A 72,089-nucleotide genomic window follows, 5' to 3' on the forward strand; every position below is an offset into this window, starting at 1 on the left:
TATTAATGTAAAAAAAAACTAGCTGATATGAATCCAGAATAAAGGATGTTGCAAATAAAAATTGGTTTACAGAATAGTTTGAATATAAAAGAAAGTATTTGTAAGAGAAAACTAAATAAGTGAGATTCAAACTGCTTTTCTTATTGATCCTGTTCATCAGATTTCATTGTTTAAACCATCATAATGATGAATATGCTCTTCTAGCAGTTTTTTTTTTTCAAATGTACAGTGAAAACTGTCTAATCCGACACCTGCACAACCCGTTTCACTGTGGATTCCGACTTTTATTTTCATTCCCATTTTATATTTTTTCCATGTTCCTTCATTCCATCAGAAGTTTCTGGTACATTGTACACACATCTTACCTGGTCATGCATGATCTCCTGTCTCTAGATCTCCTTCTCCAAAATTCCCAGTCTCATCCTAAGTTTCTGCTTCATTGTACACACATCTTACCTGGTCATGCATGATCTCCTCTCTCTCTTCTTCCATGATTCCCAGTCTCATCAGAAGTTTCTGGTACATTGTACACACATCTTTTCCATCCTCCTTTATCAGAGACCAGAAAAAGGCCAGGTCCAGTTTGTTTGAGGGGTTCTGTCTCCTCTCATCCAGAAAACCTTCTATCATCCTGTAAATTTAAAAATTGAAATATAAAACAACAACTGAAAGTACCGTTTATGCAGAAACTTTAGAGCGGATTAAATTTGGAATTTTTAGCAAGGACGGTAAGATTGCTAAAATTAAATATTGCTAATAATTCATTCAGTATTAGAGGCTACCGTTATTTTTCTATGCACCATAAAATCACTAAATATACTTCTCGCTAAAATTAAATATTGATTTTTAAGGACAAATCGCTAAAATTGTATTTCAATAAAATTTCCACTGATATGGTATCAACATGTACCAGAAGAGTTCATTTGTTTTATGTTAAGCAAATAAAAAGTCAATGGACTCATGAATTTAAAAAAAACGTACATGTGTAACGTAAACGATGTTCAGGGACAATTAATCATATCTAAAAGACCTTACATTACAAGAGCATAACAGTTAAATACATGTACATGCTGCAAGGTATTGAGCATTCCAATTTCTATGCTTAATCAAATTTCAACACAGAAAACACTATTGGTAAGACTTAATGCTTCATATTTTCTTCGTCATATTCAAATGGGATCATTAGGATTTAATTTCTCTTATTCATATTTTCACTCACAGTGGATCATTTAAAACTTGAAGCAGAGTATCCATGTCTCCAGACATCAATAGTTGCCAAGGTAACTCTTCCAAGACCCTTTGGTTGAATGGCTGTTTGAGGAAGTACTTTGCAAGCTGATTGTGGAACCTGTTCTTTTGACCTTTCCACTCTTTTTCACATTCACCAGTGGATGCAACTTCTACCCCACCACTGCCTGCTTTTAGGGAATCTTTAAGGTATGGAACAGTAAAATATATATTTCTCATGCTTTGCATAAAAAACCTTGCTAAAATATATGTGACTTAACATTGTTGGCTACAAGTATAAATTTTGAGAATGAAATATACCACATTCATTTAAGATCTGTTTCTTAGATTTTACTTGAAACCATCAAAATTTTTATAGTATCAATTGCAAATTCATTTTTTCTTTCAAGAATCACATTTTTTCTGAAATACACAGATAATCTTACCATATTAGACCATCTTAGATCTAAATAAACTGTGATCATTTGTTGAATTGCTTCATGTACAAATTAAGTAAAGCTGTAAAATTCATGTGTGATAAGAATAAAGAGAGCTTTTCAGTGTGACAAGTAGTGTCTAAACTTGTCCTGTGAAATAAGAGTCAGTGGATATTGTTTGTGAGTGGATATTGCTTGTGAGCCATAAAAAAAAGTTTGCAAATCAAATTTTACTTTTTGTAACAGCGTAAAAACTAAATACTCATTAAACATATTAAAAGCATCAACATATAAAACTCACAAATGTTAACTTAAATGAAGCGAAATTTAAAAAAAAAATGTACAGCCAATTCTATATCTAATTTGGTGAAAATCAAAGTAATTAAAAATTTTTCAAGCATTAAAAAACTGAAATTTTAATTTTTGTTATATGCAAACATCAATCATAATTTAGATAAATGAAATCTAAAAGCATGTAATAAATTATTGTGAATTGCATATTTTTTATTCCATACATCATGACGTAAGTAAACATCCATTAAGACAGCTTCGAGGCAAAAGGTTGATCAACAATAATTAACGTTTTTTTCTGTTTTTCTTTTTTTAAATGGAAATATTAGTTCAATTTTGATGGTCCATCAAATATAATCTATCTAATATTTCATATGCAAGTATACAAATGCACCAATGGGTAACCACAAAAGAAACCCTGGGAATATACAAAGTGCAGACCATATTGATTTTATTTGCTTTTTTCAAGAGGGAAAAACGTGTGATAGGTAATTTCAGGAATGCAGGGGTGGATCAAGGATTTTTAAATTTCTGCAAAATGAACAGTTAATAATTAGCCTTGCATTAGAAAGGTATTAATCAAAACACACAATAATAAGGTAAGTTCAAAAGGTCAAACCTACTTATATTGGCCGTTTTACGGCGCGGACTAACATCCTTTTTTGTTGCACCTCCTAAAATAATATTTCATTGTCAAAAAATAAGAAATATGTGTTACTGCTTATTTAAAATTAAGGGCACAGGTACATTATATGTAACTTTTATAAATTCAGAAATAGATAAATGATATGCCAAACAATTTGAACATGCAAAAGCAAATGTATATTAAGCTACATAACAATTATTATTACTTTTTTCATTAAAAATAAAACTAACGTATATATTAGCATTATAAACTGTAACGATTTCATTTGATCTGAAGTTCTTTTATTCTAGAACATGTATTACTATTACAAACACAGTTAAACATTTTTCAACATTTTACCTTGTAATTTTAAATGTTGTTAATTAAAATTAGAATTCAAGTTTAATTTTAAGTATAAAACCATTGAGAGTTTGCAGGGGTTCCTTTTTAGCTAGAATACATTTAAGACAAGATTAATTTGACTAATATTAAACAGTCATGCATGCACTTATTATGTACAGGATATATAATACATCATTCATGCAATTAGTATGCAGGTAATATTTTCCACTTAGTATATATTTTTAATCATTATCATTAAATTGACAACAGTGACATCCCATAATTTCAGTTTAACAAAAATATCCCATGCAATAAGAAATCTCTGCCATTTCAAGGAGGGTGTTGCTCCATGCAAATAAGCATGGTCATGAATACAACGCAGGAATTAGGGTAAAAATGTCATTGAACAAGACCTACCAATCTCTTTACACTATGATCAAAATCATTCAATATTAATACTGGAACAAAATCTAAAATGAAATATAAAACTAAACTAGTCATGTTTTTCTTTTCAGGAACCTAACTCTTCTAGCAATTAAATTCTTCAGACAAGAACTAAATGGGTATGTTAAAACATTGATACTTACGAAGCAAAACATACTCCACAATTTCTTTCAAATGTTGGTGAGCAAATTGTATTTGTCCATTTGGGAGCTCATACACCCATTCTCTGAAGCATGTACAGAACTGAAGCCATTGGAAGTTCCTGACTTCTTTGGAATTTCTGTAGCCTAGTCCCCTCAATAATGTAAAAATGTCAACCTGAGAAAGACCCGTCCTGGACACAGCTAGCAAACGCAAGGTGTCTGGAATCCACCCCTCAAGTTCTGCAAGCACATTTAAGGAAATTAAAAGAAGTTTATGTTTATATCTAAAGGCCAGTTACTGCACTTAATGCTAGATAATGAACATAGCATGCCTTTAGGCAGGAGAGTCATTGAATTTTTTTTTTTATTACAAAAGTGGTAAATGTAGACATTGTTAACTCATGCACAATTTTAGAAAATAATGTCAGTTTTTCCCTATATTTTATTATATAAAATGCCATCATTTTAAAGAATTTATATGAAGTGCCACTTCCAGCTTCTCTACTTTTTTCATTCAATCATCTCTCTTACCTAGAAGATCTTCATCATCCAGTTCTCCATAGAGATTCTCTTTCGTCCAACTCATCTCACGTGACCACCTCTGGAAGCAGCGAAGACAGTAGTCTCTCAGGGAGGATATCTTCTCCCCTATTTCTTCCAGGTATTCAAAAAGTCCAGTGTACACACTGAAACAGCACATCTCCCCAGCCAAGAGAGAGAGAAAGAGGGGCTTGTTAGAGAGCTTCATGTCATGAACTTGGAGGAGGTTCTCCTCATTCAAGTGGTCAAAATGTTGCAGCATAGCTTCTTCCAAAAATGCTGTCTGGATTTTGGAAGAATGAAATGATGGAACAGTGTGTAGGATTGTGTCTTTCCTTGATGACAAGGAATGGTAAGTCAGATCTGAGCGACAAGTTGTGAAGATAATTCTGCATTGTGTAGGTAAAGGAAAAGGCAGCCACTTCAATTCTTTGACCTAAGAAACACAATTGTTTTATAAATATTGAATGGAATTTCAATTGTTAAGTATAAGCACCGATAAATAATGTAGTAATTTTTCAACAACAAAAAAAAAAAAAATGAAAAATGAATTCTTTAAAAGCTTTCCAGTTTTTTTTAATGAATAGAAAAGAATCAAAGTACCAGAAGTACTCATGGTCCTTATTCACCATAAGTCATTTTTAGATTTAAATTTTACTTGCTACTACAATGTAGTGTTACAAACTAACCTGTCTAATAGTGAGTCCCAGTGTGTTGCCAATCTCATCCAAACCATCAATGATAATGACAGCAGGACCCAATGAGAGAGCAGCCACAAATGCCTGACACACTTCCTGGAATGTCCATGGCTGGTCCTCCTCAGTTAATCCACTCTCTGAGGAACACTCCACTGAAATGAGATACCACCAAATATTACTTTCTTTGAATTTTATTCAATCAATTGTACCAAGTAGTTGTAATGGAAAATATATTCTGAAAATATATACATTGTAAGGTTTTTCATATTAAAAGCTACAGATGGTATTACCGTATATATGTATATAAAGGAGTTTCAAAATACCAAGTATTATGAAATACATGTATATGGGAGACTGTAATTACTGTAGTACTGTACTGTAGAACTTTAAGTGGAATATATATTTTACACTTTGCACTCCGTATATGCTGTGCTTTTTCATGCATTTGCCAAAAAAATGAATTCACATATGATAATAAATTACATGCTCTAGATTAATGTCAATTTTTCTTTTAAATTACGACTTTTAAAGAATTTATCCAATATACAAGAACAAAGCTGATTTAAACAAACATCAGATCTGCCAAAAGCAGATACCTGGCCTGAGGTATTCTTCTCTGAGTTCCTTTATACAGTGTCTGAGAAAGACTGAAATGTCTGCTGACCTTCCACTGCAGCCCACATACTGACAAATGACCTTGACATCATTGTGTTCAGCCTTGAATTTTTGGATCCAGTTACCAATCAGGGTGCTCTTTCCACTTCCTCTGTCACCATGGACAACCATGATTGATTTATAACGTGCTACAACTGCCTCCCTGAAATACATAAAATACAGTGAAACCTTGCTATCTCAAATACACGCATGTATCAATACCTCAAAGATAAATGATATTTCAGTGAGTTTGAAGTCCCAACCCATTTTTCTCTATATATTTTTCACCTCAATATCTCAAATACTCAGAGTTCTGCAACACTGACTTTAAAAAAAACCAAACACCTGAAGTCTAACTGTATCAAATAATATAGGAATTACAAGCATATTATACATAAAGTATATTATTTATATATACGTAGATTTAATATGAGAGGTGTGCGATACTTACTTCTTTTTCAACAAATTTAGAATTGAATATGGTCTCTCTATCATTTTTTCTTCTATTTCATAAACATTCTCATCTAGAACCTCGAGTGCAAATGATGTCATCTTCTCCTTCAGTCCATTGAGCTCAACAGATGTCACAAAAACCTGTCGTCTGCTCTCAGCAAACACTTCATTGGCTACCCACTCAGTGTATTCCTCTGATTCTGGAAGATTCATTGCAGTAAAAATTCAGAGGCATTATTTTCGCTCAAGTAACATATTGCACATACAAACAATTTTTCCTCATTTCAAATTTATCCAGACAGAGTTGTGTTAGAAGGGAGATAATGCTGTGTCTGTGAAATTCAACCCCTTTTGGATTTTCCCACTGACAATTTGGGTGAAAGTTGCAAAAATAAACCTATGGCAAATTTCCTTGCATACATTTGTTGTTTGTTGACATGAGGGAATACTAAAAAAAAAAAGAATGCACTGAAAATATTATTCTGGTCATCCATTTTAATACATATGTATTACATGTATATAAACATACATACAGTATTAAACACACTTATCAAAAACCCATTTAAAATATAATGAATTGATGCTTACAGCAAAGTGATTTTCATTCCCAAAGGCTTTAAAATATATATATATTGTAAACTACATGTGTAAATGGATATAGCAAATTATGTTTATAATGAAGCAAAATCATCTGTCTCTGGAACTTCAGTTATAAGCATGCTTTACTGTATTTCGTTCAATTTGTGAAGTCGGGGGACTGGATTATTTTGCTAAAAATTTTCAGTTCTATATAAAATGTTAAAATGTTTTATTGTATATCAATGTAAAATTCAGATATGAGAACTTATTTGTAATATTCCAGCAGTTTCAAGAGACAGTCCTTAACATAAGGCTTTAAATTACTGAAAACGTTTCAATTGTTTTGACATGCAAACCTTTCGTTACAAAATCAGCCCCCAGGAGCTTTCAAAAGGCAATCACTTTTCTCTTGTGTCAAATCTCAACATAAAATATCTTCAAAGAAACCAATTTCCTAAGATTTTTCTTTTAATTCTCAAAGGATTTCATAATGCTTCAGCAACCCTACAATGGCTTATATAAATCATTGTACTTTAAAGTTATATTAGGTTACATGGCCAGTAGACATATATTGCAAAACTGCTTTGATATTAACGGGATCAGGAAAATCATTTAAAAACAGTAAAGTACAGAGATCAGACCGATTTTCTTCAATATACTGTAATCCCTTAAAGCCATTATCAAAGCACTCGAGTTGTTATATACATAACAGATCCATAAAATACTTGCATTGAATGATATAGGCCTGAGAGGGCCCGTAAATCATATAACGCTAAGTAGGTAGTTTATCTCGAATCATAAATGGTATCTGGGGGTGCGAACATGTTGACAGATATCTCTGATATAGGCAATATAAAACTTCAAAAATTTACATGGTTTATCTCATGGATTATTATGGTCCTGAAATATTTGACACATTGAAGTACTCTTGAGTTTGAAATATCATATTTATGCATGCATAAAAGGTTTAAAGATGATGAACTTGAAGTTCAACATTTTTCAGTTTTGCTTCTACAGATATTTTTTTTTCAGTCAAAATTTCAAAATTTACAAAACTTAGGAAATATCATTATTCAAATAAGAATTTATCAAATCCTTAAAAATTATATTGCAATTGATAGTAATGAAATGGTTTTCATTTTCTTTGTCTTAATTTAACCATTCAAAATGTCATTTGTTGCAATGCTTTCTGACTTTGACTCAATTTTTATTGATATATATCATTTAAGCATTATTTATGCTTATAAGTTTAACTTTATTTAAGCCTTGATTAATTATCAATTAATTTTTTTCTGGGGGGGGGGGGGGGGAGGGAGGTGGGTGTTGCTCAATTACTATACATAATACATATATATAATTAATAAATTTCTCAGAAAATATGAAAGCCTTACTTACCAAAGGAGGAGAGTGGGTGCTCTAGGGCAGGATACACCCCATCTATAACAGCTGTCCAATCCTTTATCACATGTCTACCAAGTTCTTCATTAGTCCTAAAATATTTCACAGGCAGAGCCTTCTTCACTATTCTCTGCTTCAAATCCCTTATATTGAGATCAGCATATTCATTTTCAGGTAAATGTATCTTGCTGAGTTTAGTTCTCTTTTCCTCTGACAAATGTCCGAATTTAACATCTAAATGTTCAGGTTGTCTGTAGTAGAAATGGCAGTATCTGTTGTCGCAGAGAAATGCAGCCTGAATTATCTCTAACTCTGTAAAACTAGTGTTCTGATGGCTTTCTTGTAGCACCCATGTGTATCCGGCTGAGGCGGCCATTAGATAGTTTTTATCCATCCAATCCATTTCATCAAGGTCTTCGACATTTATGATTTTTTTAGGAAGGGGTGGTCTCTCCACTTGCCTGTAGGGCCCATAACTCTCTCCAAGCAGGCAGATAAAGAAAGGAGAACTCTTACTTATATAATCTAAATTTAACTTCAACAAATTCCCGGATGCTGCTTCTTCGCCATTGGGATTCCATCGTACATCATATGGCAAGAAGTTACCCCCTCGTAACTTGCACAGTTCATGAATTTTGGGAAACACCTCCCTGAAGAGGAAATCTTTCTCTTCATTAAAGTCCTCTGGAGTAGAGCATATATAAGGTCTGATTGGTTTACGTAAAATATATTTCTGTTCAACTTGTGACACCTGTGCTTCTTCATCGTCATCATCAAGAAAATTCTCCAACTTCATCTTGATCTGAATCTGAGTCCCTTGGGTCACAGTAAAGGGTCTTAATACCAGAACTTCAGTGATTAAAAATGTTCCTTTGTCTGCTCATCTGAAATAAAACAAAAACATTGAGATAATATACTGACAGTTACTTGATAGCTATTCCGATTTAGACAAAAATTTATATTCAAAGGAACTCATACTGTGATCCAAACATCATTATAGAAATAGACGTAATTTTGTTAAACACTGTTGCTGATCAACTTTGGAACTCAATAGTAAAAACCATAAGCTAATCCTTGACCTTGCACGGTGCATCAAAAGACACCTAACAGAAAGAAAAACCTTTCCTTTGCTCAGAGTTTTCTAATAAGAAAAAACCCATAAATTACAAAGGTATTCTGTTCACTATTTGGTTTCTCAGTAAATTCTCATAAATAATGCACTTAAAAGCAAACAAAGACTGGGATCATAGCAAGGCAGGAAAAGGGACTTAGTTCTGTTGCTCAGGTTTCTATTGAAAATTTCTTTACCTTTTCATTGTTGCTGTCTTCAAACTAAATTGCTGCAGTTTTTTATGTCTATATACATGCCTGCTTTGCATGTTTAATGTGGGTCAACATTCTTTCCATAATTTGTCTTAAAAAAAAATTCACAGCAAAGTCTTGTGGAATTATTACATATCATTTTTGGAATATTCATTTTTTTTTTATTTATTACTTTGATAACCAAACATCAGGCCTCTAAATATGTAACATTTCAGTTAAATTTAAATATACTGAGATTTGATAATTTTACCTAGTATATAATATGATTACTTAGTCTATTAATTAATGACGAACTCTGAAGAATGGGTATAAACACTCTACTTTGTGAATTCATGGACATTTTTGCGAGCATTTTCAATTACTCAACTCCTTTAAAACCTGACAATCTGAGTACGTTAATGTTCATACTTCAATCAATGGATGGTTTTATGGTAAAAAAAAATACGTAATAAATACTACTGTAAAATGACTTATTTTTGTGGGGCCAAATTTTCATGGTTTGAGGACAAAAAATATTGTTTCTTGGGGATTTTATTTCATGATTGAAGATTAGTTGTTTATTTATTATATATTGTGATGTTAACACTTCATGGAGGATATGAAATTAAACCCCCATGAAAATCAGTGATTTCACAATTTAAAATTAATGTATTTTACTGAAATGCCTGTCATTGTGCTGTACTCTCTAATATGAACCTCTCACTATCCTATTTATTTTTCAATTACTTGCGCTCTTATTGACATTATCAACAAAATTAATTATTTTTTAAATTTACATGCACATACATGAAAAAAAAAAGATATGAAAGTAATTTGTTAGTAACTTAAATTTTGTTGAAGTAGCACTTGAAGCTTAGCAGCTATAGTCAATATTTTTTCAGAAAGAAAGGCTTCAGAACCTACATCATCTAAATACATTTTTTAAAGACGTACCTGCATTTAATTGTCAAATGATGCATCTTTTTCCTACCTTTAAACACTGTTAAAGTTCATGATATTTAATATCCACTTCACAGGTGAGGTCAATAAGAATTTTTTTTTATAGTCCAGATCAAATCATAAGTACAAACAAAAAAATTTAGATCTGCGTGCACTGTCTAAGACAATCTATCCATGAATGCTGAGCTTCAATATATATTAAAGCGATTTTAATGGTACTATGTCCAGCCTAAAATCAAGTTGAGTGGCGTTTTAAAATGTCAATACACATGTACTATAAGCACATGCAGATATATGTGTATACTCATTATTTTTAAAAATAACTCTTTTTCATGTTTAAGGCTAAAATTATGCTAGTAAGAATAATTTGACCATGTCTTAGGACATGTTCTAGCCCCAAAATTACTCCTATTCACTCCACATGACAGATGTACTGTTGAACTTTGGTATCTCAAACACTGATATCTCAAATACCATGGATATGTCAAAGTGATTGGGAATTCCCAACCCCTTATTCTTTAAGTATTTTACCCCAAATATTTCGAATCCTTGGATATCTTGAAGTTTTTTCTCAGTCCCATTGAGTTCGAGATAACGAGGTTTGACTGAAATATATGGAAATTGTATATAAAATAAAAGAGGAAGCACAATATGATCAATTAAAAATTCAGTTGAGACAAATTACAGTGTTAAACATTCAGCATTGACTTACTAGGGTGCCTTAGAACCTTCACAATCCAACAATATCAAAAGTACTTTGTTTGTGATTCTTAGCTGCGTCCTTCATAAAATCCCTATTTCTAAAATCTATTTACTTCCTTTACAATAACTGTCAAAATATAAAAATGGGAGTGCTTTCTTAATTCAAGAGAGACATGAAATAAATGAGAAAATTAAAAATACTCTTAATGGATTTTCAATTCAGAGTCATTAAATAGAGGTTTATAAAATTATGCCTAAGATGAAAGATCTATGTTTAATGCACTTAAATTATACAGGCTAGACAAGCGCTCTTACTCGATGTGTTAAAAATCTTTAGGGTAAATTAATATACATGTATATATATTACACATAAAGACATCGAATAGCACTTAAACATTATTAGTGTCCTTTAAAATCATTACAAAAAGTTTAATTTATAAAAGGAATTTTATATGAAATTGAATGAATGTATTCCTTATTTGTTTCTTACTCTTATCTGTATATCATGAAGATATATTAAAAGAAATTTTTTTTTTATTGGAACAGGATTTTTAATAATAATTTTAAAATAATCTTGATGATATTGTTTTCATGATGTATTCTTGTAAAATACAAATCTTTAAACTAGTTAAAAGTATACATGCCAAATGGAATAAGTTAAATTCTAAAAATCAGAAATATTTAATTTAGTCCATTTTTAACTTTTTAAGACCTATATTGACTGTGCCCTACCTAATCCAGCAGCATGTTCATATAGCCATGCAAAGCTACTCGATTTGAAATATCATGATTGTTGATTAAAACATAGGAACTTAGATATTTAAAATAAACTGATAACTTAATGGCCTGCAAAAAATCAATAGAGCTAACTAAATAATACTCAATGTTATCTCCTGAAAGTTAACACAAATTAAGGACCCACATCAAGTGCTTGACACATTGGTTGCCAGAAATTTTCGTGACCCCTGGTAAATTCTGCCATTTAATTCAATGTCAACAACTTCGATAGAACTCCATGCCTTTGCAATCATCTGATAAGCCGTATATAGATCCTAAATTAAACATGTTAAACAGACTGGTATGGATATATGTTGAACTTGATATAAATAAAATATTGTGTATTTTGAAATCTTCATAACCGAATTACCTGTTTCTTTTTGAGGTAGAGGGGTCTATTGAACCAATTCTTTAAAAATTAATTTAAATAAATTATCTTAAGTGTTAATTACAATGTAAAATAGAGTATATGTATTTACTTGTATAAGACAGTAAAGTTCCTACAGTTTGGCTTAATAATTATTCATGTACATGTATAATAACTTGAATTTATGTCAATTATGCTTATAAGAAAATAGCATAGATGCTTGCATGATAATTAATTATCTTATTATTTTTTTTTATATAACTAATACATCTTCTTTTGAAGAATTATGAATGTGCTATAATCAAGCAGTTAGGGAGGAAGGTTACCCTAAATTATGAGTTCTATAAATCATATACATTTAAAGTATATGTTTTACATAATGCATCTGTCAAAAGTTAGTGTAACAGAGACAGGTTTATGCCTCCAAATGGATTTGAACCCAGGACCCCTGGCATGTCAGTCCAGTGCTTTACTTATCAAGCTATAAGGTTGGGTTAAACTGCTAATCCAAACTATTAGGATGCCATGTTTCTTATGCTACCATATTATCCCCCTCCAGAGAATGAGATGTCCTCATCTCTTTTGGAGTGCCAGCACCTGTAGGGTGAAGTTCTGAGGGCAATCACTTTCACATGCCAGAGAATACCCGGGTCCCAACATGGGCGCCAAATGTAAGAGAGAAAGAGAGAGGTTTGTGCCTTCCATTGGGATTGAACCCGGGACCTCTGGCATGCCAAGCCAGTGCCCTTACAATTGAGCTAAAGGGTAAACCCGCTAGCCCAAACTAATAGGATGCCATGCATCTCACATTAGTAATTACACTCAGTCTTTATAAGAATGCAGAGATAAAGAGAAGGAGTGAATAATGTACAGAGCCGTTTTTAATACAATCAATATATTACATCAATGATCATTCACATTTATTCACAATTAAATTGTTCAATTTTAAATGGGATAAAAAAATCCAAGGAAAATATATTCAAGCTTTTCAAAAATATCTATTCAAAAGTAAACTGGTTTGATTTAATAATAATTAATTAAATTTCATTAATCAATATTGAAAAAAAAACTTTGTATATAGAGGTTTTAATGTCAGATTATTTTTTTTGTTTTTAAAAAACAAGAAAAATTTCAATATATTTTAAATTCCAATGCATTTATTGATCTTACATAATGTGTGTAATGAGAGAATCTTTATAATAGGTCAATAAATATGAAAATGAATGTTGCATACATATGCTCTATATATTTTTGCCAAAGGACATATTTTTTCTGTTATGTTTTCCAATTATTGATAAAAAGAGAGAAATATCAGTATATCATTACCTCCGTCTTCTTCTTTTACAAACATTTTCACGAATTTCTTCATCGTTCATAATTTTAAAATTCATTTTCTATGTACATTAAAAGTCAGAAGAGTATGCTCCCTTTAAAGAGCATTTCTTCAGAGAAATAACAAATTTTAACTCAAAGTGTGAATTTTGACATGTAAAAATTCCTCTGTTAAACGTTCAACCTACCTTCATGACGAGAATTAAATGCTTTATCCTAGGATTTTTTTCCTTTCAGGAAACTGTCTATTGACAAGTGAAAACATCGCTTTCTTTCGCACCATCTCCATGTAAACTAAAAATTTCCGGAAGGAAGTGCGAGAAATCTTGATTTCTATTTTTACAAAGCGGAAATAGAGTAGGCCCCGATCATGCAAAAAAATCTGACCAATCATACAAAGCCAAGTTGGATGAACTCGGCTTTAACTTGTGAATATTTGATTGGTCAATGAATGGATCGTGTTGAACTTTCATTGGTGTATTTCGATATAAGGGAATTCCCTCACAGCAAGGCAGTGCGCCGTGCAGACAGCCATTTTCTCGTGTTTTGACGTTTTGACAGGACTTCAGCCAACATCATAAACAAATTATCAAGTGTCCAGAAGAATGAGGTGGAAAACCTTCTATCTGGGACTGCTTTGTGTGTTTGTTCTGTCTGGTAAGTGAGAATACAGTCGATCTTGTAGGTCATTCTTGCAGGACGCATGGCGTTCCTCGCCAACGTGCCGGTGTGCCAAGAATCTGATCCGTGTTATTGTCAAATGAGCATGATTTGTGATCATACAAACATGATATCCTTAACTACATGCATTGAACCGGCTTCAAAACTAATGTCATTAAAGATTTAGCAAATAAAGTTTTCTGCAGTCGGGGAGGGCGGGGGTAGGGGTGTTACAAGTTGACTTAGGTAAGCTATTTGCCACCTACATCTGAGTAGATGAGTTCATTTTATAATCTTTCTGTTACGTCATGAAAGCTGTAGATGTGTTACCTTGCAAACAGTTTCTATAGTTCATTAGTTGGTAACTTTAAAGGCTGAGTAAAACCATTAAACCTACGTTTGTATCTGCATCAGTAGCTCTTGTTTACATTTATCTTTTCAATGTCATTTGCCTTTTAGGTCTGTGCTATGCAGCTGATGAAGAAGGTGACGTGAAAGTGGAGGATGACATTGGCAAGAGTCGAGATGCTTCCAGAACTGATGATGAAACCGTCCAGAGGTAAATAGAATTAATGCAATGATATCACACAAACTGGAGGATTTTTTAGCTCACCTGAGCCAAAGGCTCAAGTGAGCTTTTCTGATCAAAATTTGTCCGTTGTCTGTCGGCGTCGGCGTCGTTGTTGTCGTAAACTTTTCACATTTTCATCTTCTTCTCAAGAACCACTGAGCCGATTTCAACCAAACTTGCCACAAAGTATCCTTGGGTGAAGGGGATTCAGGTTTGTTCAAATGAAGGGCCATGCCCTCTTTCAAGGGGAGATAATAAAGAATTAGTGAAAAATTAATAGCATCTTTTAAAAATCTTCTTGTCAAGAACAACAGAGCCAGGGAAGATGAAACTCATGTGGAAGCATTCTCAGGTAGTGTAGATTCAAGTTTGTTCAAATCATGACCCCCGGGGGTAGGGTGGGGCCACAATGGAGGATCAAAGTTTTACATAGAAATATATAGGAAAAACCTTTAAAAATCTTCTTCTCAAGAACAGCAAAGCCATGATGAGTCATATTTATATAGAAGCATGCTCAGGTAGTAAAAATTCAAATTTGTTCAAATCATGACCCCCGGGGGTAGGGCGGGGCCACAATGGAGGATCAAAGTTTTACATAGAAATATATAGGAAAAATCTTTAAAAATCTTCTTCTCAAGAACAGCAAAGCCCTAATTGGTCATATTTATATGAAAGCATCCTCAGGTAGTGTAGATTCAAGTTTGTTCAAATCATGACACCCGGGGGTAGGGCGGGGCCACAATTGAGGATCAAAGTTTTACATAGAAATAAATAGGAAAAACCTTTAAAAATCTTCTTCTCAAGAACAGCAAAGCCATGATGAGTCATATTTATATGGAAGCATCCTCAAGTAGTGAAGATTCAAGTTTGTTCAAATCATGACCCCCGAGGGTAGGGCAGGGCCACAATGGAGGATCAAAGTTTTACATAGAAATGTATAGGAAAAATCTTTAAAAAATCTTCTTCTCAAGAACAGCAAAGCCCTGATTAGTCATATTTATATGGAAGCATCCTCAGGTAGTAAAAATTCAAATTTGTTCAAATCATGACCCCCGAGGGTAGGGCGGGGCCACAATGGAGGATCAAAGTTTTACATAGAAATATATAGGAAAAATCTTTAAAAAATCTTCTTCTCAGGAACAGCAAAGCCTTGATTGGTCATATTTATGTGGAAGCATCCTCAGGTTGTAAAAATTCAAATTTGTTCAAATCATGACCCCTTGGTGTAGGGCGGGGCCACAATGGAGGATCAAAGTTTTACATAGAAATATATAGGAAAAATTTTAAAAATCTTCTTCTCAGGAACAGCAAAGCCCTGATTGATCATATTTATTTGGAAGTATCCTCAGGTTGTGTAAATTCAAGATTGTTCAAATCATGACCCCCTGGGGTAGGGCGGGGCCACAATGGAGGATCAAAGTCTTAAATAGAAATATATAGGTAAATATCTTCTGATGAAGAACTGTAAAGCCATGATTAGTCATTTTGATATGGAAGCATCCTCAGGTAGTGTAAATTCAAGTTTGTTAAAATGATGACCCCCCGGGGATAGGGATGGGCCACAATGGGGGGTCGAAAATTTTACATAGGAACATATAGGAAAATATCCTCTTCTCAAGAACTGAAAATCATGTTTAGTCATTTTGATATGGAAGCATCCTCAGATAGTGTAAATTCAAATTCGTTCAAATGATGACCCCTGGGGTAGGGTGGGGCCCAATGGGGGATTGAAAGTTTTACATAAGAACATGCAGAAAAAATATTTCTTCTCAAGAACAGAAAAGCTATGTTTAGTCATATTGAAATGGAAGCATCCTCAGGTAGTGTAGATTCAAATTTTCAAATATTGACCTCTGGGATAGGGAGGAGCCACTATGGGGGATCAAATTTTTACAAAGGATTATATGGGAAAAATTTTTCAAAATTTACTCAAGTACAACAAAGCCATTTGTTATATTGACATGGAAGCATCATCAGGTATCCCCCCCCCTCCCCCCCCCCCCCCCCCCCCCCCCGGTAACCCTTTCAATACTGAACTGATTTGTGCTTTTGTGCTTTTGCCTAGCCAATGTGCTCAGGTGAGCGATGTGGCCCATGGGCCTCTTGTTTTACTTCTTGGCACAATGACAAGCATTTGCAAATCTAAGTAGATGCACACCTGTCTGCAGACTCTTGTTTTCATAGATTGAAGACAGAAGTGGCAATCTGCTTTTATTAAAACATTGGGTTTGCAAGAGCTTAACATCAATGGTTTATTATTAATAAATTAAAATTATATAGGTATATACACGTCCAGAAAAAGTGTAAACTAGCATAAATGTGAGAAGAAGAGAAGGCTTGCAGTAACCAGTAATATTCAAAGCACAAATATCTAAATTGTCACAAGATTGGAAGGTTTCCATAAAGACTGTACTCGTATACATGTGTGAAATCTGTGTTTAATTATATATGACATGGCTTTCTCCCATGTGTCTTTCTAAACCCTAAAGAGGCATGGATGGTGGGTTAGCTATACCCTTCAGTCATCAATTTTTGTTGTCAAAATAAGGCAATGATAGCACCTAGATCTTTTAACAAGATTTGACCTAATGTCTAATCATCTTTTAAATGAATAGTAGCAATAGCATGAAATCTATATAGGAGGACAAAAGCTACCTTATACATAGAATAATATGTGTATCATTATTCTTTGCTTTGAATATAACTCTTATTTTTTTTCTATTTTATTGAAATTGATTCCATTTGGAAATTATCTCTTGAAAGAAAAAGCACAGTATATACAAAAAAACATTAAAAATCTTGACAAATCAGGATTATGTTTATTGTGTAAGTGCTATTTTTCAAGTGTATGACCCTTAAACCACTTATGGGTGAAAAGTGTGACCTTCTGCGACCTTTCATGGCTGATTTATTTTGTGCCAATAGCTATAAGGAAAACAATAATTACCTGCATTAGATTATGAATAGCTGTGATAATGAAGAGATCGAGGACCATCTTAGAAGAGCAGAGTTTGATGGCTTGCTGCTGATGCAGAAAGTGCTTCCTATGTGTGATTTCTGTCTGGAAAAAAATACATGAAGGGGAGAATGGCAATATTTGCTTACATCTGCGAATTGTCAGCTCTGATATTCTCTACCTTTAACCTCATAAAACTAATGAAGAACAGGTTGCCATTGTCTGTCAACTGGAAGAGGTGTTATCCTTGGCCATTGATTATATATGTTGAGTATGCAAGTTTAAGTGCAATGCTAATGTGCACATCCTCAAATTCCAAATTGGATTGAGTTTTACCATTATTAGCTAAAACATGCTCGAAGGCATTAGGTTGATTTAAGGATTCCATGCAGTGAAATTTACAAATAAATTGCATTTACCAAATTATAAGCATGATTAGACAAAAAATTGAATAAATTTTGTAAAAAAACTTTATTATTTAGCTTTCATTTATCAGAAATGGTTGTTTCAGAGTGAATCTATAAGAATGGATTCAGTTTTGGACAAAACATCAGTTTATCAACTTGATCAATATGAAGAATTATTAGAGGCCCCAGTTCTGGTTTGATAGATACAGTGCCTGTTTCTCTACTGTTGTTTCATTACAGAGAGTTTTTATTGTGTATGATAAGGCCCTTATATGAAGACAGATATTGATGAGGGTATAGGTAGGGAGATCATGGAGATTAGAACTTTATTAACATACATAAACCAGTGATTCCAGGATATCCATGAGGTTATGAAACATCATGTGAAGTCAGATTTGATTGTTCATACATTGTGTATATGATGTTTACTAGCTGTGGGAGAAGGAATACCACCTGCATCTTATATTGATGTAACACGCATCAGGCTAACTAGTGTTACACACATAAGATATATAGGTTTATTTATTGGTGTAGTTTAGTTGGTATGTTATTATATTATTATAAATTTATATTACTGTTCACACTAAAACTACACTGCCTCCTATAGCGCCCCTTATTAGCAATTGTGTAAGAATATTAAGCATATTTTAAAATGGAAAATGTGTAAAATATCCATTTCCCAAAATCCCTTAATGATAAGAAGAGTCAGTGAAATGGAATTTCCTTACTGTTATTTATCAGCTAACATGTTGGCTAAGGGATAAGAGTGTTTACGGTATATGTTACAATACACACTTTAAAAATATATATATTCCAGTATTCCTTGATCAGGAAATATGCTGGTCAATAAAATGCTTTCATGTGATGCCAGGGTTCATAACGGACTGTGCTCAAAATTACAGAAGCATACAAACACACAATTTACATACATCATGCTGACTCCAACAAGTACACTTGCATATATGTAAAGATTAAGAGAGATGCCAGACTTTATCAAGATTATACCACTGTTCGACTCCCACCTGGTTATTAAGATGTGATGAGTTTTTTCTTGCTTGTGTATGTGGGGGGAAAATGCAGGTGCCATAAGCCTGATTGATGGGCAGAAATTATGTTTAAAAAAAAAAAATATTGGTAAATGCAGCAGCACATGCTTAAATTGATGGAATTTGATGTATGCAATTGTAATTATGATAATTGCTGACACTGAAACAGGAATATCTAAAAGTTAGCATCAGAATATATTTTTTCTCACATTTTTTGTTCCAATGTGAGTTGTATAGACCCCTCTTAAATATTTTCCAGTTTTTAAAAAGAGGTATTGCTCAAGATTCTTGTCATCTGAATATTCAAAGTTATGCATTGTAACAGCAAACTGATTGCTTTATGAATTAAAAAGAATTGTTAAGGAAGAAAAAATTGCTGGAAATCTTGCTAAAATATGGATGTTTTTATTTCAGAGAGGAGGAAGCCATCAAGTTAGATGGACTGAATGTTGCTCAGATGAAGGAACTCCGCGACAAAGCGGAGAAACATGCATTCCAAGCGGAGGTCAACCGCATGATGAAGCTCATCATCAACTCCCTATACAAGAACAAAGAGGTACCATTTACTTATACAAAAACAAAGAGTACCCTTAAACAAAAACATAGAGGTACCATTAATTTATGAATATGAAAACAAAGAGGTTCTACTATCAAAGAACACAGAGGTTCCATGAATTTAAACAAAGAAAAACATTAAATTAATACACAAAACCAAAGAGGTACCATTGACTTGAGGTCCATAAACAAAGAGGAACAATTAGCACCTGAAAATTCTTTAAAAGTTCTCTCAAAAACAACCATAAGTTTTCCATAGTAATTCTACTTTCTTTTAAAGTTACGGGTCAACTAATTCTATGAGTGTGCTCTCATATTAACATTATGTTAAACGCTCTTGTTTCATCAATCCAGCAAATATATTTGACTGAGAGGTAAATTAGAAAATATTCATAATAGTTATTACATTATTTTTTTTCATAGATTTTCCTGAGAGAGTTGATCTCCAATGCCTCTGATGCTTTGGATAAGATTCGCTTCTTGTCTCTGACGGACAAATCTGCACTAGCTGCAACAGAAGAACTGAGTATCAAAATCAAGGTACATTTTGAATAACTTTGCTTATAATATACCCAACCATCTCTTTCATAAGTCATATGTTATTAGGGTACAATTTATAAACAAAATGTAGCTTAATAAGGTGGAGTTAAAGCTGCTTAAGGTGGAGTGACCTTCTCCTTAAGGAGGAATGGCTCTGTGAAAATAGGGAAAATTCTTATATCCATTCCTTTATAAGAAATTTATCTCAAGTAAAAAAAAAATGTCCCATATGCTATACTGAATTTCTACAACTTTAAATTTTAAGCTTTATTCTCTGGAAGAGTTTAAGCTATTATAATTACAGAAAATTAAAGGGTTGTTCCCCCTTGTTTTCAAGTAGAGTAGAAGAAAAAAATGGTTTAAAAACGAGCATTTCACTTGAAGCTGATATTTTTGACAGGGATGCATCACAAACTGTTACAAGTACACTTGAACCGTGTTCTTTTATGCAGGTTTGCTTGAGCGTGTTATTTGTTTATTAAATAGAAGAACTTCCAATGTAGATGTTTGGCACAGTGATAAAGCAAAACACAACTCATTAACTTGATTACACAGTATGATACACTGTGTTTTGAAGGAGGGCTTGGGGGTGTTTAGATTCACTTTATATGTAAACAAACTTACTGTTCATCAATTACAATAGACTTTTGTTGTGGGTCTGAAATATTTACACATAACAGCTCTCACACTGTGTATTTGCTCAAACGTCATTTATTGTTTACAACATGAGAACAACTTATCCATGATACAGGAAAACAGCTTGAAAAATTATGATGAAGATCTGAAGATTCTGAAAGCAGCTTGTGTTTTAATTGTTACAGTGAAGTGCAAGTCTCGTTTTCATTCAAACATAAACGTACACATGCAAGGTCACTAGCAATGTTACAGTCAGGGGTGAGACTGAAATCCGTCATTTCTGAAAAATGATGGATAATCGTCATATTTACCAACTACGCATTTTCGTCATTTTTGTCAATATGACTTACTATCGTCATATTTTCTTTTTCAACTTAATTCTTCTATCCTGGTTACATAAAAGCAAAATTTGAATTCACCGCTGAAAGAAGAGTGTTTACGCAAGTTTCATTTCATCCGGGTCACTAATTACTGCCGACCACGTGCGTTAGAACATCAACATGGAAGGTGAAAGTTATTATTTAGTGGTAAAATGTCGAATTTTGGTAGAACTAATTCACCATTTTTACATGGCTTTTAGTCCTATAAAAACATATAGTACACCGTCTGGAAGAATACGTACTTGTAGAGAGAAGTCTCCACAAAAAGCTAAAGCCACTAAAAAGTAGTGCGCCCCGTAAAACAAGCGAGATATTTCAGTGCGCCCAGACCCTCCATTTTGAAAAAAGACGGAATGTCGTCATTTTCGTCTTCTTTCCTATTTAATGCAAATAAATTGACAAATAACTCTTCCACTCTTATTTTTGCTTGGGAAATTTGTACTGTCAACATAACCAGTATTGTAGTCAACTGTACTAGAGAAATGAAGTTTGTTTACGATGTTTTTTGTCCTTTTTTCGGTTGGTGGATCTAACATTTTTCAAAGAGACGTAACTCGGTATTCTAGAAACACTCTAAATTTTTATGACTGTTTTTCGTCATTTTCTTAAAAATGACGAGTTTAAGTCATTATAAAAATTTTATTTTATGACTGAAAATCGTCATTTTAAAAATGACGGATTTCAGTCTCACCCCTGACTGTGTTATGTAGAATTCTGTGCAGAGGCTGCAAATGTTGAAAGTATAAATGAAGATGTAAATGTTGTTTATGATTATAGTTGATAAACAACACTCCCTTCATTGCATTAATGTCAAGATTCATATGGTATTATGTAAGAGAACAAATTCACATGTTTCAGGTATAGAAACCAAAGGGCATACATTATCTATACTCTATTGGCACAGCACTGAGCAGAAAAATTAATAGATTATTGTTAATATAGAATTTTTTTTCACAGGTATGTTTGATTAAAAAAAAATGCAAAATGATATTCACCATAATTAGTGCAGGCCTGCTCTATCAGAACTTATTACAATTATTTGTTTTGAGATGGTCCCCTATTGTAATGTCTGAGGAGAATCTTCTCTGTTTAGGCAGGTTGCATGCCAGAGACTTTATTAATAGAGCAATTATAAGTAGATGAGATAATTTATTGTGACAGTATCAGAATAGGATAATTTCTTTCTACGCAATTGATGTAGTCAGATACCACATTGCTCTATTGGTTATCATCAGAGTAAACAATATTGATGAGATAAAATTCATTTTTAAGTAAGATTCAAGAGGAATTAAAAGAAAAAATTGCAGATGGCAAGATTTGTTGATCTGTGAAATATTTCAGAGTATTTATAATAAGGTAGCATATTTATGAGTCCTTGAACAGAGGGGAATTGATTATGGTTTTGGAATACTTAGGCATAGATTCTAATTAAATTGAGCTGTTTACGATGCAAATGTTCTTGCTGCAATGGGGATTCAAAGCATTTCCACATCTGTAGGCAATCGAGGGGAACAAAAAAATAGAAATAATTGTGGATACAGAGAGGAGGAAAAGAGCATTTTACCTGCAGCACACTGCACACTAATAATTACTGTGTAAATAAAGTCACCTCTTTGATACTGGAGTGGTTAAAAATGAAACTAGGTTGTAGATGCTTGCATGAATCTAGCACAAAAAGTTCATTGGAATGAGATGAACTTTGATGGTGTCCAAATAAATTACCATTGATCTTGTAAACTAGATATTGGTAGTACTAATATATGTAAATAAATGTGTATTGTTATATATGATATACATAAATACCACAAGCTAGGACAGATATATTGTCGGACATGACAAATTACATTGGAAGATCAAGGATTCTAGAAAGGGGAGGCCCAAAGGGTTAATAGGGTGTGAGCAGAAGATTTGATGGTGGCCCAGGGGCAAAGCCCATGGAAGATCCCACGTTTTAACTTTTAAACAATTTTATGAGTTATTTAAGCTATCTTTTTATATACATAAAAACAATGTCTAACCAAAAAAAATAAAAATAAAAGGATTTTATTTCTTTAGTAAATTTTGGGTCACAAAAGAGGGAGGATGCAGGCCCCTGGTTCCCCCTTTTATATCCTCTGGTGCATTATAATTCTGCATTAAATTGAAATCATCTGCAATTACTGGTAAATGATAGTATTTAGAATAATTAAAAAATCATAAAAGATGAGAATATGCAACTCTTTTACAATTTTTCTCAAAACTTTTTCCTTTACATTTCAGGCTGATAAAGAAAATCACGTCCTACACGTCACAGATACAGGAATTGGTATGACACACAACGATCTCGTCAATAATCTCGGTACCATTGCCAGATCTGGTACCAGCGAGTTCCTGACCAAACTCGGAGAAGCTGAGTCACAGACAGAGATGTCTGATCTCATTGGACAATTTGGAGTCGGTTTTTACTCATCTTTCCTTGGTAAGATATTGTGTTCTTGCTCATTTTTATAAACATGTTGGTCTATGTTAGTAATAGTTGATAGAAGTTTGATGTTGGTTTACAAGAATTCATTTAACTTGCCACATTTAACTGTACTACATTTGTTATTTGGTTAAAAAAAACAAATGTATATGATTTTGATGATGATAAGTGGATTATGCTAAGAAAGTTAATACAAATTCAAGATCTAAATGCCTTCTGGTACATTCATTTGATCACTGTGAATAATTACTATTTTTGCTGATGGTAAACAAAATTAATGATAATGAGATATGATTGAAGAAAATGATAAAGTGAGTTATTAATATATAAACTAGGTAAAATATTCAATATGCACCTGTGTTGTTAATGTTAGCCATCCAATTCTGAAAAGTAATCAGAATTTTCTGTTACTATTGTTGGTCTGGATAAAATATTCAATACGCACCTGTGAATTTTCTGTTACTATTGCTGATTTGGATAAAATATTCAATATGCATTTGTGCGTAAATGGTTGCCATCCAATTTTGAAAATAATGAGAGTTTTCTGCATTACAGTTGCTGATCGTGTCATCGTAACATCTAAAAACAATGACGATGAGCAACATGTCTGGGAGTCTGACTCTGAAAGCTTCGCTGTTGCCAAGGATCCCCGAGGCAACACTTTGGGCAGAGGAACTACAATCAGGTATGGATGTCAAAGAGCATCTAGCTGACATTTCTTTTTCTTGAAAAGGATTCATTCTGAAGTAGAACAAAATTAATAAGCATAGTATTGCTGCGTTTTCTCCAAAGTTTCGCTGGAAAACTGTATTATCAGAGTATTAAAGAAAGACAACTATCCTCAGTATAAATGTATCTCACTGTTGTGTTGTTATCTTTCTGCAGTCTTCATCTGAAGGAAGAGGCACACGACTTCTTGGAGGAAAATACACTGAAGGAACTGGTCAAGAAATACTCCCAGTTCATTAACTTCCCCATCTACATCTGGGCCAGCAAGGTATATATATATAGAGCAGTTGGCTCTTACAATCTTATGATTGATATTAATCAAAACTAAAACACACATGGCAATCCAGATTTTAATGTCTTCATTTGTTTCAATAAATAGGGATAAATTGATTCCTTTTTACAGTTTGCAAGCTAAAAATCCGGATTTTTTCTTAGAAAGATTAAGTTTGCTCCATATATTTTCAAATACCAGCAGTTAAATTAATCATCTATATTGTGTGTGTGCTTACTTCAGTTAACCTGGCCAATACTTTTGATTTAATCCTTAGACTGAGGAAGTTGAGGAGCCCATTGAGGAAGAGGAGGAAACAAAAGAGGAGGCAGCTAAGGATGAGGAGAAAGAAGAAGATGAGGAGGGAAAGGTTGAGGAGGAGAAGGATGAGGACAAACCCAAGACCAAGAAAGTGACCAAGACTGTGTGGGACTGGGAACTGATGAACAGTGTCAAACCCATCTGGACCAGAAAGTGAGAGTTTGTTTCAGCCTTTTGGTATTATTATACACTTTAAACTGTGTATTATTATATGGGGTAGCTTTTATTTGCATTTCATTGCTCTAATTTGCAATTCTTTAGTTCTAAATTCTTCTTTGATCCTTAATTTCGCAACCAAGTAAAGATTCTTCACAAATATATATTAACTAAATAGTTGTCATGGCCAGAAATATTTGCACTTTAAACGACGCCACCGTGAATATTATGATTATTGCATGAAAATAAAATTTGGTCTACATAACATTTATGTGGCCTTTTTGCAGTTCTGAAAAATTAAACTTCTGACATTCCAATTTTCAAAGTTAACATGATATATAAATAAAATAATAAATCCTTTGTCATCTCACTAATTTGTTCCTTATCTCAGGATTGTGGCTGAAAATTTGTCTCCACATTTTTAGCCATATTCTATGAGATTTATCAGTATTCACTGAAAATGCGTACACAGATTGGTAGCCTTTTCAAAACGTGTTAAATGATGTAATGAATAATTTAGAGAATTTGATTTAAATTAATTATAACAACTTTTTAGATCCGATGATGTGACTGATGAAGAGTACAATGAGTTCTACAAATCCATCAGTAAGGACAGTGACACTCCTCTGGCCAGGACCCACTTCACCGCTGAGGGAGAAGTCACCTTCAAATCTATCCTCTATGTCCCCAAATCATCCCCTCATGACATGTTCTCCAACTACGGAAAGAAAATGGAATCCATTAAGGTATGTTACACATGACTTTCTACATGATAACACTGAAATATTATTAAAAGTGATCATTTGTTATGAGAGAATGTTTGGAGACTTTCTCATCAATTTCCTTTATTCGTAATACCCGTAATGAGTGTTATTTCTCATTGTAGATGTATGTCAGAAGAGTTTTCATCACTGACGACTTTGAGGACATGATGCCTAAATACCTCAGTTTCGTCAGGGGAGTTGTAAGTAGAATTCTATTTGTATATTTGCCTTTAAGGCCACCTTAGGCAGGGCTTGAAATAATTGATGGCCCACTGGTCTGGGGCCAGTGAATTTTCAATCTGGGCTAGTACATTGCAGAGGGCATGTGCCCTTTGAATCAGCATTTTTTTATGCATAATAAAATTCAATCATTGTCGGCCTAGTTATCTTGACAGGGTTGTGTGTCCCAACTTCTGCTGTTTCTTGTTTTGTTAAGTTGTACTAAGTATCACAATATAAAATATATTACTATTATTATTATGGCTTTGGGCCAGTCTTTTTAAAATCTACTGGCCCAGTGGGACAGAGAAAGTACTAAGCTGACCAGTAAAAATTTAAGCCGATGGCCTGAGTGACCAGGAAACAAAAATAATTATTTCTAGTCCTGCCTTAGGTAGTTATTTGTATGCAATTTTATAATCTTTTCAGTAAAAGTAACTGCTCAACATGATGCGTTTAATTTATCGTTAGGCAATCTTTGTCGCTCACCCTTGCCAAGTTGCCTTTCTCAGGAATTGTTTGGTTTGATTATATTCTAGGTGGACTCTGATGATCTTCCATTGAACGTCTCCCGTGAGACCCTCCAGCAGCACAAACTTCTCAAGGTAATCAAGAAGAAATTGGTCAGAAAAACACTGGATATGATTAAAAAGATCAGCAAGGACGACTATGAGAAATTCTGGAAGGAATACAGCACAAAGTAAGTATTAAAGTCACAGATCTTGTAGAAGACCTGATAAACTACTGTGAATGTGAATTTTTACTTCAGTTACAAAAAAAATGAAAAGGGGGGAGGGTTGCTTGTTGCAAAATATGTGTATTCTTGTTCATTTGTTTTGCCAAAGTTTCTTGAGAATCGGAGAGTTACTGCCCTTTAATCACATTTGTTATGGCCACATACCTTGGCAATAATCTACGAAGGAGATAAATTTTTAAATACCTAGATCTAGCTTATAACTCCAGACTTTGAGTTCGATGGTGAAATACAAATGTTCTCATTGAAATTATGTTCTGGAAGATAAAACAATGACAGCAGTCTACCATTGTCAAGATTTATTTCTGTCAATGATGTATAGTTGTCTCACAATATTGACAAATAAATATTCAATGTTGTAAGTTTGTTAACTTTCATTATTTAAGTCATAAATCAATATTGGTTTGTTTTTATTTCAGCATTAAGTTGGGTGTGATTGAGGATCAGTCCAACAGAACTCGGCTGGCCAAGTTGCTCAGATTCTACTCCTCCAACTCTGAAACAGAACAAACCAGTCTGCCTGAATACATTGAAAGGATGAAGGAGAAGCAGGAGGCCATTTACTTTGTAGCTGGAACTAGCAGGAGTGAGGTCAGAAATTAATAAATAAAATAAAAATGCTGTAAATCATCAAAATTTTGGCAATACATTATTTCTGCAAGAGAGCTGCAAGACAAAATTTTCATGAATGTTGTTTATTTTGGTCATTATAATCTTTAATATATGCAGGAATGAAATTTTCAATTGCAGTCAGTCTTATGTAATTGTATGAAAATAGAGTTCTTGCAAATAAAAAGTAATTAACAGTACCAATATTTGATTTTAATAATGGTACATAACTCCCATTTTCAGAAATAAAACATGAAATTGGTGTTCTTGATGAGGAAGGCTGATGAAATGTTTCCTTTCTTTTTCTCTGCAGGTTGAGAAATCTCCATTTGTTGAACGTCTGCTGAAGAAAGGCTATGAGGTTCTTTACCTTGTTGAACCTGTTGATGAATACTGCATCCAATCTCTTCCCGAATTTGATGGCAAGAAATTCCAGAATGTTGCCAAAGAAGGTCTGAAAATCGACGATGACTCTGAAAAGACCAAGGAACGCAAGGAAGCCCTGGAGAAGGAATACGAACCACTAACCAAATGGCTGCAAGATCTTGACGCTCTGAAGGAGAAAATCAGCAAGGCCACAGTGTCTGACCGACTAACCACATCTCCCTGTGCTCTGGTGGCCAGTACTTATGGATGGTCTGGAAACATGGAGAGAATCATGAGATCTCAAGCTTATGCCAAACAACAGGACCCTTCACAACAGTAGGTTTTTTCCCCCATTGTTTCACAAGTTCATTATTCCTGTTTAAAGTATTTCAAAGTCAAGAAATATCTTAGACATGTATGTGGAAATATTCCATCAGATAGTTTTGGTTTTATTTCATTTTGAATGTTTTTCTTGATAGATTTTACTCAACTCAGAAGAAAACATTAGAAATAAATCCCAGACATCCTCTTATCAAGGAATTAAAATCAAGGGTTGAGGTAGGTAATTTAAAGATCGGGTAGTAAAATATTCTGTCTACGACATTTTTGAATTTGTTTTAAAATTTGAAAATAAAAGCTGTAATGTGTATTACATACATATTTGTCTTCTTTTTGTACAGGCAAATGCTGAAGACCAGATTGCCAAGGATCTGGCTGTGGTCATGTTTGAGACGGCTACTATTAGGTCTGGCTATGCCCTCCAGGACACATCTGGGTTTGCTGAAAGAGTTGAGCACATGTTGAGGGAAGCCATGAACATTCCTCAAGATGCCAAGGTAGGTCATTAAATTATTCTAGATATGTTTAAGTGTGTGTGAAAATATCTCTATTGATAATTTCTTCAACCATAATGAGCTTGTTAGATAAATGCACATGGGTTTGAGTTCATAAATTTTTAATATTAAGACCAGCAAATCCAAACAATGTGAAGGGGAGTAACTCTGGAACATGTGACAAAATATTTTAATAGCTATTGCTTTCCCATTTCCATGATAAATTTTGACTGTTTTCTGGTCATAGATTGAGGAGGAGCCAGAAGAAGAAGAATCAGCTGAGGAAGAGAAGGCTGAAGAAGTTAGTGATGATGATGAAGGAACCAGTGATGATGATAAGGTAAGTTAAACTTAAGGCACAATCTTCTCACTGAAAAAAGTCTTGATTTATGCTTTACCTTCTAGAGTTATGGTTCTTGTTCTCTATATTCTGCAAATAATTTTTACTTTCTGAATGATAATATACTTTACATTAAAAATTCCACTGGAAAAGTATTGAAAAAAGAATTTTGAATTTGATTTTTTTTTTAATTACATCAGAATTAAAGTTTGAGATATCTGGATTTTTTTTTAAAGTATAGAGAGCAAGCTAGTGAGTTTAATTGAAAAAAAAATTGTTTTTGCATGATTGACAATGAGTGATGTTGACTTAGCTCTTATATATCCCATCATTCCATTCAGCTTTGCCTGTGTTTGTTACCAACATTCACCTTCTGAAAAAAAAATCAATGAAAATTCAAATTTTTGAGCATGACTTTATTGTTTTGATGCATGATAGCTCCATTTGGACAAATCATCATGCGTGACTTATTTTAATTGTGACAGCCTGTAGAATAGAATTCACTAAATTGTTCCATCACTGTAATTCATAAAAACAACACAGGCGACGTATTATGGGATGATGGGAGAAAATTCATTATAGTGGACTTCATTGTTTTGCTTAAAGAGTCGCTCTTAGCAAAGTTATTTTGACTGAAAAAGTCTTTGTTTGTGTTTGACACTATTTGGATCATAATAGATACTTGTAATAGTAAAAAATTGTTTAGTGCAAATTTTTTTTCAAAAGTTGAGAAGTATTTCTACGAATGAAAAGTAGAAATTGAGACAAAAAATAAAAAAGTGGGTGCAAATGATCCGTTGATAACAAAGTTCCATTATAAGAGGAAAAAGAAACTTCGAATCTAGCTGAATTTTCTCCCATCTCTTTATTTCAGAAATCGGAAGAAAAGAAAGACGAAACCAAGGATGAGTTATAACCCAGGATTCTCATAGCAATCATTTTTCACCATTCTCTCATTCATTTTCCACACAAGACAGACCAAAATGAATTTTAGTGCTATGTTGTCAAACTGAAAACAAGAATTCCATTTTTATATATATTTTATGCAAAATCTTGTGACAATTTTTCACGCAGTGTTGTGAACGACCGAGTAAAGCAATACGTTGAGACATTCTCCCAAGAACACTTTTCCATTTTTGAATGCGTTATGTGATTAGAAATTTCCGTAATTTATATTTTGTGATATGCGAGTGTGTGTATGTGTCCTGTCATGTCTGAGCCATTTGTTTATGGGTTATTTTGTACTTAGATACTTACAGAGAGTAAATGCTAAGGTTGAGTATGTTTTTGTTGTCACATGTCCATCAACACACTAACAGTTCTACCTGCACTGACCATGCATTATGATGCATCCATTATTGTTCTGTTTTCACTTGGGAAGCTTTCATTCAAGGGGACCATGTTCTACTTATTGAAATCAAACCTTGGCATAATGATTGCCAATAAGGAAATGACTTTAATGAAAAACTCCAAAGAAGTGCTGATAATTTTTTTCAGCAGCTCTGGTGTTGGATGATTTGTTTGTATGTGTGTGTGTTTACCTGCCTTAGGTCCAGATTCTCAGAGTCTATATTTTTTTTGAATAAAAAACATATTAAATATAAAGGTGTACATTGTGTTTAATTTTCTTGTCATCTAGACTGAATTTTTGTGATGTGTACATATACATGGTGAAATTTTACCCACAACTTGAACTTCTACTCCTAATAAATGAGACTTTGGCCCAGGTCTTATAGCAACTTCCTTGTAATGATACAAACTGTACAAGTGATTCATGATATGAGTCAAGCTTCTGTATGTTTGAGGAAGTTAAGATAAGAAAGAATACCAGACTTGGAAATTGAAATTTAATTAAAGCTACTGGCCATTGACTTATAAATTACAACAATAAAATAAATGTAGTTCACTTGGCACCAATATTTAAAATGCCTCTGTACTATTTTTAAGTCAACTGAGTGGATTGGTAGATTTGGCAATTTTATCCAATTGGTCCTGCATTGGAAACTAAATACATGTTTATCTTCTGGTCTGAGATGGTTCAACAAGTTTCAGTTTTGGTACAATGCATTTTAAGGTGAAGGGGTGGGGGATGTATTGCTCAGTCAGTCCCTCCTTCTGGCTACACCTCCCTTTGGTGGGGACAAAGCCATTTACTTGTAATTGGCACATGTTTTAAAACTTTTTTTTGTCTTGATAATCTACACATCATTTTGTAGACTTGTACATGTAATTTAAATTAGCAAGTAGAAATCTACAGAATATTTATGAAATTCATAGCCCTAGTGTTAAGGTGGTCATACATCGATGGTTATAATTTGAACAGATTTAGTCCTGGATCTGCAGCAACCAAGAAGTTTTTCCATGATTATAATTAGTAATTATATTCCTTGATATTCATTTCAACAGAATTCAGGCTCTAAGGTTGGCTTGGCTTGTTTGTGTATTATTGATTCTTATACCACTCAAAATCTTCGTGATGAGCTTGAAGGAATTTCAAAACACTGCTCAATGAGATGTTCAATAATCAAAAGGTAGTTTTATGCAGTTCGAGTGATCTGCCCTTCGATGTAAAATTAAGTACACATCTATAATAAATGACACGATATGAAACAGATTAAAGAATATTTAACATTGTATTAGACCAAGATAAAGTAATTAAAAATATACGCATGTATTTTCCTGATGTAAGTAAACAACGGTGGTTTCTCTCCATTAGTACAATGTTTTTCATTGACTTTAAGGAAGCTCTAAACACTGCACACTAAAGAGTTTTATTTGTAGAGTAGTTTTATTGAGTTAGAGTGATCTGCCCTTAGAAGAAAAATAGAATAAATGGGAATCTACAATTAATGACACAATTTCTTATGAATTAAAGTATTCTTAATGTTATGTTTGACCAAGATTAAGTAATTGAATACATTATTTCCATTAATTTTCCCGATGCAAGTAAACAACAGTAATTTCTGTTCACAAATAGTTCATTGTCTTTGAACATTTTTTCTGCATAAATAAGGCAGATACCCAATGTTGAAAATGAACTAGATACACTGAATATGTGCACCTTTATATGATATATTTTTCTCAAAGTCCAAAAAGCATTTTTCGTTAGTGTTTAGAGCTTCCTTAAACATTATTCCTGGAGAAAAAGTGGCAGGTACCCTATGTTATAAATGAACTAGGTAAACTCGGTATGTACACTTGTGTTTGATAGAATTTTTTCAATTAAAAAAAAATAAATCAAAATTATTAAGTTCATGTCCAGAGCACTTAATCGTTACTTTTGGGCAATTAACAAATATATGATAAAGGAACTTTAAAGGATTTACCAAAATTTCACATCTCATTTCCTGGATCCCTGATGATGCGTAATCATCAGATACAAGTATTTAAAAGCATTGTGTTTTTTTTTTATATCTAGATGTTCAAAAGATAAACTATGCATGATGACAGTGAGTTATATGACCGTGTTATCAGAAACCACAGACACAAATGACACCGTTATTTTTGTCTATGCAGAAACCAAATAAAAAAAAAATATTGGATATAGTAGTTATGAAAATATTGAATTCCTGTCCCATGGTAATGTTGAAGTCCCTTGATTTGGATAAGCTGATCTTTTATTGAAAATGTAATAAAATATTAAAATTCTGAAGCTCCTTTACGCTTTGGAGTTTAACAAATTGTTGTGATAATGAACAAGTACTATAATACTGTCCAACTCCTGATACTCGGATAATTGTCAGATTCGAGAAAAATATGAATTACTAAGAAAGAAGGCTAATTTTGTCCAAAGATTTCAAAGTTGAAATGAGCATGAATTTCAATTGACATTATTTTTAGGTACGGCCGTTTATTTGTACGATAGATATTTACTATAATTTTTTATAGGTAGGTATAAAGTGGAAAGGTAAATGTTTACACGTAGGTTTGGTAAATTGAGGAATGTAACGTGATCAATATCTTTTATTTGTGTGTTCTCCAAGCTTTTTTTCCAAATAGAAAAGGTTATCTGAGATCAGTGATAATTTTCAGAATGTGAAAAAAAAAAATGTTTCGACAAAGATTACATTCATTTAAAACTCGGTAAAAACTAATACAAGGAAGTAGGAGCTTCTCAAGTTTCCTATTCTCGCTCTATACCAGTACTGCTTCTAGTTTATTTATTTCCTCTTGCACTTTGGAGTGCTATCTGAATGTGACAACTTCTGCATATATAATTGGGCATCTTGAGTTCGTAAATGTCCCTATTATATTTCAATACAATTTTTTTCCCCTTAAAAGGACTTCTGACCCGGTAGAAAATCTTATTTAATAGAAATTTTATGAATGTCGTAAAATAGACACCAGGACATAATAATATGATCAGACACCAGAATTTTAGTGAAGTTCAAGTGGTAGTGTAATAAAAATATACAACAGATAAGTGTGTACGTGAAAACTAGGTTTTGTATATGACAGTGTTTATAATGAGAACGAAAAACCTACAGTTAAGATGTATTATTGCAGTGCGAGACGAGTGCCTTAAAAATTCATTATTTAAAGTATCAGGGTGCATACTTTAGAAATGCATATAATAACAACAGAATCTCACATTCTAAACTTTACTTTTCAGTCTTGCTTGAACAACTGTTCGGATTCTAAAATTAATTTAAAAGAATTCAATTTGGTTTTACAAAGTTTTATGAGGTGGGGAGGGGCTTCGGAGTAGGTGAGAAATTGGCAGTGAGATATTTTCCACCATTCCCCATGTATAATATGCCTGTAAATCATTATGGCAAATCAGATACAGCTACATATGTAGTGTTTTCTATAGGTATTGGACATTGTGTTTTGACTATCAATCAAACACACTCAGCGAAGCTTCAGTTTTTCAGATGAACCAGTCCACTGAAATGAGAGGTCTTTATGTACATGCACAATGAGTTTATTGTTCTCAGAAAGAATCTGCAAACTACACTGGTGACAAACTCAATCAGCAGAAACCCCATCTTCGATGAAATGTCAAGGTCATTAAATAAAGGCCAATGATGTTACATGCTTGAAGTTTTTTTCATTTATATAGTTTATTCTGCACGTTTGAACGTGTGAGAACATGCATGATACTTTCATTGATGACATCGCATGTATCAGTTCATCTTCAAAATAGTAAGTATTTTGTTTACAGATTTTATAACATAAATTGAAACCATGAGTAAACGGTAAAAAAAAAAATGTTAGTTTAATTTCTTTTTTCTGGTATTTGTTCTTATTAAATACATAGAGGATATTCTATGTTTTGTTGTTGGATTTGGAATTTATTTCACGAGTGGGGCAGTATTTTTTGCATATTTTCACGTTTGCGAAGCACGAGTGAAAATATTAAAAAATCCTGTCTCACGAGTGAAATAAATGTCATATCTAACTACAAAACATTGAATTTTCTGTTTATTACATTTTCTTTGATTTCTCTATGCCCCTGTCTTCTTAACACAGTGTTATAGGCTGTGACGTCATAGTTGAGCGGTTGAGACGTACGTGATAACATTTTCACATTGATTTTAGCAATATATTTGGGAGGAAATTTACAGTTTTAGTCTCTATCAAGATGGTTACTTAATATCTCTCTGTTATGGCAGGCCAAAAATCATTTCTACTTACTTTGATATCCTTTCACAATGTGACAGAGTATCATTTTGGTTTCCTTTCACACTATGAAAGAATATAACTTTTATTCAACAAATAAATCACAGTATTCACTATTGAAAATGTAATAAATTCAACTTCTCTGCTAGAAGAACAGCTTAAAGAAGATACAAAAATCAATGAAAAGTCTCCAGTCTCAAGCACTTAAGAATTTTGTATAAAACATACTTATGCATCTTTCAAATGCCAGGGTAATTTTCAAAATATACTCTATCCTGAAAATTTACTTTAAAATGCCCTATTATTTGGCACATTGAAAATGATTAATCGACAAAAGAATGATAAGATAATTATGTTTATATACTCAGTAGTTTTTTAATGATTGCTATTTTCAGTTTTCGTGTGGATCAAATTGCCAACTTCGTAGAAAGCTGCTCTGGTTTGGTGAGGACAAGAATAAAGACACTGATGGTGATGGTATTCCTGATCACCTTGATGATGATGATGATAACGATGGTGTTCCTGATAACAAAGACAATGATGACGATGGTGATGGCATAAGTGATGATAAAGAGTACTGCGACAAGGACGGTTGTAAGAATCTGAAGGATTCCGATGGAGATGGAATTCCAGATCATCTTGACAATGATGATGATGGAGATGGCATTCCAGATGACAAAGAAAAAGATACCGATGGAGATGGAATTCCTGATTATTTAGATGACGATGATGATAATGATGGAATTCCTGATGACCAGGATGACGACGATGATGGTGATGGTATTCCGGACAAAAAAGAGGACTCAGATGGCGATGGCATTCCTGATCACTTGGATAAAGATGATGATGGTGATGGAATTCCAGACGACAAAGAGAAGGATACTGATGGAGATGGAATTCCTGATTATTTGGATGATGACGATGATAATGATGGAATTCCAGATTCCCAAGATGACGATGACAACGGAAATGGAATTCCCGACCATTTAGAAATTGACAGCGATGGGGATGGAATTCCTGATTATTTGGATGATGATGACGACAATGATGGGATTCCAGATCATTTAGACAAGGATGACGATGGAGATGGTGTTGCAGATGATAAAGAGAAAGATACCGATGGGGATGGGATTCCAGATTATCTTGATGACGATGATGACAACGATGGAATTCCTGATGTTGACGATGACGATAGTGATGGTGATGGCATACCTGATAAGCTCGAGGTAGACACAGATGGTGATGGAATTCCAGACTATCTTGATAATGATGATGACGGTGATGGAATTCCTGATGCTCAGGACAATGATGATGATGGTGATGGAATTCCAGATGACAAAGAGAAGGACACAGATGGCGATGGAATACCAGATTATTTAGATGATGATGATGATGGAGATGGTATTCCAGATAGTGAAGATAATGATGATGATGGCGATGGAATTCCTGACAACAAAGAGAAAGATACAGACGGTGACGGAATTCCTGACCATTTAGATGATGACGATGATGGCGATGGAATTCCAGATGATAAAGAAAAAGATACTGATGGAGACGGTATTCCGGATTACCTTGACGATGATGATGATGGTGACGGAATTCCTGATCATCTTGACAAGGACGATGATGGTGACGGAATTCCAGATGATAAAGAAGATTCAGATAATGATGGTATTCCAGATAATCTTGATAATGACGACGACGGAGACGGAGTTCCAGACGATAGAGAAAAAGATACTGACGGAGATGGAATTCCCGATTATCTCGATGATGATGACGACGGTGATGGAATTCCAGATGATAAAGAAAAAGACACTGATGGAGATGGTATCCCAGATTACTTGGATGATGATGACGATGGAGATGGAATACCCGATGCTCAAGATAACGATGACGATGGTGATGGAATTCCCGACAATAAAGAAGATTCAGATGGCGATGGCATTCCAGATCACCTCGATAACGATGATGATGGTGACGGAATTCCTGATGACAAGGAAAAAGATACTGACGGCGATGGGATTCCAGATTATCTCGATGATGACGATGATGGTGATGGAATTCCCGACGATAAGGATAATGATGATAATGGAGATGGAATATCAGATAACCGGGAAGATTCGGATGGTGACGGTATTCCTGACCACTTGGACAATGATGATGATGGAGATGGAATTCCAGACGATAAAGAAAAAGATACAGACGGTGATGGGATACCAGATTATCTGGATGATGATGACGATAATGATGGAATTCCAGATTCTGAAGACGAGGATGCAGATGGAAATGGCATACCTGACTTCAAGGAAAAAGATACGGACGGTGACGGCATCCCTGATTATTTAGATGATGATGATGACAATGATGGCATTCCTGATCATCTTGATAATGATGATGATGGCGACGGAATCACTGATGACAAAGAAAAAGACACTGACGGTGATGGAATACCAGATTATCTTGATGATGATGATGACAATGATGGTATTCCAGATGATAAAGATAACGATGATGATGGGGACGGAATTCCAGATAATCAAGAAGATTCAGATGGTGATGGAATACCCGACAGTCTTGATAAAGATGATGATGGGGATGGCATTCCTGACGAACAAGAAATTGATACTGATGGTGATGGGATCCCAGACTACTTAGACGATGATGACGATAATGATGGTATTCCTGATGACTTAGATGATGATGACGACGGTGATGGCATTCCTGATGATAAAGAAAAAGATACTGATGGAGATGGTATCCCAGATTACTTGGATGATGATGACGATGGAGATGGAATACCCGATGCTCAAGATAAGGATGACGATGGTGATGGAATTCCAGATGACAAAGAAAAAGACACCGACGGTGACGGCATTCCCGACTATTTAGACGACGATGACGACGGTGATGGTATTCCAGATGACCAAGATAAAGATGATGACGGTGATGGAATTCCAGATGATAAAGAAAAAGACACTGACGGTGATGGTATTCCAGACTATTTAGACAAGGATGATGATGGGGATGGAATTCCAGATGATCAAGAAAATGACGATGATGGAGATGGTATTCCTGATGACAAGGAGATTGATTCTGATGGCGATGGTATTCCAGATTATTTAGATGACGACGATGATAATGATGGAATTCCAGATCATCTGGATAAGGATGATGATAATGATGGAATACCGGATGACAAAGAGTTGGATACCGATGGTGATGGAATCCCAGATTATTTGGATGATGATGACAATAATGATGGAATTCCTGACAGTAAAGATTCTGATGCCAATGGAAATGGTATTCCAGATTTCATGGAAAAAGACACAGATGGCGATGGTATTCCAGATTACCTGGACGATGACGATGACAATGATGGTATTCCAGACGAGGAGGACGATGACGATGATGGTGACGGTATTCCTGATGATCAAGAGGATGCCGACAATGATGGAATTCCAGACCATTTGGACACAGATAGTGATGGTGATGGTATTATTGACAAACTTCCAGATCTGGATGGGGACGGAATTCCCGATAAATTTGATAAAGATGATGATGGCGATGGCATTCCTGATGTTCGAGAAGGCAAGAAAATTAATCCTTCCAAAATTTCTAAATCTAATAATCCAAAATCTAAAACTAAAAGTGATGATGAAGACGATGATGATGATGACGAAAACGATAGCCAGAAATCTTTATTTTCTAGAATTGTGACCTCTGTTAAAGAAATGGTTTTTCCAAGTGGTGACTCATCGGAGGATAAGTCCAAAAATCTCAAGAAAAATCCGAATCCAGCAAGGATCAAAAATAAGGGAAAACAGTTGAAAGGACATGATGAAGAAATTGATCTCGTAGACTTGGTAAAAAGTGCTTTTTCTAATAGTGAAGACGACAAGACCAACCAAAAAGAGAAAAATAAACAAAGAAAATCTACATGAAAGAATATTTTTCAATAATGTTTTATATTTATTCACAATGCTCATGAAAATTAGAAAAAAAGGTATGTTCTTATGTTAATAACAACTTTCAACATTGTCTTTCCTTTGACTGTTTTAGTATTATAATTTTTATTTACATTTAAAAACAATTTAAAGCGATAACTTAGAATAAAGAAAGGATTTATAGAAATTTCTGGTTTTTTAGTATTGGTTTATTATCAGTTATAAACTGTGTTCATAATTTTCTTCTTTAAGTGTTTTGCATTTTTAATGAAGACATTTTATCAATGCTAAGGCTTATCAGAAAAAAAATACTTGTATCTTCATTAACATTCCCCTTAGATTTAAAGACACCTTTGAAATATACTTCTTAGTTTTATTGGTTTTGATGGGTTGAATTTTTTTCTCACGATTATATTCAATGTTGTCCACTTTCCTATTTTCATTTCAATATCTTTCTAACCTTCAAGGATCTTAAGGGCATTAATTTCAAATTACATTTAAATTGTAACATGTACATATCTAATTAATGAATATATCGTTTTGTTGGTAATTTGAAATTCTTTTTCAATATAAATATACAGAGTATTTACTGCAGCTTCGGTGATTGCAATTAGAAATTAACGTGAGTCTAAATTCATTTGATTTTGTTTTCATTGGTGTAAAGAGACACTATTTTCTTATTATAAACATTAATTCTTGTTCATTAAAGACTATTTGTTCAATTGTAATTTTACCATCTTAGAGATCATGATGTTTAATGATCAAGATCTTGTTTTCTTTCCCTTTTTATTTTACTTTATTTGTAGGGCATTAGCGCAAAAATAGTATAGTTTAGTTTATTTTACCCAAAATCTATAATGTTGAAAAGTTTACTTTGTTGTACATAATGAAACCTTTATATATAACATGTTTATCATTAAAGGTAAATTTTAATCTTTTTAACACACAAGAACTTTTATTTTGATTACTGGTGTGAAAACAAGTTAACATACATGTAAATCGAAATTACATTTCATGGTATTGTAATTGCAAGCTTTATCTGCTGTATGCTATATACTCAATACTGACATTGCTCAAAATCTACAAATAGAATATTAAATTTTGAAATGTTGGTTTGGAAATTGTAAATGTTGGTGCCATAAGTCTTTTTTGTTTAATTTCTTTTTGTTAAATGCAGATAACGAGTGGACATAGCTAAACTTGATTATTTAGAGAGATTTATGAAGTACAGTGTAAATTGATAAACATGTGCGTAAGGATGTATTCTGCTGATTATGCTGATGCATAGTTTTATCCATCAAAGTATGCCTATTTTTTGCCAACTAACCATCTTTTATCCATTTGCATTTTGATTCTTTGTAGTTTTGATAGTCTTATAAAAGATATCTAAGAAAAGTTTATTTCCAGATAAGAAAGACTTTTCCCTTCATTGTCCATGAAAAATCCCAGAAAGTCTGGTCCCGCCATATTTTCAATATCTTGTATCTCAAAACTATGCACACTAACTCATAGTTTCTACTTCGCTTTTGTTTCAAATAATGCATACATCGAAATAAAGTACCAACATTGAAAAGTTTAATGCATTTTCCCAGCAGAATACATCCTCATAATATTCCAAGTAATTCTATCTTTGGAAATTACGTTTGAATGTATCATGTATATTCACCATCACGTTTGCAATTTATTATTCTTTTAGTAAAAAAAAAAAAAATAAGACTAGCAGTAGGTTCATTTATTAGTCAAGAAAACTAAAATCTTCATTCACTTATATCTATATCTTTGTTTAATTTAATGCCATGTCCGAGAGACGGAAAGTTAATCTTCCTATAGAAACAAATTAGGATTTTAAGATACATGTATACATTTTTTTAAAATTTGAAATCTGTCTTGAACAGAAAAATAGAAAAATACTTAGATATAAATGCCAAGAAGCTTTCAAAGTGAACATAACTTCATCTTTACATGTATTGTGTGAATGTGTATGTAATTAGATTATTTTATTTATAAAATTCTGACCTCATGAATAAAATACTCTGAATCATATCCCCTGAATTTTGTTCTTGATGATAAGACAATTGTATGATTGTCTCGAAAATATGTTTATGCCCATCTTCCTGACATGACTCGCATTAAAGGTTACTCGATCCGTTTGATGTAATATCATAAATATTTGATAAAAACTCAACACAGTTTGAAGTTGAAAAAGGTCATTTAATATTAAATGTCAATTTTGTGAAACTATTACAAAATTAATATGAAATTTAGTTTGACAGTTTTACATTTACAAAGTTTGCAGTGATACAAATATCGCTACCTGCAACTTAAAAATAAATCGAAACATTACTGTATAAAATGTTTAACCTTTGGTTGTCTCAGAAATAAGTTAAACGTTTTGTGCCTTTAATTTATTTTTCCCTGTGATTATTATTTATTTATTTATCTGTTTGCTATTTATCATTCAAAGATTTATTTACTCTTAAATTAATTGTTTGGTCACGAGGAGTTTGTAAATTGCATATGTTCATCTAATAAACGTACTTGTAACTGAGAAGGAGGAGGAACTATGGATAACCGACCCCTGCGACTGTGTCTGGAACCTTTTATTTTTCGTTAATCAGCGAATCATAATCTTGAATCTCTCTGGGCGAGACCACAGTGTGACAACTCCAAGAATGCCCATCCTTTATCAAAATTATTTATTATAGCTTTGAAGTAGTGAATGCCAGGTGGAAACGTAAAAAAAGCAGAAAAGTTATACGTAAAAAAAGCAGAAATGTTATACATTACTTGTACAGTATTTAGCGCATTCTTTCTTTCTAGATCTAGAATTTTTACTTTAACCCCTTCCATCTGAAAACTTTTTTAGTTTCATTAAGTCAAGAGGACTCCAATGGGCTTACCGTACGTGTATTACATTAACTACATATGTATATTATATTAAAGTGTTTTCTGTGTACTAAATAAATGTAGTTTCGGAATAACTCAGTCGATTATAAATTATATGAGCTTGAATTATTGTAACACATAAAGCAATGGATGCAATACATTTTATTCAGACGAATGAAGAAAATTAAATAAATACGTCAAGTTTAAGTAATCAAACTCAAAGATAGTTATGACAAACCATGCAAGGGAGGACAATTTTATAGCAATAATTTGAATTGGCACAGATACCAATTTCTAAGAATAGATGAATATTCGACATCATAGATAGTATGCTTGTAGATTGTTGATAAAGAAATCTATGTAGGCAATGTTATGAAAAAGTGAATTACCAATTCCAAATCCACTTAAGATCATTTACGTTATATGTTCTTTACATGGTTGGAGTTTCTATCTCAAAACATGGTACCTTTGTACTAAAAGAAATAAAGTTTTAAAGCACAAGTACATGTTTGTATAATGTGCAACAATTCATAAAACAAAATAAAAATAAATAAATAAAAAAATTAAAAAAACTGAATATTTCATAATTATGTAGTCAATAATTTTCCTATTCAGACATTTACATATACTACCATTAAAGGAAATAAAAACACAACTTACACTTAAGTAAATGAGGGCCATATCTGTGTAAGTAATGAAATGCTGCAAACTTTAAATCCTAGTGTGGAGATAAACGCTCAGCACGATTTTTAAATTCTTTCATTGAGCATGAATAGAACTGTCACGTTGTATATTGTATAAAAATAGATTCAAACTTTATCTTGTTTTAACAAGGAAGTGATATTTACAGCGAAATGCAAACAGGAGAGTCAGGTAGGACAGTTGACTGTAGACTTAATTTTATATTCATTGAATGTATATTCAGCCCTGATATTTTCCTTTTTCTACTCATACACATTTTAAAATCCATGGTGTAAGTAAAAATGAACTTTCCTTTTACATCAAATTGTCCAGATCACTTCAACCATAGGCCTTTGTAAATGAAATATGAAACTCCAACAATAATTACAACAACGCCAAAGAATCAATTCCTTTTTAAAGGATTGATATGTATATTGTTGGTATCAACAATCGAAAAATTCTACGTACTTTATGCTGAAATTTTATTTGATCAAGTGCTGCCATGCAAGCACATCCGTCCTTCTTGCATAAAATAGAAGTTAAGGAAGGAAGCACAAAGCTGTGGAGTTTCTTTCAGAAACTGAACAAATTTGAATTACTGAGCATGAAATATGCAGATAAACAGTTATTAATCTTAAAAGTCCATTGAAACAATACAAATTTGGAGCTGTGCAATCACCGATCTCTAAAAACATCAGAGGTGGGATCAGGTGTGATGGAGACGTAAGCCGACCGGTCACAACCGTCCTTGTCATGTTCGGTTAAACGGATAAATCCGTAGACAATACAGTGTTAAAATAATGGCCTTACAATTTGTATGAAAAACGTCAGTCAACATTTGACTTAATGATAGGTTGAACATGCATTTGCTTACAAGATCATTGTATCTATTGCGCAGCTAGGTTAAGGCTGTCCGAAGGCTTAATATGCAGTAAATATATACTATTTTATATTGAGCAATGTTTTGATTTCAATTTGTAATCTATGTATACATAAACAGTTAAGTTGTAAAGAAAGTTGAATAAGGTATTACAAAAAAGCATTTTTGTGATGTCACATGACTGTGTTGATCACGTGACGGACACTTATAAATTTTCTTAGATGTTGCACAAAAATCGCATCGGCACAAGTGAAAAACAAAATTATTGTGAACGGCTTGTTTCATAAATCAATTAAACGTATTCTTGGGTATACATAAAGTGCTGGGGGCAAGTCTGAATTTTATTTCATCAGAAAATATTTCACGAGAAATTCAACTTACCCACATACAAGGGGTCATTTTCCACTCTTCATCGCAATTGATACAAAGTAGGATAAATTACATTCAATCCCCCAGCAAAATTCAGTTAGAGGACATATTTCTCTAGTAGATTCACACAGAATATCTTCAATTAATCCTTATTATTCACTTGTGCCAGTCTAATATATATAAAATTTATAGATTCTAACTCTGTCTACAGACACGTAAGGGGGGCATTTCACATTCTTTTTTTCATTTGTTTGAATACGTACATGTTAGACAAGAAAAGTAATAACGATATTATACGGCAAATATTCAGCATCATTACAGCCTTAAAACAACAATCCAGACACATGAATTAAACATCAACGTAAAAAAAATTCTACATGTGATGTGAAAGGAATGTAAAAGTTATGACACTTTCCCCGTCATGTCAGCTCAAGTATGCAGCGACTTGACGTCATATGCCATTATGACGTCATATCTAGGTAGTTAAGAGAAGTTACTACGGCTGGTACACTGTGACATTCTTCGGACAGCCTTATCCTAGCCGCGTGTATCGACCATAGAATTTGTCAAATATTGACTTTAAAAGAGACTGTTGATATTTTTGTTTCATCAACTTATGAGTCAATAGCCTGCCTCGCTTGAGAAATTGTTCGTGCGTACAGCATACTCTTGCGTATCGAATCAACTGGGAGTCGTAAACTCTACATGAAAGATGATAATGGTATATTGCATAAATAAGGGAAGTTGACAATGGAAAAGTTTAAGTCATCACATTTATCATTAACGTCTTTTTATGTAAAATATCCAAATATTAAACAGATGTGTCGGACTCTGTGGTATCTTTTATTTCGAGCTCAAAGAGATATATCGAATCAACGTAGGAATGAAAAAGAACCTTTTAATTGATAAAACGTCGTCGATATATATAAATATTGAATTGAAAGTCACAGCAAGAGACTTTTTTCTTTTCTTGTAAATTTTTTTGAATGTATTCTGATTCATATGAATAAGAAATAGGTCTGCTAATAACGGTGCACATTTAGTACCCATGAAAATTCCGGCAGATTGTACAAATGTAGGGAAACTTGATCTCCAAAAGGCTACATAGATATTGTCAATCAAACATTAAGCATCTTTTTAATACTTCGGAGTACTTGTGTGTACAATCAGAATGTTTTGTAACAAAATAATTTAGTAAATGACCAATGACAAGGTAAGCAAATTCGATACTGATACATTTATTAGTCACTGATTGACTCCTGAAAATTAGGTATATCAACAAACGACAAATTATGAATAATGTGAAAAGAACTATGAAATGTTTACCATTTTTTACAGATTTTTATGACAATGTTCAGTTTATTCAGTGGAAAATGTCATACTGTAATTACCGTTTACCTGAACGAGTAATCCGAATGATTCCTTTTAAATTCAAAATTAATCAAACGTAAAAAAAAAATATTAATAGAAAATGAAAATAACATTTAACCTCCTTCAGTAGCATCAAAATATATCTTTATAAGAACCTACATGTAGTTCTGCGGGTGCCCTAAAGCCGATCAGTCTATTTGTCCATTTGTCTTTCCGATACCAATCGTCCAGAAAACACCATGCAATATACAGAAATCTGACGCAAAAACTTAGCCCATGTAGGTAAAGTACGTGCTTTGATCTTAAATCATTTTGTGTGTATGTTCTCTCTCCTTGGCCTTATGACTCATACAGTACCCATAGAAAGGTTGTGGGTATAGGGTCTCTTCTTATCATGAACTATATCAAAGGAAAAGATCATAGCAGATTTCTCTGTGTAAAACCCTTGTTGTAAGGATATTTACTTGCCCTTTATATATGTGGATCAAACTGCAACCAAAAAGTTTCCTTGAGTAAAGTGTTTATAGTGACCTTGAATTAAGTTTCTACGTCAAAGGTTAAAGTGAAAGCATATAGCTGTTTAAAAAGGTTAGAACTCAAGCTTTATATTTGTATATGATGCGAATATCAAATTTAATTTCTAAAATATTAAGAAATTGTAAACTTTTAAAGATTTTCAAAATTCTTACTTTCCGAAACCATCATTATTTATTTTATCCATACAATTTTTTGTCGCTCTAAACCACATCAATGTGAAACTTTGAGGAAAAATTAAAATCTATGTGGTAAAGCTTATTCATTTTACTAAATATAAACATGACTTTAGTTGTTATTTTATGATTTCTGATGAACATTTGTTTGTATCATCTGCGCTTACGTCTATGAATTTTGTTTTACAGAAGAAAGAACATGAATTGTTACATGGGGAACATTCGAGTTGTATCAATTGTGGTTGCGTTGTTTTCAGGTATGGAAGAATGTTTTCACTCAATCACATGAATATATATATGTATGCTTTATCAATCTGGCTCTTTAATGAAAGTGTCTAAGGAAATTTTAGTTTCTGTTTAAAGTGATAAACTAAACTGAATGAATGGAATTGGTGGGATGGGTTGTTTTAAGTTTTAATTGTCATTGAATTCAATTTTTAGTCACAGTTTGCACTGCTTTTCTAGCGTTTGAATTGTTCACCAGTAAACATCTCATTGTGGCAGAATGACATCATCACTCAGCAGAAAAAAGAATAATGATAATAATCAATTATGCATTTTTGCAAATGATAATAATAATAATAATAACAATAACGCAGGTTTGCCAATGGAAATATCCCCCCCCCCCCCCAAAAAAAAAAAAAAATACACGTTTTGGATACTAGTATCACTATGTAGATTTAATATATATTTATGCCAATCTAGAACAAACTACTTAAAACCCTACAATAATAAAATAAAGGCATTAAATTGAGATTTTGAGTAGTTTGAAATGTTTTCTAATGTGGAATGTTGTCCAATGGGCCAGTGGTGTCCAGATTTTACAAGTTCTACTGTACTAAGGAGTTCTGATAATTTATGTTAAATAATGCTGTAAGAGGGGATTTTGCGATGGATAAATTCCCCTTATCTCCTTTTTTACAAACGTAATACGCCAGTGAAATGCAAAATTCAAGACACATACATGCAATTGTTTCTTTCTCCTTTATAATCATCAGCTGTAGCATAGGAACTGAAATTCGAATAATATTTAATTCCTTGAAAGTCCTTCAAGAAGCTGATTGTCTGAGAGTTTTGGTCTGTTTTTGAATAAGTAGACTTACTTAAGATATTAATATTGTGTTTTTAATTACATGTATATCAGGTTTTTAATTTCAATGCACGGTGGTGCTGTTTTCTCTCTATGGCTTTAGCGTGATTTCAATAAAACTTGCTATACACATACATGTGTCGGTTAACTAAAGATACAATAAACATTCCGTCCCTTACTTTTTAAGTATTCAATTATTATTTTCAAAGTTACAAATGGCATAATCTGTTTGTTTTTTCCACCAAAATGCTTCTCCTCATAAAAATTTAGCTTTTTCTGAATAAATAAATGCTAAAGCTTATATGTTTAAAACAAAAACAACAACAACAACAACAACAACAACCCCCCCCCCCCCCCCACAAAATAATGCATGCATATTTATTTAAAAGAAAAACACAAATAAAAATTACGTATGTCCAAGCGATTGACTGATTGAAATTTTGCTGTTTCATGCCCCTGGCGAGAATTTTTTTTAACTCAAATGAGACGTCACTATATGTCGCTGAAGGACTTCAAATTTATACTTTTTCTCGGACATTGTGCAGTAAGGGGTCTTCATCGTGTCAACGCCTACCGTGGCAAAGGGCCTCGGGTTATAAGGTCTCATCCGAAAGACCCGTGACTTTCACTTCTAGTGCCGAAAGCTTGCCAAGCAACAGGCCCTAGATATTTTAACGTCTTAGGTTTGACGCGACGCCGGGAAAAGGAAAATCGTACCCGGTATTTCCCGATAACGAATCGAATGCCCTACCTCTAGTCTACCGCGATCGGTTAGTCAAAGTGTAACACATTACTAAGACCATCATGAATTCAAGACTAGTTAAGGACTTCTGATAAGATCGGTATTTCCTTGAGGGAAGAAATGAAATTACATTTCAGTATTAAAAATGCAAGAAGTTTGCTTTATATACATTCACAACTAGGTGTTCCCACAATGGGTGGACCTAAATATACTTGGTTTGGGGCTCAGGATAAATGTCAGTCGCGAGGTCGTGTATTAACTACAGAAACTACAGGAGTGAGTGACGAGGAATACTGGACAGGACGTTATATACGATTATCACCATGGATAAAAATACTTGGTAAGATTTATTTGAAATCCTTTTTCTTTAAAAGCTCATTTTTAACACTTAACTTTGGTTTGAGACCATAACTCTTATGTGGAACAAGTACATGTATGCATTGAATATTCATCATCCAAGTATCGTCCAAGTATAAAGAATTAAGCTTAGTTCTCTGTCATAAACTAAAAACTCCTGGAATTGTTTTCATCGTAAAAAATAGCTTAAAATTGACGTCCTGTGATATTGAAAGCAAAGTTAAATCTTAGGATTACTTTACCATTATGTGTTGAAAATAAATAGCATTTAATAAAAATATTTAATTGGAAATGTGTCAAATTATGATTTTCCTTCCGGAAAGAAATAATGGATACTTGTATGTACAACACTTCCTGAGAGAAAATCATCTTTTATGCGTATATATTTGATAAAATACACATAAAAACTGTAAAATGTGACATACTTTCCATTAAGTTTCCTTTAATCAGACTTTGGAAACCCTTCTTTAGAAAAGAATAAAATTAAAATCTTTTTATATAAATTTTCAGTCACGCAAAATGGCATAAAGATATATGAGAAGATAATGTATATTTCTTTGATTTTGATTTGGGGCACATATTTTCAAGCAAGCACGTACTTTGCTGCCTTTTTTATGCGAGTGATGTGTCTCGTGATAATGTTGTTTTTTCCCACGTGTTCTTTGTTTCGAAGACCCGTTATGACCTAAATGGTTATCATTTACAGATAGTTTTCATCTAATCAATATGCTTGCTTAATGTTACACTATAGCTATAGGAATAGAAAAAATCCCATTAATCTATTTTAAGCCATGCCTTTAACCTACCCTTAAGTAGAAGTTGCGGTCTTCAAAATATATCATTTCAGAAATATTACGAATATCTTTTGGGTTATTGTTGTTAGTTTTATGTAAATGAATGTGTGACGATTTGTATTTGTGTGCTCCCTATCAAAAAATATACTATAGTTAACTATAGTTTGCAACAGTTACATGTAACTAAAGTTTATAATAGTAATATCAAAGTTTTCACTATAGTGAAGCAAAGCATTTTTACTATGGATTTCAGATTTTTATATTTTATAGTCTAAGATTCATACATGCATATGTTTTTTTAATATTAAATAGAAATATTTTTTGTAAAAATAACATAACTATTTAAATTTTAAGTCATTGGTATTGAATTTTAGACGTTTTAAACTTTAAAATCTCAAAAAAGTTAAACAGTTAAGTTTCATAGTAAACCATAGTAAAGTATCAAAGTATTTACTATAGTTAACTATAGTTAACAATATAGTAAACTATAGTTAACTAGATATGTATAGCAAATTTTTGTTAGGGTTAAGAGAAGAGATGTCAAAATATTTATTTTCGTCGATTATTCGGAACATTTTCTGAAAAAAGAGAAAATTTCAAACTTCACCGGTACATGACGTATTTATAACTCAAAAACCCTTTTATTTAAATATATTTTAAAAAGTATCATCAAAATTAATGCAACGTATCGCGTGGATTATATGATTATATGAAACAAATTTAGAAACTTAATTCACCAAAATCTGCGATTGGGGGGGGGGGGGGGCTAATCTCAAGCTATTTACACGCCAGGTGACTATGAAATTGTTTAAGAGCTAGATACTACTTATTTAATTATTGATTGATCTGATTATCCAAATGTCCTTATTAAACAGTCAAAAATTTAATAATTATGGACGTGTCAAAACACATCACAGCTATGGTTTGTTCCTTGCATTTGAAAAATCTTAAAATAAGAAAAGATAATTGGAATTGGTACATGGTATAAGAGCAAGTCCAATTAATATTTTTACCAAAAAAGCCCAGTATATAAGTGGGTAATTTATTACAAAAGCAACACAGGCCGTTACAGACACATTATTTTAGCAGTAGTGAAGCACTTATAATTACTGTACTTTCTATACGTACATGGAAAATCAACCGTTTTTCGTTGAAAAAAAATTATCTTATCGACTGTCTCGGAGGAAAGACACTTTCTCAATTTTGTGACGAGAATTCCATCTTGGTATTATCTTTTATTTCATTTATTTAATTATAATGATATTCGAATGTCGTTTCATTATTCGATTTTCGGTCCATTCAACTAATAGTCGAATAGTCGACTATTCGTTTACACCCCCAGTTAAGAGGTATCGTAAATATTAGTGTTTGAATTATTAGTTTAAAAAAATTTCCAGTAACACACAAATAAATTTCAAAATCATTGATGATTGTAACATTAAATTAGTTCCAGAATGTATTTCTAATATGAATAAAGCATTAAAGGATAAGAGATTTATAACGTTGGCGTTTTTCCTAATTCTCTCAATTATTTTTATCTTCCAGGGTGTTATCCAGATTCCGACATCACAAATCATTATTATACAATAATGGATACAAAATCCGTGGGAGCTTGTCAAGAAATATGTAAAAGTGAAAATTCATCCACATTTGCTATCAAGGTTAGATAAATACGTATTTTCTAATAACACCTGGTGAAAGTGAACATACAAAATTAAAGAAAAAGATAATGTACTATAACTTTCTTTCTTTAGGTATTTTAAGATTTTTTTCATTAGTTGAATAGATGCACCTGTTTAGAAGGCCGAGTTAACCTGGACTCTATGTCTACGTATTCCCCTTCACAATGCAACTACAGTTGCGACAGTATATATGGTATCTACTCTGGTGAATGTGGAGGAGAGACAGCTCAGAATGTTTATTTGTCTGACCAAGGTAAGGTACATGTACACATTTTCCATGCAAACATCCATATGGGGAACACCCCGTATACCCTGTGATAATGTATTCCATGTTTTTGCAGTTGGATAAAAAATTTATTCCGCAAATAAGACAGGATTGTTTTAAATTTATTTTCACGGGTGGGAATATAAAGTCAAATTTTAATAAAAATCTCTTCTCATGAGTGAACTAAATTCCACATTAAACAGCAAAATGTTGAATTTTCTGATTATTACTATTTCTTTGATTTCCCCTTTGCCTCTGTCTTTTCGTAACAAAGTGTCATAGACTTCTCATCCGAGCTGAGCGGTTGATACGTCATAGTTAAGCGATTTTCAGAGTGAAAACATTTTAATTTACATGGATTTCAACAAAGTATTTAGAGAAATTTTGGCAGTTTTAGTCTCTTGTCAGCATAGTTATTTTCTCTTTCGCAAAACAGTCCAGGTAGTATTTTAAACAACACTCTTCGTGAAGGGAAAGAAAATCTCGAGTTTTGCAGCATATATAATAAACATTGCCGCCTTGACAGAATCTTTCTTTGATATTCTGTCACACAAAATATCACTTTCAATGAATCAATAAATAGCAGCATTTCACTGTTGAAGACGTAAAAAATAAATGTAGAACGTACATGTATCTTTACATGTATAGCTCACACCAGCTACTCCATCATTTTTTCAGTCTATTTTGACCCATACACTGATCGTATGAATGAAATTCACCTGTGATGGAGACATTGTTGATTCCGAGTGCGATCCTTAAAGCTTCAAGATACTGTATACAATGTATTGTTTAATTACAACCGGTTATCTTGAAAAATAGATATTGTTGATTGAAAGTTAGTAGATTGCAAGATTTTTTAACTCATTGAAATCTTTACTAGGCAATTGAGTAGTGAGTAGTGAGGATTTTTAGCGTGCTAAACGCTCTGTTAATAAGGTCCTGCATTTCTACTTCAAAACTACGCGTGCATGGTGAAAACTTCCAAGCTGCAGAAGCGCGAACCTTCGACCTTCTGACAAGGGAGCGAATGGTCCACCTACTGAGTTGCCATGACGGTCAATATTATATTTAATTAACACATTTACACGTAAGCACTTCCCAATTTAATTTGTAAATAAAAATATATATAATATAGCACTAAAACGTCATGTTTATACGAGGTACATGTAGTGTATCTAAGAAATGAATTTAATTTTTGAAGATTCATGACGACATGAACTACGACGCTTCACGCCGGCATATTTCATGAAATTTGATTCATTTCCTATATTTACATCATTTTCTGATGAGTGGCCAAAAATTACATCATTCAACTGTCATTTTTAATGCAAAACAGTTTGCACTATAGTTTTGACGTCAAGCGCGGTATATATATATATATATATATATATATATATATATATATATATATATATATATATATATATATATATATATATATATATATATATATATATATATATATATTAAGATTAAAGAAGTCCTTGGTATAGCTAGTAATACAGAAAAAAATAATTAAGATTTAGTAGAAGATGACATTTTAATCCATAGCGCTTTAGCCTTTTGGCTCTTCAGTAAAAAAATCACAGTCTGTCTCTGGAAAATATTGGGCATCAGATGGCAAGACAAAATCCCAGATACTGAGGTTCTAAACCGTGCAAAAATAAACAGCATCGACACCTTGCTACGCTCAAGTCAACTCCGTTGGGCTGGACATGTTCGTAGATTGGACGACACATGCATCCCGAAGCAGCTTCTATACGGCGAGCTAGTAAATGGTACACGTTCCAGGGGTGGTCAGAAAAAACGATACAAAGATTCCCTAAAAGAGTCCATGAAGCTGTTCCATATTGAACCTACCATATGGGAAAACCTAGCACTTGATCGCAGTGCCTGGCGCTCAAGCGTTAAGATTGGGGCAAACCTGTACTAGGAAAAGAACATCAACCTTGCAGAAAATAAACGTAAAAAGCGCAAAGAGAGGGAAGAGTCTGTCGACAATTCATCCGGACCTTCTTGTCCAGTTTGTGGAAGGACGTTCCATGCGAAGATTGCACTCGTCAGCCATCTCCGCACTCAACAAAACACAGAAACAGACGAGATGAAATTATGGTCATCTTCGATATCGAAGGACGAACTGTCAGAAGTAGGAATGCTTTTTGCCTTTTCAATTCCGGCATTTATAAGATTCTGATTTTTGAGATATGATTTAAATTCTTCTAAATTCTTCTAACCTTTTCGATCTTTAAGATGTTTATAATACTATTGTGCATATGCATCTTGCCATCTTGTATGGAATATCACGTTTAGTATGCTATGGGTGACATGAATGAAAATCCAATTACTGGTGCGAATCTGTTTCTTTGCAGTACAGGTCTGTAATTATTTTGGTACCATCCTTAATTAGAAGGAGGTCCAAATATGGTAAATGTCTGTCACTCATCTCCATAGTGAATTCAATTGATTCCTGTAAATGATTAATTACCGTGTGGAATTTTTGTAAATCATCTTCGGTTTTATTCCAAAAAATGAAAATATCATCCAGGTATCTTTTCCAGTTTTGGCGAATACGAGGGGTTATCAAAAAGTTCGTGGACTAGCGCCATAAGATTAAAACCGCTTTAGGTACATCAATGAATTTTTAAACATTTAGTTAGCATCATCTTTTGTAAGCAATGGTATGTCCAGGCGGCGCAACCTCAAATATGACGTTTTTTCTACCTGAGTATAACTGAGAAAAACTCTTTTGATATGAGCATTTGTCATAAAAAAATCCCGTTATTTCAGACATGTGGTACGACACAATTGTTCTGTAAAATTTGCAATTTTTACCCCATTCTGTACGTTCTATGAAATTTTATAGTAAATTTTATATGGAATGTCCAAAAAATTAAGGCATGAAAATGACGTCAAAAAGGGGGAGGGGTTTCTTTTTCCAGCATTCTATAAAGTTTTGAACCTGGAAAAACTGGTATAGACCTAAGGCATGTTAAAACGGGCAAAAGAGAAATAAAATGCATCCAGAGTATTTGTTTTTAAATGCCCAAAAAGATTCAGAGATGAAAGATGCACAGTTAATGTCGATATGTAGTCAGGGTGTCAAAAGTCAGTCACGTCGAAAAGTGACGTTGATCATGTGTGGTAGAATTTGAACCCCAACAAGTTAAGTATTCTGGCATAATCAAGTGAGGATCTTTCCCTTTGTATAGATCCATTTGCAGTATTATATGCATTGAAAGCAGCTGTTCAGGACATTATGAAGTCATATAAACAAGATGGGCATTAGTCCTTACTTAACTCCAGGTAATCTCATCAAGATAAGTGTATGAGGTAGAGAGAGCGGACAATGAGAAAAAGACGTTGTCGGACGTCATGAAACTAAACGGCGATAGCGCCGGGTGATCATATAATGTCTTTTTTATTTCAGAATAATTTGGAAAATTATCAACGTATCGAGCTGAAATTTTCAGCATCTCCTAAACTTTTGTTGTTTTATGTTTCTCATAAATTTTGTAGGCACAGACTACATAGTATCAATTTTATCGCATCAGTCCAGGAAATTTTTGATAACCCCTCGTATATTGTGCAAAAGTTTCGTCAAAAATTTCCGGAAGTTTATCATACATTTTTTCTTCTAAATAGCCCATAACTAGGGTGGCATAAGTTGGAGCCACTTTGGTACCCATAGCTGTGCCCTTAATTCGAAGGTAAAATTGGTCATCAAAATGAAAATGGTTATTTTCTAAAATACTTGAAGAGCTTCAAGTTTAAATTCTTAAAAAAAAATTCATTTGTTTCTATCGGATATTTCTCCATCCAAAATTTCACAGCTTCAAGTCGCAGGTAATGTGGAATGTTGGTGTAAAGACTGGTCACGTCAAAACTTACAAGAAGAGTGCTTTGTTGTACTTCTTCTGGAATGTAATTAAGAAAATCCAAATCATCATGACTGAAACTTGGTATTTTTTTTGCTCAGTGGTTTGAAAATTAAATCAAGTAGATTTCTCGGTCTTTGTGTACATGAGGATGGTCCTGCTATTATAGGACGGAGTTTAAAATCCGAGGGTTTTGGAATTTTCATATATGTAGTTTGTAGTTTGACATCCTTTAATATTTCGTTCGATTCTACGCATTGTTTTGCGGTCTCCATTTTGGTCAAGTTTTTTTTATAGAATTGATCATCTTGAAGTTGACTCATTACCATTTCCTTATAATGGTCTCCATCCATAATAACAATGGCACCTCCTTTGTCCGCTACTTTAATAATAATGGACAAATCTTCACTCAAATCTTTTGAAGCATTCTGTTCTTTTCTTGAATTGTTTGATTTCACATTGGTTGCTACTAAATTAGTATTCGCTGAATTTTTAAGACACATTTTGTAATCTTCAAGATGTTTACTTCTGTTTGATTGCGGTTTAAAACCTTTTTTATTTCTTACGAAAGATTCATCGTCTTCTGTTTCATTTTGAAAAAATTCTCTCAAACGCAGTTTTCGGCAAAATTCCTTCGTGTCATTTTTTAGGTGAACATCATCTCTTTTAAGGGTCGGCGTAAACTTTAATCCACGTTCTAAAATTGCTATCTCTTCACTCGTGAGGTCCTTTTTGGATAAATTAATTATCTTAGGTCCAGGTTGTTTTATTTATTATTAGTCCCCTACCGGTGAAACAGGAGGGGACTATAGGTTTCCTCGGAGTCTGCCCGTCTGTCTGTCTGCCTGTCCCTCTGTCTGTCTGTCTGTCAGTCTGTCCCACTTGATTTTCCGCACTTTTTTTTATCTAAACGCTTGCAGATATTGAGCTGATTTTTGGTATGTGACTTTACCTTGATGAGTTATAGATCAAGTTTGCATTTCATTCCGCTTCATTGATTTTTGACAGAATTATGACATTTTCAATTTTTAGCGGGAACCAGATTACACTTGCCGGTAGGGGACTAGTATTGCTAATGCAATACTCTCAGAATGCTTGTTTATTTATATATTTATTAACAACAACAAAAGCTGGGGAGTACCTATGTATTTACACTGTGGTTAGATATATTTTGCAGACAAACTTTTTTCCCATATTTTGCTGAATAATACAATCGTTTGTCAAGTTCCGAAGAGTGTACCGATTCCATAGTGCTTTAGATATATGCAGGCATTATTTTCCTAAGGATCTTTTACTTTAGCAAGTTAACGAGGGTAATAATTTTACCAGTTGCGAAGAAGAAAATACCTTAACAGTTCCCATGCAAATCGACCCTCGATTAAAAATATCTGACCTATACATCATCGATTGACATGCCTAGGAAAAGTTAAAATAAATGCCACCCAACACGATAACGGTATTCCCAATAGATAAAGTGATTTAGCAATCAAGTTTGTTATGAGGAAGTCCACAGGAAACAAATATTTTATGGTGTGTATTATAAACTGGTAAAATTACAGAACGAAAATATTCTGATATCATCCATTGCTTTATTTTTAATTTCAGAATAAAGTGGATTTTGAAGTCTTCAAAATTATGAACATCATGCCTACACCGTAGTTTTTGATATTTTACTATCTGTGTTTGTCGCCTGCGTGGCGCAGTGGTTAGAGCGTCTGCTCTAAGGTCGCGGAGTAAGGAGTTGATCCTTACGTCGCTGGTTCTAATCCACTGCGGGACGTGGACACCAGCCCTTCGGATGAGACTGTATAAACCAAGGTCCCGTGACGCACGAAAAAGATCCCTCACTGCTCAAAGGCCCTAAGTGCCGAGCATAGTTTAAATTTGTAGCCCTCCACCGGCAAGTGGTTGCGTCACCATATGAGTGAAAAATTTTCAAGAGGGACCTTAAACAACATACAAACAAACAAAAACTATCTGTGATTTACCTAAATACAATATTATACTGTTGTGAACAGGGTATGAAGGAAACATATAATTTGTTGGAACTGAAGGTGAATTCGAAAATGTTGCCTGTAGCTATACGGCAAGAAAAACATTTTTACCCTTAGCTTTAGGTCCAACAAAGCATATGCTGCCAGAATGCAATTCTATAACTGGAAACAATACTAAAGAATGAGAAATAATCATAAAATTGTTATATCATATAATTGATTTAATTTATCACAAAACCTGATTTTTTCTGTGATGATCTTTTCATAAGTAAACTGCAGCTCTATACTTTGGCTTTTTCCTTTCGCCGATATTGAACGACTATCAATTACCTGTGACGTTGTAGTCTAAAAATTTTCATGTTGAACTGATAGACAGGTCAACATCAAAAATGGTCGACCGATGTGAAAAGCATTTTTTGGTATTTTAATTCATAAATAAAACAAACATCAAAAAATATTTTTCAGTGTATAACAAAGACAATTTAAAGATGCATGTAAGGAGCATGTTCACCAAGAGTCTTATTTTGCCAAGTTAAATTTGAAGCATATTTTTTTTTCAATTTTAGAAGATGAATGGTTATTTATCAATTGAAGCGACTATGACTATATGTCGATCGAATATATAATTTTCCATGAGTATATGAACGGTAACGCCATAAATTGCAAAATTAAGTATATTCCCATGCCGAAGATTTTTTTTTGAAAAGAAGTCACCATTTTTTTAAAAAAAAAATATTATTTCAATTAGAGTACAAACACCGATCCAAAAGTTTTACTGATAAAACTGATCAAAAGTTTATTATCCACTTTTTATTTTTTTTTCTAACCGTAACTGATCATATCAATCTATATTGCTCGTTGGATGCACCCGAATACACAATTTCTCCATTAATATGAAACTATACTGAAAATGTCTTTGTCAGTCCATTCTCTTTCGAGAAGTGTTCAAGCATAGTCTACATCCACTTTTTCAGTCAGTCGAAGCATAGACTGTCACCGCTTACAAAATTGTATCGTTTTCAGAATAAAAACGCGAAGGTTTGTGAAGAGAAGTGGATGTAGGCATTGGCTGTTCACTTCACTTAATATCCAGGTCCAATGATGAGATAAGTCTCAAAATGGAATTTTCAAAAATATTATAAAAATACCACGTGTGTCTTGTCTTCACATGTATATTTTGTACTGAAAATCGTGCAAACAATAGATCTTTGTATATTAACACGGTCATTAATGTGTGAATTTAATCTAGTTTTTTATGTACATAAGCAAATACTTTATAAATTAAGTCTATCAGTAATGGTGAAAACTTGATTTTTCTCAACGAGATCATAGGTAATTATCTTATATGTTTCTGTATATATTTCATCTCATTTTTTTTGGGGGGGGGGGGGAGGGAGGTTAACAAATAAAGCTGCTAAATTTATATTTTCAGCTTTTGACAAATTTTGTCTTTTTCAACACGTATTCATTTATTTATTCCGTGATGACAACCATAGCTAAAAAGATAATATTTCTGTTTATGATATTTCTTTGGCTTTCTTTTTGCTTCCTTTATCTGTCTCTGTATTGAAACGAAAGCCATGATTATTGAGTAAATATACGACGTTGAAAAGAATGATTCAAAAGATAAAAAAAACTTTATTTCAACAATGTGACAACATTACTATAAACTTCTCATGGTAGTATTAACGTTACATTTGAAAGAATTAGAAATGATTTGTTTGTTTGTTTGTTTATTGTTTAACGTCCCTCTCGAGAATTTTTCACTCATATGGAGACGTCACCACTTGTCCATGGAGAGCTGCAAATTTTGACCTATACTCGGCACTCGGGGCCATTGAGCAGTGAGGAATCTTTTTCGTGCCAGCACCTACTGCGACACGGGACCTCGGTTTATACGGTCTCATCCGAAGGACCTGTCACCACATCCCACAGTGGGATTCGAACCCGCGACGTAAGGATCAACTCCTTACTCCACGACTCTAAAGCGAACGCTCTAACCACTGCGCCACGCGGGTGACCAATTAGAAATGAAGATTTAATCAAACATGATAAAAACATAATTGTGTTTACAGAAAGCAAAAATTGAAACTCACTTCAAATGTTTTTTTTTTTTTTTTTTTTTTTTTTTTTTTTTCACAGAAAAAAATATCAAATGTGAAATTATCAATTATATTCAACGGATAAATTAAAGTAATAAGATTTTGGTTTTCTACCTTTCAGAAAAATAGATTACTTGAAAAAAAGATTCTTCGTTTCATTTATCTTCAGATACCAACCCCAAGGGGGATAAAAACTGCATGTTGTTGCAGTGCTCACCGGGAGATAAAAAATATATAAATGATATATGTTCAAAGCCTTACTTCAAAATCTGTCAAAATCAAGGTATGTAAAATTTTCTTTTAAAGATTGAAAGAAACTTGTGCTTTCGATTTCCCAAGTAATTTATTTACACATGTACCTGTAAATGCATTGAAAGGTAAAAAATATGTATATTTACATAGAAGCATCGAAAGAAGGAAATGCTAAAGAATGGAATATCTCCATGAAAGACTGTAAAGATTCAAATTTCTCTTCCTATTTGTATGGAAACCTGGATTTACAGAATGCAACTGCTTCATGTCAGATTTTACCACACGGGGTTAAAGCATTAAGTTGGATAGGGATAGCACGTCAAAGCTACATGAAAGTAGACCAAGGCAAGTACCATGATATAGATAGATCATCTGTGCTTTATGGACAATGTATTTTTTCTGACAATGAAACGAATGTCGAAGTATTTTTTATGTTAAGTCATCTAAAGATTACCTACTGTGTCCTGTCATCACAAGGGTAAATGCATATATATATATATATATATATATATATATATATATATATATATATATATATATATATATATATATATATATATATATATATATATATATATAGTGGTTTCATCAATATTCGTTGAGCACCAGTTTTCGAGGATTTCGTTGTTGGGCAGATCCACGAAATGAAATGTTCATTGATTTACGAAATATGTTATTCATTTGTAAAGGCAATGCTTTTGTCCACGAAATTACGTATCCTCGAAAACGTCTGTTTTACAAAATACACGAAAATTGATGCCAACGAAAATTGATGAAACCACTTTATATATATATATATATAAGTATGCAATAATGATTTCAAAACTGAAGAAGGGATGAAGATACGCGTGTTTTAACTGCATTAATGCAAATGACTCCGTATTGTTTATGATCCCCTTTTAGCAGTCTTTTATTTTAAAGCAAATAACAAATCTCATCAAGATATTTTGATTTATCAAAAATGTATTGTCAACTTAGACTCTTTCTCTAAAAGCCAATGTTTCTAATACATATCAAAACAAAAGCTCTACATGCCACAGTTTTCACAACATTTATCTTAGCACTGCTGTTCTTTAGAAGAATAAATCTAAACATTCTTTTCACAATATTCCCTTGAAAAATATTAAACCCCATATTATGGTTCGAACGATGTCCAAACAGGTGTTAACTTAACCGAAGTTATATAACTGCATGGGGATTGATGCTGATTTTAAGTATATGTATGACTATTTTGGCCTCACTTTTCTAGAAAAAAAGAGATTTTTTTTCTTAATATATATGTACATGTTCTATGAAGAATTCAATCTCAGACTTAAGGCCATACCTTTCCCAAGCTCATACTTTGTCAGAAATTGAATGAACATAAATTGTGAAATATTGTAAATTAATTATTGAATGTGGCATTTGTACTATCAAAGATTTTTCACTTCGAAATTCCCAGTGCTTATTCTACAGCAGTTCTGAGGGTGGGAAGGGGGGGGGGCAGTTAAAAAAGAAATCGTTCCGACGAATTAGATACTGGACAAAATAACAATTAAAGCATTGATTGATTGTATATTGTTTTACTGTCATTCAAGAATTTTTCACTCATATAGAGACGTCACCATATACCGGAGAAGGGCTTCAAATTTATACCTATACTCGACACTCAGGGCCTGTGAGCAGTTAGGGTTCTTTTTCGTACCAATGCTTTCCGTGACATGCGACCCAGGTTTTTTTTTTATTTTTGAGAGGCCTATGTGGCAACGCACTTTGAAAAATTTACGCACTTTGAAAAATTTTTTCAAAGTGCGTTAAAATTGGGACAAAATTAACGCACTTTGAAATTTTTTTTCAAAGTGCGTTAATTTTGAACAAAATCAACGCACTTTGAAATTTTTTTTCAAAGTGCGTTAAGAGTGTACATCAACATTTTTTACCATGGAGACACTTAACGCACTTTGAAAAAATACGTATAAAACAAAAATTCTGGACTTATATTTTGATAATAGACAGCATTAATTTGTTACATTTACATTTCTTCCGATAAACTGATGAATTGATCTACCATCAACGAGAACGAGAAGACAGGTAGAAAGTCCCTCAGCCCAACCCTCTATCTTTCCTACACAACTATATGTATTTACATAACTGGTATGACATTGATATTATTTCTCTCAATAAATTTGAGTTAACGTAAAATAGATGAAAAAATTGAGATAAGCTTTCCTGATAAAAAAAATTATGCACCCTACTATATGAATATGAATATGTTTATTCACCAATCAAGGGCCCTCAATGGGCATGTACAATTAAAAACAATACAATCATGATTATAACAAGTAATGGCTGCATTGGGTGCAGTATTTACCTGATCCTCACTTGCAAGTGTTCTCAACTAACAATTAAATTAAATTACTGGTATGGTTCATACAATTAAATATAAGCATCACATGCAATATAAAGGAAAACGAAACTGCTGTACACTTCAATGAACAGACTATATTAAAGAAGAGATCCGCATAACCTTTATTCAAAATGTATCCACAATGATTTCTCAGAAAAAAATGCATTTATATGGTAATTAAATCATGCTATTTGACATGCCTAGCGTTTTTATGATATCAAATTACAGATTTAGAAGTAATCTGACTGCATAACGTTATTAGTGAACGAGGTAAAAATTTCAGTCGAGTGAGTAATGTGGCTAAGGTTTACTTTCTTACTAGAGAGAGAGTTTTCATGCTATGGAAAAATCATAATTGCTCCCTTTTGCCGAAAGAACAAGATGTGTTTGTGAAACACTGATGCCCCCGTATGGCAGCTTATGGCGAAGGATAAAGTTTCTCAAATGCAAGTCAGAATCCAGGCCAAAAGATAAAAAAAATGTTAAATTTGAAAGCCCTAGCTGCAACTGTTCAAAAGTTATGGCGAAGGTTAAAGTTTTTTAAAAGTAAGTAAAACATCAAGGTCAAGGTCAAAGTGGTTGGTATCCAAAGGAAGGTCTTGTCAAAAGGATTACATATGTGAAGTATGAAAGCCCTAGCATCAACCATTCAAAAGTTATGGCCAAGGTTAAAGTTTTTCAAAAGTAGGTCAAACTCCTAGGTCAAGGTCAAAAGGTCAAAGTTGTTGGTATCCAAAGGAAGGCCTTGTCACAAAGAATACACATGTGAAGTTTGAAACCCCAAGCACCAACTGCTCAGAAGTTATGGCCAAGGTTAAAGTCTCATAAAATTTTGCAAAAGTGGGTCAAACTCCAAGGTCAAGGTCAAAAGGTCAAATATGATGGTACCCAAAGAAAGGTCTTGTCACAAGGAATACACATGTGGAATATGAAAGTCATAGCTCCAACCAATCAAAAGTTATGGGCAAGGTTAAAGTTGACAACAGACAGACAGACAAACAGACAAACAGATAAACAGACAAACGGACAGACAGGACAAAAACAATATACCCCCGGGATCTTTCGATCCGGGGGCATAAAAATGCGATGCTTTAAGTCACTTATCGACACCTACATTTACCGAACTTATTAGAGACTGGATAAGATTTTAAAAAGAAAAGAAAAAAGAAACGGAACTGTGCTATTAAACAATAATTCCTCCATTATTTCTAAGAACCCATTTCCCTTTTATAACAGTTACTAGAACCTTTGGAAAGAAGACAACTCCTAAAAATCTTTTAAACGTCTATATCTCAGATCCTGACGTCATCACCGAAAAGTTATTCAACCAGGTTCAAATAATTATTTATCATACCTAAAATTTGCAAGATTATTGACCAAGCCGTACACATTTTTTTTTCAAAGTGCGTTAATATGGTCGATATTAACGCACTTTGAAAAAGAAATTTTTTTTTCAAAGTGCGTTAACGTGGTCCCAAAATTAACGCACTTTGAAAAATTTTTTCAAAGTGCGTAATTTTTCAAAGTGCGTTGTAACAGGCCTATTACTTAAAACATATTAACAGTAGTGAAGAAACATTTCAGGACTATTGTACAACAACGTGTTCGAAAAGTGATGTTAATGAGATGTACATGTATATACTTAAAAACTTCAAGGAACCTCTAGAAAATCAACAGCATCAAAATGTACGACATTTCAGCACTATATACAATCAGTCCCTACGATGCATTCAAGTACATGCTTTTGACATCATAGCCAATTTCTTTTTCAATAAAAATGGAACTCTAAATTTACGTACCTTGTCACTAGCCATCTGCAAACTTATTTTGTTAAAAACATTCTTATCGAACACACAAGTACTTCGAAGTTGATTTTAAAAAGATGATTGAGTTTCTGATTGACAATATCTATGTAGTTTTTGGAGATTAAGTCTTTCAACCATCTTCTGAAATTCCCTCTAGAGATACGCGGACGTTATTAGCAGATCTATTTTTGTATTTGAATAATACAAAATTCATTCAAAAACTTCTACATAAAAAGAATATTTTTTTTTTGCTGTGGCCTTCAAAATTAAGATATATCGACAAGATTTTATCAATTAACCTTCTCTTAATAGTTTTCCCTTTTTAAGAGGCTCTGGCCCTTTATTTGAAGAAACTTCAATTTCCTTTGTCCAGGGCTACTCTTTGCAAAGCTTGTGTGCAAAATGTTCACATTTTTGACTTTTTCTCAAAAAGCACTGAATCAATCTCAACCAAACTTTCCGTAAAGCATCCTTGGTTAAGGGAAATCAAGTTTGTTCAAATGAAAACTCATGCCTACCTTTAAGGAGAGATAATTAAGAATGAGTGATATCTTTCAAATAGCTTCTTCTTAAGGACTGATGATCCCCTGCTCTAAATTTCATATTTTTTTTTTAATTAATTTTTTTTTTAAATTTTATTACTAAATTTAAATGTTTTTGTTAAATATAATAAAACAATTTTAAAAGTATAGGCAAAGGAAATAGAAGGAAATGTTTCCATCATATAAAAGGTTTGATCGAATTGACAGCTCCAAGGCCTCGATAATGAAAACTATAAGTTAGTATTCGTATTTTTTACTTGGAAAGTTTTCTCTCTTATCAGAGGGTCGGTCCCCCTTCAGAGTAAGAAAAGTCGGAACTTATGTGAAAGCTTCATTACATAGGGGATAAATTTGTTTCAAACCTGACCCTCAGGGGTAGAGTAGGGCCAGAGTAAGTCTAATTTTTTTTCACAGGATCCCCTGAGCCAGAAAATTTGAAATTGTCTGAAAGTTTCATTGGATAGTGTAGGGTGGGGCCACAAAAGTGATCAAATTTAACATCGGAAGAAATGGGAGAAAGTCTTTAAAATATTTTCTTCTCAAGTACAGCAAAGACATAGTTAGTCGTTTTGAATAAAAAGCATCCTCAGATAGTATACATTCAAGTTTATTTAATTCATGACAGCCCAGGGATAGGGTTGAGCTACAATGGGGAATCAAACTTTTCTTTAGGAATCCTTTTAATATCATCCTCTCAAGAATAGCGAATGCATGATTTTCATGATGATTTGGAAGCATCTTCAGGTAGTGTAGATTCAAATTCATTCAAATCATGAACCCCGGGGGTAGGATGGGGCCATAGTGGGCGATCGAAATTTACATAGAGATATAAAGGGGAAAAAATCTTCAAGAATCTTCTTTTCAAGTATTGAACAGGCGTGGCTAGTCTAACTGATATAAAATTATAGTCTAGATTGCCATTGCGATTCTCATATTTTAAAAAAACCTTCTGTCATTTAAAATTTTCTTAGGTAAATTTCATTTGCTGAGAAAAGAAAGATTTGCCTTTTAATGACATATGTTATAAATGTACTAAACGGATATCCTAAGAAACTAGTTCTTATTGTAATGGAAGTTCCTTTAACGACTCCTCCACTCCCTTATCATAGCCCATGCCACGAAAGCTTCATTTTATTAGGCAATACATTTGTATCATAAAGAAGAAGGTACAGTTTGGGCTTTGTTGTGCCCTTAAAATTTAATATTTTGAAAAAGTTGTGAAATTGGCTTAAATATGAGTTGAGTATATGGATGTGATAAATCATGAAAGAATATGGCATGAAAGAGGACCATTCTGAAAATATGACGTCATTGATATAGTATATTTCTAAGTTTTAAACAGATAAAAAGCCTCAAAATGACTCATTTCAGGGGTTATTTCCCATAAGAAAACAGTGTCCACAGCCGTCGCCCACTTCAATTTTCAGATATGTTTGATAATATCCTTAAAAAACATATTTCTCAAAATCTTTGTGAGCGACGCATGTGCTCTATATTATCTGAAGGAAATTTCACTGAAAATTGATATTTTGAGCAACTTTTTAAGACAATACGGGACAGTCACAGTTTCATGATGTCACAATAAGCATTTAAGAGGTATAATAAGAAAAACGATTTACATTGTATATATTCCTACTGCATGGAATTCCTATAATTTAGAAAGGTTGAATTTTTATTTCTTACATCACTTCCATATTTTAGAAAAATACAGGGCCAGATTTGTATTGAAACTGTACATTATTCTTAACACTTTATTTTCAAGCGTATTTTATCGGAAAACTACTTCGATATAGCCGTACAGGTATAAGCCAATCAAATTTCAAGACATGTGCTTGCACATGTTTTCTAGATTTTACACACATTTTCTTAAAGTTTCTCACAATATATACGGATTTATTTAGAAAATAAGAGAGATATACAAATGAAGCATTAGCAAATCAGATTTTAGCACTCGTGCATGCATGTCTTTGCATTCCGTTTTTATAAGAGCATAAAGTAAAGATTCACTATGCTTACTTTTTAAATTTTGCCCTGTTTTGTTGAAGACTAAGGAAGTAATAACCTTTTAATGTGTCAGCCAATCAGAGCGAAGCGCAAAGACATGCATGCACGAATGCTAAAATCTGATGTGCTAATACGTCAATTTTTAAATCTCTTATCTTTAAATAAATAACTTTGATTATTATTTAACATATATCATGGGATATGCGCATGCAATTGCTTTTTTGCTAATTTAACCACATCTTCATCTTGTCTACACTACAAAAATACTTCAAAGCAAATCATCAACATATAGGAAAGTTAACATTGTTTGATTATATCTGTCATTCCACTCATCCCACGCGTATGCACGTGCATGCACGAGCAGGCAAAAATGCCTTCTTTCCGCACATACATGTATACACAACATTCCCGATAATCTGGAACAGGTTTCATCTCAATCGGATGAGTAGTTTCCGAGAACACCTGCGAACAAAAAAGTACCGGAGAAGAAATTTTAAATAGAAAGTAAAATTATGTTCCCAAACTTGATTGATTGATTGATTGTATGATGTTTTTACGTCTCATTCGAGAATTTTTCACTCATATACATGTAGAGACGTCACCATATACCGGTGAAGGGCTTTAAATTTAGACCTTTACTCGGCACTCAGGGCCATTGAGCTTTGAGGGATCTTAGTCGTGCCAACGCCTGCCGTGACACGGGGCCTTGGTTTCTAAGGTGTCATCCGAAGGTCCCGCAACTTTCACTTCAAAATGCCGAGCGCTTGGCGAAGAAACAGTTGCTACCTACATGTATTTTTTATCGACTTAGGTAAGTCGCGGCCGAGATGCGAACTCACGACCTTCCGATCACGGAGCTGTTCCCAAACTTCGTTTGGAGAACATAATTACTGTACATGAAATCTATATTTCTTTGGCATGCATGTATGCCATTTTTTAAAGATATTTGATTCAAGAGTTTAAAAGCATGACCCCTGGAGTAGGGTGGGACCTCAATAGGCGATGAACGTTTTACCGCTATACATTTGAAGAACTTTGATTATCTATTCTCTCTTCCCGTAAACTCGAGTTATCGTTCTTAACACGAGTTATCTTTTCCTTATAGCAGGTATTGTAAAACTACCGGTTTAAAAGCTATACGAGGAAAAGAATGTCGCAGATAAAAATCTGTCTAAATGTTTGAAAAAAGGATTTTTTTTCCTAAAGTGTTTAAAGGTCATACCTCGGACAAATGTAATGATATTATACATAATAATGTTTTGTCCGAAACACACAAGTTTAGCAATCGCGAATGAATTAATACAATATGTAACTTGAAAGAGGACGGTGTTGGAAACAACTCGAGATTAATCTGAAAAAAAAGGTCTCTGGAAATTGATTGGAACATGTCGCATTATTGAATGCGGCATCACATTTTAAAGATATTCTACATAGCAGGCACGTAGTCGTAACATCGCTTTTCAAAGGGGGGGGATTGAAAAAGCAAATAAAAGAAAAAATTGACAAGAAAATGAAACAAAAATAAATGATTTAAAAATATTTTAGGAAACAACTGAAAACTTTTTAAAAACGAAGAACATATTTCGTGGGGGGAAAGGGGGGACTCTGTTGTTCTCACTCATTTTCTATTTTCTGTAAAATAAAATCGAGTACAATACCATACTGCAACAAAAGTACGGAGGGGAAGGAGGGCCTGCGAACCTGCCTTCGAATGAGAATTTTCATACTTAATAAGCAGCAAATGACCCATTATTCTTAAAGGGGGAAAGGGGGGGGGGCAACGGACTTGCATACTGGATAGAAACGATAAAGACATGGCTTCTCATTAATATGTAATAGTGTTGGGGAAAATGTTAATTTTTAAACAGTATTCTCGATTGACGTGCACGGTAATGTATAATATGGAAATAAAGTACAAGGAACTATTAACTTTTATTGGTCATTTTCATTTCGTAGTCAAACTGGAATGAACAGGATAATTACTTCAACATACAAGAAAAAAAGTTGAACGTATTAAGTAATTGGCATAATTGAAAATAATCATTTTTTTACACTCAAACAAGAAATGACTATATTTAAGGAATCACTGTCTAGTTAGTAGAATATGCGAGGGCATCAACGATAGTTGGAAACGTGGGATAATTTGCATAACGGGCGAAGCCACAAAGACAGACGCACGAGATTTACATGCATATCAGGCCACCTTAGCCCCTGACCTATTGCTTGGCGAAATTTATATTCCGGTAGAATGATCAAGAAATCAACTCAACTGACTTTTAAAGAGTTATCACAGAGAAAAAAAAAATAGAAATGGAAATATTTTAGAATAATGTTTTATGTAATTTGCGGAAAAAAATCTTGGGTCCAGAAAATTTGTTCCAAACCAAATACTATGAAGCTTTGTGAAGTCATGTTCTCAAAAGAATTAGTCTGGTCTATTTTCTCTTTACCTAATTAACACCCCCGGCTTGATCAACTTTATATGTACAATGTACTTGTATATATGTAATTGTACTTCTTGCACCATGTTTTAAAGTGAATAAACTTAACTGGCCGTTATTATTAACGTTCTTACTTTGTTAATTAGTTGATACTGTACTTTTGCGATAACCTCCAATTACTATAGACAATTAAGTATTGCAGTAATATTTTCAGAAAATATGGGACTTTCTGTTTAAAATATAATTAAATACATACACTGTATTTTTGTAGCACATAGCATGGCCGTAGGAACCGGGGGGTGGGGGGGGGGGTGGGGTGGGGGGGGGAGGCAATAATTTTGCCGATATGTAGATTACTATAGTAAACATAGATACTATATGCTTGTGTGCCCCCTCAATAAAAACTTCTGATGACCTTTTTTTCTCTTTTTTTGCTTGACAAGGAATTTTTGGTAGTTCATGAATTTTTTTTTTTTTTTGCATGTCAGGAAATTTTTGGTAGTGCCCCCTCAACTGTCAACTGAAAAATGTATGGCTGTCCCCCCCCCCCCCCCCCAAACTGAAATTGCTTCCTACGGGCCTGCATAGCATCGTGTTTAAAGTGTGTGTGTGTGGGGGGGGGATTATTGACAACATACCTCCTGAAAAAAATATTTGACAAACAAAAAGAAAAATTGTCCAAATCCCAAAATCCTATCTCGTGACTTCGTATATGTGCGTGTGTATGGGGAGGGGTGTTAAGTTCCGACTCTTTTGGTAAGAGAACAATTCGGATATATAAACATTGGAGGTTCACCAGACTGCAACAAAAAGTGTTTTGGCGGCTTTTCAATGAATATTTTCATACTAAATTAACAGTAAAACATATTCCGAGAAAAAAGGGTACTACGTGTCTCTATATAATGCATCTATAATATATACAATAAAACGCATTCCAATAAAAATATTCATATTCAAATATGGATATTGTACATTTGAATATATTTCTCTTTTAAATACTGGTATAATCTTTTCGCAACTTCTTTAGAAACTTGTACAAGCCCATTAAATTGCAGGGATGCTTGATTTTAAAATTGACATTTTCTTCCTTTTTCGTTATGAGTTTCATATTAAGCGAAGACTGATTTTTTATGTGAAGTATATTGTGGAAATTTGATGTCGTATTCATTCGACATAATTCAAAGACTGTGGTCTCGCATTTTGTTTTCAATATCGTCTATTTTTTTTTAAACTTTGCCAATATTGTATATACATTAAGAATGTAAGACTGTGTTTCGGTCAAATCATAAAATTTAATACAGATCATACATTTTTACAGGGATGAACTTCAGACTCACTAGTTTTAACTTAAATTCCTTAAAAATTTAACATTTTAAACTGATTTAGTCATCCGCGACATTCGCTCTAAAACTAGAAGTTTTACTATACCTGCTATAAGGAACAGATAACTCATGCTTAGAACGATAACTCGAGTTTACGGGAGGAGAGAATTGTGGCAAACCCTACATCAAGGGTGTCATCTTTGAAAAATCATTTTAAAAAACTTAATTCAACAATACCTGAGGATGCAGCTAAACTATCTTATAAGACCATTCAAGGAGCTCCAAGAGATGATGTGTAGTAAAAAATAACAAGCATTCTGAGAGTATTGCATTAGCAATACTAGTCCCCTACCGGCAAGTGTAATCTGGTTCCCATTAAGAATTGAAAATGCCATAATTCCGTCAAAAATTAATGAAGCGGGACGAAATGCAAACTTGTTCTATAGCTAATCAAGGTAAAGCCACATACCAAAAAATCAGCTCAATATCTACAAGCGTTTAGAAGAAATTGCGGAAACCCCGTAAAAATTGAAAAGGCCGTAATTCCGTCAAAAATCAATGAAGCGGAACAAAATGCAAACTTGATCTGTGACTCATCAAGATACACTCACATACCAAAAATCAGCTCAATATCTGCAAGCGGAAAAAAAGTGCGGAAAACCAAGTGGGACAGACTGACAGACAGACAGACAAACAGACAGACGGACAGACAGACAGACGGACGGACAGACGGACGGACAGACTCAGAGGAAACCTATAGTCCCCTCCGGTTTCACCGGTAGGGGACTAATAAGGTGGAAGAGGCTCATGGGATGAAATATAGCTAGAAAGGAAGGTACTTGAGACAACGTCTTTTGCTGTTCATTGGTATGCACAGGCATTGGCCTGCATTTTGTGTGGTAGTGCAAGACATGCATAAGCACAGATCTGCAAACTGTTGCAGATCTAGTGAAAAGCTGAAAATATAGGCCAAATTTTCAGGACATTCAGAGACTGCCATTGTGTCATGTGTCATGAACAATGTTTCATTACATGTGTGTTTACACATTGTCATACAGATGCCAATACTTTCTTCTTCATCTGTTATATATGCAATTATTCATTGACAAACTGAACAAATAAGATTTCGAAATCCTTTTCGTTCAACATGAATTTGTTGAATGGTTATTTTACTGATAAATGGTACCTCTTCAAAGGAGAGAGGACATGCTGGTTATGATAGTGTTAACATTGTCTGCCTTGTTATGTTCCCCAAACGAAGTTTGGGAACATATTGTTTTTACTTTCTTTTTTCAAAATTTCTTCTCCGGTACTTTTTTGTCCGCGAGTGTTCTCGGAAACTACTCATCCAATTGAGATGAAACCTTTTTAGGGTTAAAAGGCATGTTATGTAGATGTGCGGAACGAAGGTCATTTTGCGCGCACATGCATGCACGTGCGGGCGCGTGCCACGAGTGAAATGACTGATATACGTAATATAGCTGTATCTTTTATATTTTCTGATGAAATGCTTTGAAACTAAAAACATAAACCTATATTAGTAGAGTAGATAAAATGACATGATCAAATTAGCATGAACTCACGCTCATGCACGTGCGCATCGCTCTGATTGGCTGAAACAAAATTCTCAAAATCTTCTTTGTTTTTGGACAAAATACTTTGAGGTTTAAAATAAAGGTATATATTATAAGGTTCTACAGTATGATTGAAATTGAAATTCATGAAAACACGCGCATTCACGTGTGCTGTAATTTGATTGGCTGAAACTTTAAATGGTTATAACTTCTCTAGTTGTCAACAAAACAGAATAAAATTTAGAATATAGATAGGTGTAATGGGTTCCTACATAATGCTACTATCAAAATTGAATGCAAGGACTTGCATGCACGTGTGCTAAAATCTGATTAGCTAATACTGTATAGTCTGTATCTCTCTTACTATTCAATATATTTCTTTGAAATTTAAGACATTGGTATATATTATAAGGCACTATAAGAATATAAGTGTTAGAAATGTAGAAAATACGCGCAAGCACATTGTGCTTAAGGACATACGCAACGTACCTTACTTACTGATAATTTTTCTAGATATTCTTAATTTAAGATTATAGTGCCATCAGATGTTCGTGGACAAAAAATCAGCATGCATTACCAGGGGTTTTGAAAACGTAACAATTGATGAAAATTCTTCTTGTATAACTCAAAGAAAAATATACAAAATTTACTAAACATATATTCTAGATGTTTCGTTTATCCAAACTTGTTTTAGAAGAAGTGTACAATAAGATATATAGACATTAAAACGTAGTACACAGTTTCTTTAAGTATTGGAACTCTTCAACTCCAGGGAAAAAGAAAATAAAGTTCAAACTACGTTGCGTATGTCCTTAAATCTAATTGGCTAAGGTTGGTAGTATTTATAACTTTCTTATAGCTTTTAATGAAAGGAAATGAAAATCAGAGTATATGTAAATAATACAAGTTCCTACATAATTCAATCATTAGAAATGAATGCTATGACATGCATGCATGTGTGCTGATTTCTGATTGGTTAATATTCATGTTGCTGTAACTTTCTACGTTTTCAATGAAATTCTTTGAAATCTAAAATGGAGCTCTTTATTATGGCATTCTATAAGATGATGTACATGTATGTGGTAATTTTCAAAATAATGTGCATGCATGTGTACTTGAATATGATTTTCTTATACTCGTGCTATATGTGCATTTTTATTCCCCCCGCCCCCCGAAATACTTTGGAAAAATAAGACTTAGTTGTAAAAGTCTATAATGCAAAGTTTTTGGAATATAAGTTGTAAAAGTCTATAATGCAAAATTTGCTTAATTATATGAAGCTTATACATGTAGGGAGTGGGCCCCCAAAAGGACTGGGGGAGCGTTTGGGGAACATTTGTAACGGTCTCCGTTACAATTAGTACTAGTTTTGTTTTGCTTTCGTTTTATTTAATATGCATTTTTGTAATTCTTGTTCATTATTTAATAATTCAGTTTTCCTTACTTTCATCACTTTGAACTAATGTATTTCTACAGGGAGATTTTACTGTTCATTTTCCGATGAATATAATGTCAATTTTAGTAACCAAACTACTTTTATATGTACATTTAGAT

The 72,089-nt window shown here is 33.3% G+C and overlaps 2 protein-coding genes across 4 annotated transcripts in view; one reads left to right on the top strand and one right to left on the bottom strand.

Annotated features, from left to right (window-relative positions):
- The window catches only part of LOC133195719 (uncharacterized), a 25,248-nt gene extending 16,574 nt beyond the window's left edge, over positions 1-8,674 (bottom strand). Inside the window, exons 1-9 of one of the 2 annotated variants that reach the window (XM_061331647.1) lie at positions 7,829-8,674; positions 5,853-6,054; positions 5,344-5,564; positions 4,739-4,899; positions 4,041-4,485; positions 3,510-3,749; positions 2,579-2,629; positions 1,220-1,430; positions 457-631 (exon numbers count right to left, since the gene is read on the bottom strand). In XM_061331647.1, the coding sequence (XP_061187631.1) occupies positions 457-631; positions 1,220-1,430; positions 2,579-2,629; positions 3,510-3,749; positions 4,041-4,485; positions 4,739-4,899; positions 5,344-5,564; positions 5,853-6,054; positions 7,829-8,627 (2,505 nt within the window). In that variant the 5' untranslated portion in view covers positions 8,628-8,674. The remainder of the gene's footprint in view (positions 1-456; positions 632-1,219; positions 1,431-2,578; positions 2,630-3,509; positions 3,750-4,040; positions 4,486-4,738; positions 4,900-5,343; positions 5,565-5,852; positions 6,055-7,828) is intronic. The other variant, XM_061331648.1, reaches the window with a different exon arrangement.
- Positions 8,675-13,746: 5,072 nt separating this feature from the next.
- LOC133195721 (uncharacterized) lies at positions 13,747-40,454 on the top strand. Of its 2 annotated transcripts, XM_061331652.1 has the most exons (18): positions 13,747-13,928; positions 14,391-14,490; positions 19,326-19,467; positions 19,890-20,006; positions 23,282-23,480; positions 24,039-24,168; positions 24,369-24,480; positions 24,761-24,957; positions 25,517-25,706; positions 25,847-25,924; positions 26,483-26,643; positions 27,117-27,288; positions 27,620-28,008; positions 28,152-28,230; positions 28,353-28,508; positions 28,753-28,845; positions 34,863-38,055; positions 38,177-38,314. In XM_061331652.1, the coding sequence occupies exons 1-18, from the start codon at positions 13,877-13,879 to the stop codon at positions 38,182-38,184; spliced, it is 5,568 nt and encodes a 1,855-aa protein (XP_061187636.1). In that variant the 5' UTR covers positions 13,747-13,876; the 3' UTR covers positions 38,185-38,314. The 2 variants fall into 2 exon arrangements, with proteins under 2 accessions (XP_061187636.1, XP_061187635.1); XM_061331651.1 differs by having other exon boundaries at positions 34,863-40,454.
- Positions 40,455-72,089: the final 31,635 nt, after the last annotated feature.

This window comes from Saccostrea echinata, unplaced genomic scaffold (assembly GCF_033153115.1).
Source record: "Saccostrea echinata isolate AGI-Se365-2 ecotype Australia unplaced genomic scaffold, CSIRO_AGI_Sech_v1 ptg000029l, whole genome shotgun sequence".
Taxonomy (NCBI): domain Eukaryota; kingdom Metazoa; phylum Mollusca; class Bivalvia; order Ostreida; family Ostreidae; genus Saccostrea; species Saccostrea echinata.

Bases quoted from the DNA above. Each gene is read 5' to 3' on its own strand.
- LOC133195721 (XM_061331651.1), top strand. From the start codon at position 13,877: ATGAGGTGGAAAACCTTCTATCTGGGACTGCTTTGTGTGTTTGTTCTG. The intron at 19,468-19,889 runs GTACCATTTACT...TTTTTTTCATAG, and splicing joins CCCTATACAAGAACAAAGAG to ATTTTCCTGAGAGAGTTGAT. The intron at 24,958-25,516 runs GTGAGAGTTTGT...ACAACTTTTTAG, and splicing joins AAACCCATCTGGACCAGAAA to ATCCGATGATGTGACTGATG.